The sequence below is a fragment of the Nomascus leucogenys genome, chromosome 12 (assembly GCF_006542625.1).
Source record: "Nomascus leucogenys isolate Asia chromosome 12, Asia_NLE_v1, whole genome shotgun sequence".
Classification (NCBI taxonomy): Eukaryota; Metazoa; Chordata; class Mammalia; order Primates; family Hylobatidae; genus Nomascus; species Nomascus leucogenys.
In genome coordinates, this window is record NC_044392.1 from 8715218 (window position 1) to 8785429 (window position 70212).

The following is a 70212-nucleotide window of genomic DNA, read 5'->3' on the forward strand; positions in this document are numbered from 1 at the left end:
AACCTCTCCATTTATTTGAATGGCTTTTAAGAAGCAGAAGCACATGTGGTAAAATTAAGGTATAGGGCATGCATGAGAAGTGACAGGGACCCACACTGGCAAGCACTCAGCACCCTTTATCATGTGACCAGGTAAATGCTACAAAGAGCCAGACAGGTCTGGATCGATAGCGTGTGCTACTAGCAGGCCAAAGAGGGCAAAGCTGGGAGAAGTACAAGCAGTCTTATCCCCAGGCAAGAGGAGTCACAAAGATGAAGAAACACATGCTCTAACCAATTATGGAGGCACTTAGGTTTATCATAACAAGCAACCCAGAGAGGTTGGGTGATGAGGAAGACTGAGGCAGCAAATGCTATCAAAGCAAAGGGCTTCTGACAGGTAGATACAAGCACATTATGCATACAGGTTTCATTTTTCACCTTGTTCTATATTGGAGGTTATTGAGATGCTCTTAAGTAGAAACCAGAAGTTAAGTATATGTGCGCTATTACGTTAATAAAAGAGTTTGTAGGCCGAGTGTGGTGGCTCACGCCTGTAATCCCAGCACTTTGGGAGGCAGAGGCTGGCGGATCACCTGAGGTCAGGAGTTCGAGACCAGCCTGGCCAATATGGTGAAATCCCATCTCTACTAAAAATACAAAAAGTTAGCTGGGCATGGTGGCGAGCACCTGTAATCCCAGCTACTCAGGAAGCTGAGGCAGGAGAATTGCTTGACCCCAGGAGGTGGAGGTTGCAGTGAGCCAAGATTGTGCCACTGCACTCCAGCCTGAGTGACAGAGCGAGACTCCATCTCAAAAAAAAAAAAAAGAAGTTTGTACATATGCAGTTTTGAACACACAAAGGCTGAGCTAGGTCATCTCTCAGGTCTCTTAAACATCCAACACTGAGAATCTGAGTGTAATATCCTCAGACTCTCAGTGACTTGGGTCTTAAAAACCCAAGTCTCTGGGCCTGGGCCAGCGGATGCAAACTAGAGATTCGAGGGCCGGATCTCGGCTACAGAATATGTTTTATTTGGCCCGGATGGTGTTTTCTAAATTCAAAATAGTTGCCAACATTTAAAAGTCCAGATTCCCAGCTTCTCTTCAAAAATGGGGTGGACTATCCGGCAACCTCAGGCCACATTCCCAGGTGGCAGCAACCATGGCAGACCACAGTGTTCTCCATTCTCAATGAAGACCTGGCTTAATCCTCTCCACTCATTTATGTTTCCTGCCTCGCCCCTGTAGGCATTGGGGTTTGTGACCCTGGCCCCGGCATCCAGTCTAGGGTGACCTCAGTGATTTTCTTGGTTGGCGTCTTGGTGGCAGTTAGCTACAAGACTAGCCTTGAGGCCTTTACCCTAATTCCGTGGCAGATGGCCATGAAGGCATATATTCACCCTCAGGCCAGGGGTGTGGGAGTCAGTGACCCCAGTCTTCGCAGCTTTGGTTTGCCTTACAGAGGCTTTCACTTTGCAAAGATGAGTAACTGAAAAGTTCCCAGCCACATTTCACTTTTATAAATGGAATTCCAAAGGCCTCTAGGGGATGGCCCATCAGGGAGATACTTCCCAATTAAGGTCAATGGTAAGTTACTTCTGGGCCACATTACAACACTCAAGCAGAGGCAGGAATCTTTGTCTAGGTTGGGCAGGGCTGGTGCGGGGGAAGGAAGGCAACTTTCCTAACCATGGCTATGAGATGACCAGGGCATGTGTATACAGTTGGCAGGTTGTGCAGATGTCTAAGAGGTACCACCCATGTCACAGTACCAATGGCGCCCTCTAGATTTTTGCAGTGCACAATCTGCCCAACTGGACACGTTGGCCTTGGCACAGTTAGGGGGAGGGAAGAAACAAATGGAGATGATGAGGGAGGTATAGTCAAAAGGGTTGTCCTTACATAGATTCTACCACTTCCTTCCCAAGGCTCAGGAGTAGGGGTAGGAGGCAGAGGGTTAGGAGCCCAGACTTTCTTGGCCAGAGGTTGGGGGCTGGTCTCGGTGGCCCCCAAGCTGCACATATGCAAATGCCCATGTTATGATGGAAATGGGTACAACTATCCTAGGGCTGGCCATCAGTATGTGGGTCCCAGGACACTCAGTTAACAGAGATAACCATCTGTACACATAGTGAGTACACACACACACACACACACACACACACACACACACAGAGTCATTGGCTGAGATATCTGACCCATTACACACACCCACATAAATACACGTACGTGTACGATTTTTATCCTGTTGCACAAACTTATGTGTGCATCCATACACACAATCACAGTAATTGCTGGCAAGAGCAATCGGCTCGTCACTCGGGCATGTTTAGCAAACATTTCCAGAGCACCTGAAGTCCTTTTTGGCTGGCTAGAGCTAACCGTGGGGAGACTCCAGCGCAGCACTAAGTCAGAAGGAGAGAAAAGTACATCAGTGGGTACAATCACTTGACTACCGCCAGCAGCTGCGTGCCGGCCTGCAGTGCCACCTACTGGCAGAAAGGAGGTGGTTTTGTGTTTTGCTTTAAGACTAGATAAAACCGCGGCCGGGCGCGGTGGCTCAAGCCTGTAATCCCGGCACTTTGGGAGGCCGAGGCGGGCGGATCACGAGATCAGGAGATCGAGACCATCCTGGCTAACACAGTGAAACCTCGTCTGTACTAAAAATGCAAAAAATTAGCCGGGCGTGTTGGCGGGCCCCTGTAGTCCCAGCTACTCGGGAGGCTGAGGCAGGAGAATGGCGTGAACCCGGGAGGCGGAGCTGGCAGTGAGCCAAGATCGCGCCACTGCACTCCAGCCTGGGCGACAGAGCGAGACTCCGTCTCAAAAAAAAAAAAAAAAAAAAAAAAAAAAAACTAGATAAAACCCATGATCCGGGAAGCCGCCAGCCACACGACGCTATTCATCCACCTCCTTGTGTTCTACCCGAGTCAGGTGAGACTCTGATATCCTCAGAGTTGCGTCATATCCTCAGAGGATGAACATTCCGGGCCTCGCATGCCTCCTGGATAGCAAAACCCAACGCCAATAGGGATGGCAAAATAGGTTTCATCTTTCACACCAGCTCCAGCCCACTGGTAGTGGCTGCCTGGAATGCTGGGTAGAGAAAGATTCTGAGACCCAGTCTGGGCTTGGTGGAGAAGAGTATCACGATGGCATAGCGACAGCAATGATGGCTATAGATGGGGCGTCTTCCATACTGTCTGTTCTTGCAGCGGATCCTGGAAGCCTGGTAAATCTCTAAATTTGCAGAGTCCTAGAATTCTCCTGATCCACGATTCCATTATGAGGGGTATTTGTGTTTATTGCTCACATGCCTTCATGCCACAAGAAACCGCCATTCCAGCTGTTACAGGAGTTTTCTCTCTCACTTGATCAGTAACTTCTGAACCGGCTAAAGTCCTCACGGGACCCTCTTCACGACAGACTTGTTCTTGCTTTCACAGAAAGTACATGGATGACCTTGTTGGCTCGGAGCTGCTGAAGTCAACACTGGGCACTTCAGTCTATCCAAAACTCATGTTTAGCTAATGCCCATCCACCTACTAGGCTCACCATTGCCTAAGAGGCGCCATGAGGAAATGAGTCGGGAATACAAAGCCATGCTGGACAGCCAGCTGGGCTCATCCCCAGCCAAGGGCCGTGCTCCTGCCCTCTCACTCATCAGCTTGGGAGAGCACACTCAAGTCAAATCAGTGCGTCAACAAAACCGCAAATTACCATGAGCCATGGGTCGCTTGAAAATAGTCAAAACTTGGAATCTTCAGATGGGCATGGAACCCCATGTCCCTTCCCTTCGGCAGTGGAGCCAACCTCCGCCCACAGATGCATAGGTGGATGTGACCTGGCTCATCCCACTGAGGCATCAGCCAGGCTGTCTGCCTTAGCCCAGGGGTCCGCACATTTTTCTGTAAAGGGCCAGATAATAAATATTTTTGGCTTGCAGCCTCTGTTGCAAAAATTCAACTCTGCTGTTGCAGTGTGAAATCAGCCATAAACATATGTAAACAAATGGGCATGGCTGTGTTCCAATCAAAGTTTCTTTTATCTTTTTTTTTTTTCTTTGAGACAGAGTCTCACCCTGTTGCCAGGCTGGAGTGCAGTGGAGTGATCTCGGTTCACTGCAACCTCCGCCTCCCGGGTTCAAGCGATCCTCCTGCCTCAGCCTCCCGAGTAGCTGGGACTACAGGTGTGCACCACCACGCCCAGCTGATTTTTGTATTTTTAGTAGAGACGGGGTTTCATCATGTTGGGCAGGATGGTCTCGATCTCCTGATCTTGTGATCCACCCGCCTTGGCCTCCCAAAGTGCTGGGATTACAGGCATGAGCCACCGTGCCTGGCCCCAGTCAAAGTTTCTTTACAAAAACAGGTGATGGGTCAGATTTGGCCCGTGGGCCCAGAGTTTGCCAAACTCTGCATTAGCCCAAAACAGGGGTCTTCACAGAACTTGGGATTGTTTGGAAGTGCTTCTGGGGGTTCACAAATGTTTGGCTCTAATTTAAATTATTTGTAGCTGTTTAGGAAGCTATAATAAAAGCACCCACTCAAATGTATTCCAGCATTTCACCATGCAGGAAATCAACATGTTAAGTGTCGGATAAGTAAACTCCTTTAGTGAAGACCTCAGAATGGAGCTTTTCTGGCTATCTCCATGCATATGTATGAGCAGTATGACAAAATGGTTGAAAACCTGGGTCCTAGAATCAGATGGACATGAGTTTGAGTCCCAGCACTGCCACTTACTAGCTCTATGGCTTTGGGCAAGTTACTTTACCTCCCTAAACCAGCATGGCCAGGACACCACAAAACAGAGTAGACACCGGCCATAGTGCCGCTGCAGCCTCCTAGAGGCTGCATTGTGGGAAAATGGAGCGCTCACAGTGGAAAGGTCAGCTGAGGCCACGAAGAGACATTCAGGGGACTCAGCGCAGCATTATTTACCAACTGCTATGGAGGTATTTCAAGATTTTAGTCATCAGTTTGGCTGTACTGGTGCACACCAATTGAGTGTCATTATAATGCCAAATCCATCTTGGCTTTGAACTTCTTGCTAGTTTCTATTTTTCTCTGGCACATTCTGATATATCCCCACTACTCTGATTGGGCTCTCAGATAGGAGAGGGGGATGTTTTGCAACTGGCTGAGCAGTCTCAGTGCTTAGTAACAGGGCTTCCATTTTTCTGCTAAGCAGCAGTCCCATTGGCTCTGGGATTTTGCTGGCAGGCATCTCCTGGAACCAGTGTTCTGCAGGGCTTGTTGGGGAAGTTGTGCTCTCAGCTAAAGGGGTCCAGTGTTACAGAAGCCGTGGCTGCTCCGCCTCAGTACTGCATTCCCTGGTTAGGCCTGGGACTTTGGTGTTCACCTGGCTTTTAAATTTCCTGGTGAACAACACTCAATGTTCCTCATCCCTGGGCACCTCCTCACCTCTAAGACAATCAGAAGGCCCGTGTAACTGCTGCCTAAGACTGCCCCTCAGATTTCTGGCTTTTTATTCCAGTGACTGAAAGCTTTTTTCCAGGCCTGAGATGCTCATTTGTGATTTCAATAATAGAATTTAGACTCTTAGTGTTTCTCCATTGCCCAGGGCTGTCTGTGTCTATTAATGATGGCTCCAGTGAAATCCATGGCTTTTACTGCACCTTATCTTTCTGCTTCCAGCATCATATTTTCCTGCTTCCTGAGAGATATGGAATCATCAGTGGTGTTCATCACCAGGCCCTGGGGGCAAGACCACACAGGTCCCAGAATCCCTGCAGTTTATCTTAATTAGGTGACATCTGGTGTCATCCCCAGTGCACAGGTCCACCCCGGTCAGGCAGCCTGTTGCCACGCTGTGAGCCTGGGCTGTGCCCGGCCTTGTAGGCTTCTTGCAGTCACTGGTTCTGTGAGCCTTGGAGGCTCTTCCACGGGGGTGATTCTGACCCCTGGGAGTGAGAAGGAGAGGGACTTTCTGCGGTTCAGCCAAGAATAAAGGAGACTCAGGGGCTGAGCTCCCTCCTTCACTTCTTTTTTGTTTCCTTGAGGTTGTTCTTGGCCCTCACAGTACCTCTGTCTAGGCTTGGAGCTCTGGAAGTAGAGACACAACCCGGGTCTTCCGCCCCAAGGCCTCCTCTGTTAGCCAGAAGGATCCTGGCTGTGCAGTGGAAATGACCTTGTGCAAAGACATTATCACATGCCCTTCTAGGGGCAATAATGCCAGTGTCCCCTGATAAAGCAGTCACTGTGGGTGTCTGTCCCAGTCACTCCACACAGCCATACCCTTCCTCCCTGGGACCAGCCTCATGGAGACCTCTGACAATGACAGCAAAAGCCCAGCCCAGCCTTTCTCTTCTGGCCCAAATCGTTGCTCATTTTGAGAACCACCTGTGCCTTCTCACTTTGTTCTCCTTCCTGAAATATCTTTCTGCATCTCTTACCCTGCCCCACACTGCACAGAACCTGTGCCCATTCAGACCCTGAGCTGAATCCCCAGAAGGACAAAGATCAAAAACCCCAGGGTGCTCTCCTCCCCTATTTCCTGCCACCACACCTCCAGGCTTCTGCCCCTCTCATGATACTTGTGGTTTTCTTTACAAAGCGCTTGCTCATGACTAGGATTCCTCCTAGAAGCCTGGCAATCAGCCCACACACAGATGTCTGCTCACGCCTTCTGTCTTCCTAGGGACCAGCCATTGGTGCTTCCACCCTCCCTCCGGAGAGAGCCAGGGATGCTCAGCACAGGAGGAGGCTGACTCATCAAGCAGTGAGAGTTCTCCTCTGAAAGTGGTGAAGAAGGGGCCGCAGGGACGCCTGCAAATGTGGAGGATCCGCTGATGCATTTCATGGGGAGGTCATCTCATCCTGGAAGCCCTTGCTCAGCATCCACTGATGGAGAGCTCATTACCTCCAAAGGCAGCCTCTGACTGGCCTTCCACTCACAATCCCATAGCTGGAGAATTTTGCTAGTGCACATTTCAGCTCCTTCCTCTCCAAGCGTCACTGTCTCAGTACCTTCTGTCCCACACCAGACCTCCTGACACTTCCCACTTCACCCCAGGCAGCACCTCACCCTGGGGCTCAGCCCGGACAACCACCTACCTCAGCCACTGCACTTTCTTCCCCTAGAATTGGGGCCACAACAGTAGACACCCATGCTCTGTCCCGTTCCCCACCAGCAGAGCTGCTCAACAGGATGCAATAACTGGGGGAGTGAGGGTGGTGGAAGTGAGGGTCTTGGCAGGAAAGAGCAACTGAACTTTGGCTCAAAGCAAGAGCAAAGGAAACACTAAGCAGGCAACTACTAATGCTCCTCCCCAGGAAGAGCCTGCAGTGCCCCCTGCTGGCTGGAGGAGAGTCTGTATGCATGTCCAATTCACTCCCCTTGCTTCCTGGGCTGAGCCCTGATGACCATTCACGTTAGAGAATCACAGGAGCAGATAGGTCATCTTGTCCAGTGGTTTCAAAATGTGTAAAATTATAGATAGAGTCGCTGGGGGCGATTTTGCATTTTGTCCATTTGACAAAGGCCTCTGAGCTGAGGGGACACATGGGGGCTGAAATCCAGCCTCTATCCTGCTAAACTGCGTACCCCAGCATGGGACTGGGTCAGGCCAGAGGAAGGGATGTCTTTTTGTTCTTCATTCGCCTAGGCAGTGTTCTTTTGTAATTTGCACAAAGGTGCCATACATACCAGCAGCAGCACTGACACAGAATGCTTCCTTCTAAGAGGGCGATCTTAAAGAACCAAGCTTCTTTGGCTAAAAAGGAGCTTGAAAACCGCCCAAAAGGTGGGGAAACTGGGGCCCATGAAGGGGAGGGATTACTCAAAGTCATGCAGTTAATACCAGGACAGAGCTTAGAAGCCAGATCCACTCTCTTCCATAGCAGTGTTCTTTACACCACATTGAGCTAGTTTTCATCCTAAGTCACTTTTGAGAAATCCTGGCTTCTCCGACCCTCCCTTTCTCAGACCCATTAACTTCCCCCCTGCAATCCAGCTACTCTGCACAGTCCTACTGTCCTACTCAGGATCATGGCACAGAATTTGCCCCAAAGGAGAGATGTTGAGAATGCCAGTCCCGTCTGCATAATTTCCTACAAGTACATCACTCATAGGGATGAGGGCAGACAGGCAGAAGGACAGAACAGTGAGAAACTAGAGGGATCTACCAGAGGTGTCGAAGTATGTCAGGGAACCTGGAGCGATGTGGATCAGTAAAGCTGGTGGTTCAGCTACTGTGCAGATGGGGCCTGCTTTGCAGGTGCAGTCCGCCGGGGTGTCTGTGCCACACCATAAGGCACATGGGCAGCCACAGTGCCCATCTCCTGAGCCCCAGCCACATGGAACATCTGGTCATCAAAGAAGATGTGTGGGCGGATCTTCTCGAGGAGGGGGCCCTTGGGCGCTCCAGCGAGGAACAAGGCTTCATCTGTCTCCAGGCCCCAGCTGCGCAGGGTCTTGAGAGCCCGGGCCCCGGAACTGGCTGCACTGCGTGCTGTCACCAAGTAGGTACGAATTGGGCACTCCAGCCGCAGGCCTTTGGAGTAGAACTTCTTCTGCAACCTACCCAGTGCCTCTAGAAAGCCCTTTAAGGGGCCCTATGAGAAGGCAAGGGGAACATTGTTAGCTCTACCACCTCCTAAATATTTGTCCCCTGCTCTCCCTAAAGCACTAGTGTCTTGTTTGGTGCGGAAAACTTCAGGATCCCTGAATCTTTCAGTTAGTTCTGCTTATGCCTGCTTAGGCTACTGTGTGCACCAGTGGGGCTCTAGTCAGGGGATCTGTGTTATTGTATATTGGTGCTGGGTCAGGATAACTATCAGGGCAACTGTTGATATGTATCATCCATCCATATGCCCATCAAGGTATACAGATGTCTGTCCTGAAGGTCTGTAAGTGTAGCCTTCGATGCCCATCAACAGGGGGGATATTAAAACTATATAGTCACTATGGCATGGGCACCCTCCAATCAGAATGGACTCCAGCTATAAACAGCTGGAGAAGGTGGACCAATGTGTAACTGTTGAGTATCAACCGTGCCCATCTGGCACCCAGGTGGCTCAGGGTGTCATCCTCAAGCTCTCTAGGGTCAGGGGAAGAATTTATTCTCTACAGTACCAGAACAATGAAGCTTCCTGAGGATGTGAGAATAAAAAAACAGACGACGATGAAGAAAACTGCTTATTTCCAAAGCAGCTAAAAATAAACAAAAGTGGGCTCCTCGTCTTGGAGACCTCTCGCTTGCTATGTAAACTGGAATAAGCGTGGTCTCCTGGGCCTCTGCTTACCACTTAGTAGGAAAACTCTCCTGCTCTGGATTCCCAAGGATTTCATAGGCAACTCGCAAGAACAGACGTGAACTGAATATTTAGGAGCCACAACTGAAGCCTGCTGAGCTCTTGGAGAGAGGGGCTCTGAGATTATTGAGCACCCAGGTTTTTGTTAAAAGCTCAAATAAGAGCTCCCAGCAGAGCTGGAGAATCCCAACAGCCCCAACTCCAGGGAATTTCCACCAAGCTCTAGGGTATATTCTGTTCTGAGAGACACTGAGCAGTTTGAGGGTGAGTGAGGGTCCCTGTGCCCCCAGCCAAGGGATGGATAGCAGAAGATGTCCCAAAGCAAGTGGTCTGCCCCAGATGCCACACCCAGCTGGATCTCCCTGCCCCAATGAGGCGCCCTAGTCCAGCAATTCCTTTCCTCCTGTTTCCAGTGAGGGGAAACAGGCTTCTTAAGAGGGTGGGCGTGCTCTCAGAGGGGTGGGGGATCTCAGGGAGGAAGTGAGGGTTCCAGAGAGAGGATGGGAGCTTCAGAGAGACAGGATGAGGCCTTCAGAGCAGGGCAGAGACTTCAGAGAAGAGGTGGGGACGTAGAGAATGAGGACGTCAGGGAGGGAAAGGAGACCTCAGAAATGGGGATTTGGGCTGTGGAGTGGGTATGGGCTTAGAGAGAGGCTAGGTAGAGAATGGAGGCTTCAAAGGAGGGTTGGGACTTCAGTGTGGGCTCAACAAAGCAGGTGGAAGCTCATTGATGGGGGGCCAGTGGTCAAGTGAGAGGGTCGAGGGGACCAAGCTGGAATCTGGGCTGAGCTCGGGGTTTGTTTGCTTCCGGGCTGGGAGTGCAGGCCAAGGGCAGGTTTGGGGAGCTGCCTTGTTCCTCTCAGAGGTTCTGGGTCTGTGGGGAGCACCTGAGCCAGAGGTTTGTTCTCGTGGGCCTTCTCATGCTCGAAGAATCGGTCCAGCCCGTGGGCCTTGACGATGCGCTCCGACTCGTCCGAGAAGAGCACAGCGTCCCCATCGAAGGCCACGCGCAGCTGACTCTGGGACACAACCACGTCCCTGCTGGGGCTGAAGATGGTGGCAGCTGCGATCCCTAGGCAGAGAGAGGCAAGCATTGTCTGCCTTCAGGCTGGGCAGTATGGCTGGAGTGGGGTATCTTAGGCTATCTTTGCCCCACCTGCCTCATACAGGACTCAGGGCAAGGCTGATGAAAACTAGTATTTAAAACATGTAAAAACTGGTAGTGCATGGAACCTGGCCAAGAAGAGGGCAGTAGCAGTAGCTCTGAAGCAGATCTCTAGGGCCCTTGCCTTGCCAGGTTACCCTGTTGGTTATTGCTTTGTAGAAAAGTCTGGGAGGAGTCCCGGGGGGCAGGACGGCACTCAGGACTCAGGGCAGGAACTATTTACCAATGAGGGTGAAGGAATTTCAATACTTTAACACATAGTAAGATCATGCTGCTGTGGACCAGCCAAACATGAGTCCCATCGGCCACTGCCTTCCTGCCAGGGGTGCCTCACAGCCCCTGATGTAGACCTACAGTGGGGCTGGGAAGGGGCCCCAACTCTGGCTTGGCCTCAGTCACTCTCTCACCATTGGTTCTAGCAAGTCACTCACCTTCTCTGGACCACTGTAAAATTAAGGGCCTCTCAGCTCTGGGACTGAGACAAGGGGCTGCAATCGGGTGAGTTGAGTACGTGCACCCTCAGTCTACAGCTACAATGACACCAAGGTATGCCCTGCTGTCGGCTGTTCAGGGTTCCAAAAAACAACCTAGGTGGCCCTGGGAGACAGCACAAGTGATGGCTAGTTGTGTGCACAGACTCTGCAACCCTGGGCTCCTCCAGGGGTCCAAGGATGCCTCTCAGGGGTTCAGGCTCCAGGCTAGAGCTGCAATAGATGGCAGAGAGCCAGTGCTGGGAGGCTGGAGACCTGGGCAGCTGGCCGAGCTCATTCCCTAGTCTCCATCTCTTCAAAGCCCACTTCAGCCCAACTCTTTGAGAACTGAGGATCACAGAGGCTGGGATTAGGTGAGCTTTGGGAGGAGTGAGCAGTGCTACCCGCACACAACTTCACTGGCCTGAGGATGCTGCAAGCAGGGCCAGTGCCAGGCTTCAAGCCAGGCACCTTCTCAGCTCTGCCAGCACTGGAATCAAGATGACCCAGAACCACCCCTACCCTCAGCAGGGCCTCCCTGTGGACCATTCTCCTGCTCCCTAGCCTGAGGTCAAGTTACAAACACACAGAAGCACACCTACATGCCAGTGCCAAGGCCCCAACCAGAGGGTGTGACATCTGTCTAGGGAAATGGCTCCTGGTTCCTGGTTAAAGAAAGCCTCTAGGGGCTCCCAAGCAGCTCAGGAGAGTGAGTTATCAGGGGGAGAGAGGCCAGGCTTCCAGGCAGGGACAACATGAAAGAGGAAGAGAAAAGTGAATATATTGTTGGTTGATAGAGAAACTTGCCACTAGTGTTCAGCCTAAGGAACCCTCTCAGGCACCTGGCCAGTCCTTGCTCCTCTATGGGCCTGTTTTATCTCACGTGCAATAGGATACGCACCTCGTTGGGAGGACTGAGACTGTGGCTACTACCCAAAACTGCCCCTCGAAAGACACACATAGAGGGACATTCTCTTTGTCAGTACTCGCATCTGGGTCTCCTAAACTCCCCTAAGCACTGGCCAGTCCAGCTGCTGGAGATGCTGGCCATTCCCCAGACCCCACCACTCAGGCTTTCAGGCTGGACTAGATATGAATCCTCCTTCCCATTGGCCCAGGGCAGGGCAGAGGCTGCCTATGGTCCTACAGGAATCAGAACTCCTTCTGACTTGGAGGAATCATAGAAGAAAGTAGCTTTCTGGGCTGTAGAGAGGGTTTCCGTGGAAACAGAAGGCTGGGTGATGCTGAGAAGCAAAAGCATCCATGACACAGTAGGGCCAGAGGTAGGAAGATGGAATGGGTAGGGCCTTGCTTTCAGAATTTATAGGACAGATTATAAGAATTAAGGAAAGTATTAGTCAGCCTTGCCTTCTAGTTACCATGGCAACTCCCAGCACCTGCTCGGAACTTTAGGACCAGGCCTCCCGCCTCAGGGACCTCTTTGCTGCACTCCCCATATTCTCCCTCCTCACTTAGACTTACCCTCATCAATGGCTTCTCGCACTTTTTCCGCGTCGGCTGACAAGTAGAGGTTGGTGTGATAGGCCTTGAGGTAGCAGATCGGGCTGTTCCCACCTGTCATGCAGAACCTCTCGATGAACAGATCTGGGAAGGAGGTAGAGGACCCAGGTGAGGCCAGGGTCAACCCTGGGCTTCAGGGCAGTCTCTCTGTGCCCAGTGGACGCCATCCTAGTTCTGGGTGTGGTAGGGCAGCACAGCATGTCTCTGTGTAATTTTCGGCCAGTGTTCCCCTCTGAGCCCCTCCATCCTTCATGAAGTGAGGACGATCACATCTCTAGAGCAATTGCCCAGCTCACAGGGACATCCTCTTGTCAAGGATCACAGTGCTACAAGCCTGTATGACCCCGCCTCCTGGCCCTAGCTGATTGGATAAGAGCAGACACCTGACCCCAGCTGGGCCAATCTGATTACCTAGGTTGTCAACCGCTGGTCCCCATGACTGCAAAGGTTGTAAAGTATTTGTTGGTTGATAAACGGCTGCTGCTCTGAGCCCATTAAGTTACCCGTCACTCTCGCAGCCCCTTACCCAGGACCTCTGTCCTCTCCAGCGTCCACAACAGAAGGCGGTAATGCCTGGTATGGCAGGGGTCCTTCAGGGCCCTGCTTCAGCACTATAGGGAGAGTCTGTCCTGATTACGCAGTGTGTATGTCACACAGGTGGTTAAATATTTTTACTGTCAACCCTGCTCCCAAGAATTTGAAATTAGGATTTAAAAATGCCAACTAGACTCTCTTGGTTGCTAAAAACCAGGCCTGGTAAACCCATAAATATAGGTGTACTCTTTTTCTTTTTCTTTCTTTTTTTTTTGAGACAGAGTCTCGCTCTGTCGCCCAGTGGCACGATCTCGGCTCACTGCAAGCTCCGCCTCCCGGGTTCACGTGATTCTTCTGCCTCCGCCTCCAGAGTAGCTGGGACCACAGGCCCCACCACCACGCCCGGCTAATTTTTTTTGTATTTTTAGTAGAGACGCGGTTTCACCGTGTTAGCCATCCGATCTCCTGACCTCGTGATCCCCCGCCTCGGCCTCCCAAAGTGCTGGGATCACAGGCGTGAGCCACCGCGCCCGGCCAGGTGTATTATTTTTCTGTCTCTCTCTCTCCCCAAGGTGGATTTCTCTTTCTCCTCTCCTCTCCTCTCCTCTCCTCTCCTCTCCTCTCCTCTCCTCTCCTCTCCTCTCCTCTCCTCTCCTCTCCTCTCCTCTCCTCTCCTCTCCCCTCCCCTCCCCTCCCCTCCCCTCCCTCCCCTCCCCCTCCCCTCCCCTCCCCCCTCCCCTCCCCTCCCCCCCCCCCCCCCTCCCCTCCCCTCCCCTCCCCTCCCCTCCCCTCCCCTCCCCTCCCCTCCCCCCCCCCCTCCCCTCCCCCTCCCCTCCCCTCCCCTCCCCTCCCCTCCCCTCTCTTTTCCTTTCCATCTCACTCTGTCACCAGGCTGGAGTGCAGTGGGGTGATCTCAGTTCATTGCAACCTCTGCCTCCTGGGTTCAAGTGATTCTCATACCTCAGCCTCCCGAGTAGCTGGGATTACAGGTGTGCACCACCACGACAGGATAATTTTTGTATTTTTAGTAGAGACAGGGTTTTACCATGTTAGGCTGGTTTTGAACTCCTGACCTCAAGTGTTCCACCCGTCCTGGCCTCCCAAATTGCTGGGATTACAGGAGTGAGCCACCGCGCCTGGCCTGCTTTTCTTTAGTATGGTTTTTATTTAGGAAAAGCAGAGAAATCCAATTTCAGGGGAGAGAGGAAAAAAAAAAGAGCAAACTTGCTAGAGAAGCACAAATAAAGGTTCATGTGGCCTGAAGAAAAGAAGAGCTGGGAGAGATTTCTAGTACTTGGATTCAGGCCTTTGTAGGCCCAATTTTATTTCCTGCCCTCTGAAAGACACCCCTGTAACCTAATAAGAAATTCTCTTGGGCTTAAGCTAGCTCTGGAGGGTCTATTATTTTTAACCTTGAGTTTAGAATAAGACACAAAGCCCTTTCACTCTGACAGTTGCACCTGATTCTCCCAGCAGCCTTGTGAGGCCTGTTAGCCCCATCACAGTTAGAGAAACTGAGGCAGGGAGGCAGTAACTGTCCCACCTAATCACACTGAGAGTAGGGTGTGCTGGAGCTGGCTTGGACTGGCTTGCAAAAGCCCACAGTTAAACATTCAGAAATGTTGTGAGCCATTTGTGTTGTTCAACCACTGATAGCTTGAAACCAGTCCTGGTGGAAATATTTACACCCTGAAAACTAGCAACACTACAAGTCAGGGTTTTGTTTGTTTGTTTAAAGAGCGAATTTACCAGCACACAATGGGCTTGGGGTTCTGGTCAGTACAACTCCATCCTGCAGAGGTGTGGCCCCATCCCTGGGGGGTCTGGTAGGGGTGTCCCAGGGCAAACCCCCCATCCTCATGCTCGTGCTCACCATAGTGGTTGATACTGTTGATGAGGCGGACACCCACTTGAGCATGGTTGTTTGTCATGAGGACGATGTCGAAGACATCCTCACTATCGGGGTACAGCTCCCGCAGCCGCCTGTTCACGGCCTCCAGAGCCTGGAAAGGAGAGGGCACCCCCCAGCTTAGACCCCCAAGGATTGATACCTGAAGTTGGTGGCCAAGGATCCAATGAGAGGAGGTGAGGAGCCATGCTTGGGATGAGATAAGTGCGCATGAGCTAACTTCTCCTAATGCAAGTTGCTTACCGCTCAGGGGTACCTCGCTAGAGAGAGTCGGGGCTGAAATCCAGCCCGCATTCCACTCACCAAGCTGGTTACCAGGCATGGGGCTGCATTGGTCCAGAGGGTGGACAAATTTTCTTCCCAAAAGGCTCTGTCACCTAGCCAAGCTGTGCACCTGTGTGGTTACATCTGCCCAGAGGGGCCCTTTTTCCTTACTCAAATACCCATGGGAGTGCTGTTTTCTAATCCCCACAAAGGCGCTCTATGAGCTAGCGGAGGAACTGCTCCCTCACCTTCACGAAAGGGAAGGCTGGCCCGGGGCTGAAGGGCTCGTTCTCATGTTCCAGCTGGTAGCGCACGTACTCCTCCACGCCCTGCTCCGTATAGATCCGCTGCTCCTCGTCCATGCGAAACAAGGCTCGGGAGGACACAGCGATGGTGACTGCATTCTGAGGCTTGGGCTGCAGAGGTATGGGAGAAGGGGTCGTCACTCAGATGACTGCCCCTGAGGCAGGCTCACATGTGTGAGTCTCCCTGGGTAGTGAGGACATGGAGAAGACCCAGACCCAGTCTCTACCTGAAGAGGCCCAGCCTTGAGCAGATGTGGACTTAGGTCAGGACCCCATCTATGACGGACCCAGATGGGGCTTGAGAGAGGTGCTGGCTCCCTTGCTGGAAGCACAATCTGATGGGGGGAGGGCCATGCCCTTGGGAGTTTGCAATCTAGTCAGGCATCTGGACACAAGAAAAAAATGAAGCCAATGTATGTGGCCAAAGCATGACTGATGCTGGAGATTATCTCAGATGGTTTCCATTGTAAAATAAGAGCTGCACGCCCTTAGGAAGAAATGATGCCCATAAATATGACAATTTATATAAAAAACGTATCTCCAGCCCGGATCTGTCTCCTGAGCTCCAGATTCACATATCCATCTAACTGCCCCAGTTGACTAACAGCCTCTCAAACTTAACATTCCCAAGGCTGAATTCCCATCACCTTCTCCCCTCCCAAACCTGATCCCTTCTCCCTGTAACTCATAGCAAGCCTTAGAACCACTATCCATTCATTACTGAAGCAGAAGCTGGGAAGTCAGCCTCAACTCCCTTCCTCATCAATCGATCACCAAAATGAGTCAACTCTACTAGTATCCACCCACTTCTTTCGTTCAGGCCATCATCATCTGTCACCTTCTCTAATTTGTCATTCATGCTGCTGTCAGGGGATTTTTCTAAAGTTCAGATCTGACCACGGCCCCCCCTTTAGTGGTGCACACTATTCTCAGAATATGGCTGGCAGCCTCTAGTGTGGAAATAGAAAGCCCTTCACAACAGACCCCTACTTCTCTTTCCATTCCCCTCTTCCCATCCCCCAGCTTTGCCCCATCTGACCTTTCTCACATCAGGGCATACTTTCCCCCTCTTTTTTTTTTTTTTTTTTTTTTTTCTGAGATGGAGTTTCACTCTTGTTGCCCAGGCTGGAGTGCAGTGGCGTGATCTTGGCTCACTGCAACCTCCGCCTCTCAGGTTCGAGCGATTGTCCTGCCTCAGCCTCCCAAGTAGCTGGGACTACAGGCACCCACGACCCCAGACAGCAGCTGGACCTTTATAGTCCCTAGGGAGGATCAGAATATGAGTGCCCAAGGGATTTACAGATACCTAGAGAATCCCACCACATCTCTGTGTCCTGAGAAGTCCTGGGGTCATGATTCCCACTTTACAAATTAAAAATGAGGGGCTCAAATTGAGGTCAAGGCTCATAAATGCACCTTGCATTCTCACCTCTCCTGATCACCCGTGGGTCATGTACTCAACCCCATTGCTTCTTCCTGGGGTCAGTCCTGGGCTCCAATCAGTTGACAACATTGAGTGGTTACCATCTGAGAAACACTGTGGTGGACATGGCAGGAAACAACACAAGTGTGATCCCTGTCCCCATGGAGCTCATGATCCACCCCCAAGACAGGCCAATGCCATCTTTTAAAAGAGCACTGTCCAATGGAACTTTCTATGATAATGGAAATATTCCATAATCTGTGCTGCCCCTGTGACTATGGAACAATTTGAAATGTGACTAATGAGACTGAGAAGCTGAATTTTAGATTTTATTTCATTTAAATGAACTTAAACAGCTGTATGTGGCTAGTGGTTAATGCAGCTTTAGAACCTTACAATGGGAGTGGAAGACAAAAGAGTTCCCCAAGGTCATGTGGTAGACCTCAGTTTGCATTTGACTTTGAACCCCAACCAAGATGGTGTATTGGGCCAGCAAGGTCTGGGTAAGGCAGTGGCAGGACAGGTACTTCTTCTTGGAGGTTCAACCCAAATACCTTTCTTAGTTGCTGACTACCACCATATGTGTGTCCTCAGGGTGGGGTTGGTGGTGGAGTGGGGAGACCCACTCTCATAAACCCTGGAAGGCCAGAGGCCTTTCGAGCAGGAGCTGAGCTTGCTCCACCCACTGGGCTTACTGCCCCAGGGACAGGGCCATCACCCCTCTAAGGACAGAGAGTCAGCTGCCCTCCCAGCCCCATTAGGCAGGTTCCCAAGCCTGCCACTCCAGCCCTGGCAGCCAGCCAAGGTCTCACTTCTCACTTTCTGTCCCACAGTCCCTGCCAGACTGCCAAGTCCTGGGCTCCCTCTGGCTGAGCCACCCAAACAGACCCCAATCCATCCTGCCCCTGGTTGTTGCAAGAAAAACATCCTGGTTGCATTGGCCCCAAGAGTCCTCTGCTTATCTCTTTTCCAGATAGGGAAACAGGCCCAGAAAGGGGCAGAGTATTACTCTAGGTCAAGGCAGAGCAAGATGAGATCTCAAGTCTCCGGCCTCTACCCTGGCCTCTATCCACACTGCAGTCCCCTTGCTATCCCCCTCCTCAACACTTCCCAGAAGATTCTGTCCCTTGCTACTTCCGCCTTCCCTGGAAACATCTCCCCATCCTTCACTTTCCAGATTTGGGAGAAATGATCAGGGCGTGCTCACAAACTGAGGTTTCTAATGGCAGGTCTCTGTTTCCCGTCAGAATGGGGGTCCCAAGGGCAGGACTCTGCATCCCCACTTAGACTGCTGTGACATAGTACAAGTGAGGTGGAGTCTAAGATCCCAGAGGCCATGGCTGTGTAAGAAATATGGATCCCAGCTGGGACTGATGAATGACCTGTCCAGGCTCCAGGTGGAGCTGAAGGAGCAGGTGAAATGGGCTGGCCAGAGATAGGGACAAGTTGTGGACGTAGAGACCCTCCTGGGCCTGGCCACAGAGGTGGCCATGTGTTGGCAGGGGCATCTAGGAACAGTTCCTCCAGAGAGCAGAAAGAAGCCCTGATCTCAGACTGGGAATTGGGTCAGAGTGACTCAAGGGCTCAGTCTGGGAGCTCAGAGCTCCAGGAAACCAGGGTCCTGGCAGCTCTCTCTGCCTTCCAGGGTCAGGCTGATGGCTCCGGCTAGGGGATGGGAATGGAAGAAAAACAGAGGGCAGCCCACTCCCACCTGGACTGCCTGAGGAGCTCCCATTTAGGCTAACGTAATTCTGCCTGTTGGGTCCAAGATAGAAACATAGGCAAAAAGCTGTTATTCCTAATAGGACTTAGAGAGGGAAGGGCTGCTGAAGGAGAGAGGGACAGGAGAGTTCTGGATTGAAGAAGTGCTCTGACCCCATGAGGTGAGGGCCTCCCAGAGGCCTTCAGGCGTTAAATATTTTACTCAGGCCCCTGGGAATGAGAATTAGCCCAGGCCAGGCCATGATGGGGCCCATGAGGCCTAGAGCCCCCAAAATAGCCTGTGGGAAGAGGGGTTTCTGCAGGAAGGAATAGGAGCTGGGAAGCCTCCAGGCTTCTTGCCTCCCAGAGAACCATGAGAGTCAGGGGCTGACCCAGGGGTCATGACTGACAACTGGGCCTGAGCTCTCTGGTTCCTTGGTGCCTGGGGAGGAAATGGATGTTGAGCACTGATGCTTTCACCACCCCGGTCCCCAGTCTCCATCCCTTCTTCTGCATCACACAGGCCACAGCACTGACATTCATCCAGCTTCCTCTTCAGAGAGGCACCAGCCTTCTCACTGGTGGGTTTGCTGCCGGACCCACCCTTTCCAATCCATCCCAGAGTGATCTTTCTAAAATAAAAATGGGACCCAGTTAATCCCCTGATGAAAAATCCTGTAATAGCTCTATAATGGTATTCATATGTTTTTTTAAATGTAGGTTGACTTTTTATTTAAATGAATTCAAATAAACTTTGAATTCAATATGTAAGCCAGATATTACCATATATCTCATACCATATGGTAACAGATATAACATATATAATTGGTGTACATTTATTTTACAGATTCAAATGCATTACATTTATTTATTTATTATAAAGTCAACCAATGAAAACAACACAGTTGTTTGCATGACAACAAATTTGAAACTAGAGGTTAGAATGCCAGTGCAGACTTAAGCTTCAGCATCCGGCCAAGTTGTTGCTGTGTTTGTATTTGTACAGTATTGAGAAAGTCCTGATTCAGACCAATAAGTGGCTGGAAATGCTAAAAGGTTTTTTGTTTTGTTTTGTTTTAAACTACAGGCCTTGCAATCTCAAGATGCTCTTTGATGAAACAGATCACAGGGAAAGCCTTATTCTGAGGTTTGCTTTAAAAAAAAAATCTGCAGCACAAGCTAGTGGCCTTCAGGCTGCTAAAATGTCCACCTAATACATTAGAGTGATTTGGGTTTTATTACACATTTTTAATTGTTTAAAACATAGTCTGAAGAAGAAAGAAAATAAATTGGATTCACATGTGTGCAGACTCCCTGAAACATGGGGCTTGGGGAAGCTAGTTTGGAAATCCCTGACCCCCTTGAGTAAGGTCCAGACTCCTTAACATGATCCCCAAGGCCCTCTGTGGGCTCTTCCACATCCCTCCAGCTCTTCTTCCAACAATCCTGCATTCTTCATTCAGTACTTATTCAGGAACACAGTCCTGAGCTTCAGAGACATCTGCATGACTTTTGCCTGTCCTGTTTCCCTCTCTCTGGGAAACTCCACCTACTCAGGCTTTAAGATCAGGATAAGTGCCACTTCTACAACGCTTTCCCCAGTGTGATGTCACTACTCCACTCCCTGCCAACTGCCCCAGGCTCTCATCTCCGGAGCCCCCATCAGTGTGCAGCGAGCTCCTGAGGCAGGGACTCAGCTTAGTTAATTCTTCAATCCCCACTGTTGAGCAGAGCTTGGAGGTGCTCAGGGAATGATTGCCGATAGGGTGGACCTCTTGGGGAAGGGTTCTCGGAGGGAAGCAGCAAGTTGCTTTAAGATCAAGCTGGAGCCCTTCGGAGGACCGCTGTGGGCCAACGTCTATTCTCAGTTCTCTCCTCAAGCTCTGAGATCTGGGAAGCTGGAGAAAGCAAGGCCCAGGGGCAGACCAGGGCATCATCAACTTGCTTGATGGGGGAGAGGAGAGAGCTCCTCTGTGTGACGCCCCAGACGGTTGACACCACCACAGGGTCGTGGGGATGTTAATGCCCACTGCAAGGGGAGCAGAACCCGAGCTGGTGGGCAGAGTCCAGCGCTGGGAGCCTGCAGCCAGGGGCGCCGATAGTCCCCCAGCGCAGAGTGTGGATCCCAGTGCCTGGAGAGAGCAGCTCCCTTTCCTTAGGACTCGGGGAGCGCACTGCCCCCAGCCCAGGGCCCAGGACCCAGAGCCAGACCCCAAACGCAGAGTCTCAGGTCCGGAGCCCGATGCCCAGATGGCGGAGACCGGAGCGCACAGCCAGGAACCGGGTTCCCGAGTCTGGTTACCCGTGCCTGGGGCACTTCTGCAAGCGCTGCTGACCCGCTTCGCCAACAAGTGCAATCCGCGCTCCCCGGCGGCCCGAGTGGGGAGGGGCTGGGGCTGCGGGCCTCTAGCTGGGCCCTGATGACAGCATGGGGGAGGGGGATCCTGGCGTGGAACCCGAGTCCCGGTAAAAAATACACCAGAGCAGAGCTCCCAAAATAAACCCCAGCCCGCGCCAGCTGCCGGGCGCATTCTGGGGTTGAGGAGCTGCGTTCCCTCCCAGAGGGGCGCCACCGGTCCCTTCCCAAGAGACTTATGACCCCTCCTCCGGGGTAACCCTTCCCCCGTCCCCCGCATACCCGTGCATTGCTTTTACCGATTTGGGTTTCTTCTTGGGCGCGAGGTTGTCGTAGAAAATCTTGGCTTCCTCCCAGACCGGGGCCGCAGCGGTCTCCGCTCCTGGCCCGGGCTCGCGGGGCTCCTGGGGCTCCCGGGGCTCCCCAGGTTCCATGCTCCGTCTCTGACCTGGCCCGGCCAGAGCAGGCGGCGGCGTAGACGCGGAGCTGGCTGGGGCTGGGCTGCAGGAGGGAGGCGAGTCCCGGCGAGGGAAGGGGGCGGGCAGCGGGGGGGAGGCTGTGCGTGTGAGCTGGGCTCCCCGCCCGCCGGGCGGAGGGAGGTCACACTCGCCCTCTCGGTCGTCCGTGTGTCGCTGCCGTTGCTGCTGCTACTGCTGTACGGTATGAGGGATAGCTGGGCTCTCCTTCCCCGACCGACCCACGCCCGAGGCCGGTTGGGTAGTGAGGGGGGCTCTCTGGGTTTGTGGGCTGCAGCGGATTGGGGATTGCGAAATTGATGTTCTTCGCAGGCGCTGAAGGGCGCGGAGACAGGAGAGGCCTGACAACTTTTTTTTTTCCCCAGGATAGTGATCCCCAAAGGAGAAAGTGAAAAGCTAGCCGCCCCCCTCCCAAAAGCTAGCCGCCCATCTTTCCTTTAGGAGCCAGGACCCTGGGATCCTGACGATGTCCCCTTCCCTACGAAGCCAGTCCATCCGGCAGACGGGCAGGAGGTGATGCATGGATAGCTCCAACTACTAGCAGAAGCCTGCTCCCAGCGGGAGCTCAGTGAAGGGCCCAACCGGGCAGCTCGTCCACACCATGTAGGAGGGGCCCTTGAAGTCCATGTCGAGACCAGGCTCCCTTTGGCCTGGGGTGGGGACCCAGGCCAGAGAGACTCCCAGGGACTCTGAATCCGATTTCTTGCTGGCCCTTTGGTGGTCAGCAGGGGGCGCGCATTCCCAGGCCGCACCTGCCCAGCTTGGGGAGATTCGTTATGGGCCATGAAGGGGCTGGATAGAGGGAGGGCAGAAGAGGGGCCTCGGAACTACCATCCTGGAATTCCAGGGTGTTGTCCCTCTTGATGCAGAGCTCTGTACTAGTCTCAGGGTGCAGACACAAATGTCACCCATCCCAAGGCACAGGCCACGAAGCAGACTCTCAGAGGTGTGCATGGGTGGGTGGGAGAAGCAGGAGAAAACACTGGCTTAGCTAGGAGGGCCTCTGACTGGGGAGGTCAGGGGGCTACAGAATGGAGTGATCCCCTCAGCCTCCACCAGGTCCTGGGAGGAACAAACCAACCCTTGTGTGGGAGGAAGGGAAAAATCATAATAAAATGTTAGGATTGGGGGAAGTGTGTTTAGACTTACTTCTAGGCTTAGAAGATTGTTTCCAGAGATGGCCCAAAAACCTCTTCCGTCCTGCCTGTCCTTTGGCAATGGGACTTTGACACTCCTCCTGTTCAGAGGTGGAGTCCAGTCTGAGCTGGCCCTGTGACTTGCTTTGACCAATTGAACGGAGTAGAAGTGGTGCTCTGTGGTTTCCAAGCTTACGTCTTAAGAGGCCTTGCAGATTCCATTTTTGCCGTCTTGGGAGCCGGCTACTATGTGAAGAAGTCTGGACTATCCTGCTGGAAAGGCCACATAGTGAGACAGAGAGGACCTGGAGGATAAGAAGCTAGCGACAGCCCAGGTGACTATAGGCACAATTGGCCGACATGTGAATGAGGCCATTCTGGCTGTCCCAGCCCCAGCTCAGCTCCCAGTGGAGTGCAGCTATGTGGGTGACGCCAGCCAACACAACATGAAGCAGTAAAACCTTCCAGCTGAGCCCAGCCAACTCACGGAATCATCAAAAATAATAAATTGTTATTTCAGGCACCAAGTTTTGGGGCAGCTCGTTACACTGCAATAAATAATTGAAACTCTCAGAATGAGGTCAATTATTCTCAGGTGCCTCAGGGAGGAGAACGATGAAGCCACTCAGGAAGAATGTATAGAGTGGTTACTTGGATGGAGGTGAGCACTTCACACAAAAGTGAGCCACCCCCATGCTGTCCAGTGGCCTTTAATCTGTGTGATTGGCTTGAAAAGATGACCTGGGCCAAGCAGATTTCTCTTTCTCAGGAATTTGGAATTGGGAAACGGGCTGTGCAGTCAACCATTGGAATAGAAGCTGAGGATGCTATGAAATACAATTGGCTCCCAAGAGACCTGGGTGAGGCAGTTACATGCAACGTTAAGCTCAGCGCAGGTGGAAACTCTCTGAGCAGAATGAGCTGAGCAGCAGATCAAGATGGGAAAGGATGTGCAGAGAGCAGCACATGAGAGAAACCATGCTGCCCTGAGATGGAGCCGCCTCTGGTCCTGACAGCTTCCCAAGTTCTAGCTAAGGCCTGGCTCTGGTGCCCATCTCTACACTTTCATGAGATTCTCCACATTGTTTCAACAAATGCCCCCCAAAGGAAATTTGGTGGCTAGTGGTTTTGCTTGAGTAAACCACGTTTCCCCGCCTCTCTTTCTAATAAAAAGCCCTGCCTCCCTGGTTCTCTGGTCAAGAAGTAGGCATGTAACTGAGACCTGACCAATGGCGGAGCCCTGTGTCCCTGGACACAGGGATGAGCATGAGACCCCAGCTGAGACACTCTTCACTCTTATTTAGGGCTGCTGGGAGATTTGGCTCTTTTTCTCTGAGGTTGTTAATTTGGGGCAATGTGAGCTGGGAACCCATTTGGCAGGTGAAAGAACATGGAAGAAGCCCATCTGGAATAACAATGGTGCCACAGAGAGCGAAGCAGAAGGAGGGAGGGAGAGAGGATGCAACTCAGTTTTTGGACCCAGCCATGCCTGAACTTCCCAATTACATGAGCCAATAAGCTTCCCTTTTTGCTTAAGCTTGTGTGAGTTGGATTTTGTTCACTTGCAACCAAAAGTCCCAACTAATCCATTCCCCTTTACCCACCCTGCCGTGAGTAGGCACTGTTCCTTGCCATCAGGGAATCCTGCCCAGACTCCTGGTTCAGTCCCTTTGAGAACTTTCCTCGGGCCGGGCGCGGTGGCTCATGCCTGTAATCCCAGCACTTTGGGAGGCTGAGGTGGGCGGATCACGAGGTCAGGAGTTCAAGACCACCCTGACCAACATGGTGAAACCCCATCTCTACTAAAAATACAAAAATTAAAACTGGGTGTGGTGGGGTGCGCTTGTAATCCCAGCTACTCAGGAGGCTGAGGCAGGAGAATCACTTGAATCCAGGAGGCAGAGGTTGCAGTGAGCGGACATCATGCCACTGTGTGCCAGCCTGGGTAACAGAGTGAGACTCTGTCTTAAAAAAAAAAAAAAAAGGAACTTTCCCCAGATCCTTCTTTGGAAGGATTAGAGAACTTGATCCTCAACTGTTCTTTCCACCCTTCCAGGCTTCTGGCCATGCTCTCTGGCTTGCCTGTCACTCGCTAATAGCTGGCTGGGTGCAGGGCTTCCCTGGCTCAGGGTTTTTGGAGTCCAGCCAGGACTTTGCCTCCAGGTCCAGCACTTCTTCAGATGAATAAGCTGGGAACAGACCCCGTAGGGCATGACTCCAGGAGCCCCACACCTGGCTGCTCCCTTGGAGAGCCCTGCTCCAGCATGCCTGGCCCTGTTGGCTAATGTTTAGTAAGACCCAGGGCAGATGCCACCTCCTCCATGAAGCCATGGCTGCCCTTTGCTCTTTACCTATTCCTCACCTCTCCCCAATCAGGTAAGACGCTTCCTCCTCTGAAGCTCAGAGCTCATGGGTTTTTTGTTTTTGTTTTTGTTTTTTTTTTGAGACGGAGTCTCTCACTGTCACCTAGGCTGGAGTGCACTGGCGCGATCTCGGCTCACTGCAAGCTCTGCCTCCTGGGTTCACGCCATTCTCCTGCCTCAGCCTCCCGAGTAGCTGGGACTACAGGCGCCCGCCACCACACCCGGCTAATTTTTTTGTATTTTTAGTAGAGACGGGGTTTCACCGTGTTAGCCAAGATGGTCTCAATCTCCTGACTTCATGATCCACCTGCCTCAGCCTCCCAAAGTGCTGGGATTACAGGCATGAGCCACCGCGCCCGGCCGGTTTTTTTTAAATCTCTTTTCACATTCTCACTTGGATTCACTCCCGTGACTGAGAAGGCACAACAAGCAGTGGCCTTGATGTTAGGAGACCTGAGATCAAGTCCCAGCTTTACCATTTTCTGGGCCTTTGCTTCCTTGTCTTAAAAAAAAAAAAAAATGGCATGGCCGGGCACGGTGGCTCATGCCTGTAATCCCGGCACTTTGGGAGACCGAGGTGGGTGGATCACCTCAGGTCAGCAGTTCGCAACCAGCCTGACCAACATGGAAAAACCCCATCTCTACTAAAAATACAAAATTAGCCAGGCATGGTGGCGCATGCCTGTAATCCCAGCTACTCGGGAGGCTGAGGCAGGAGAATCGCTTGAACCCGGGAGGCGGAGGTTGTGGTGAGCCGAGATCATGCCATTGCACTCCAGCCTGGGCAACAAGAGTGAACCTCCGTCTCAAAAAAAAAAAGAAAAACAAAAAGAAAAAAAGGAGACTTAAATGTGCGCTTGGCTCAGCCAACAGCAGAACACATGGGAAGTGTTTGTTGACTGTGAGGGACTGTGTACATGTGAAGGGCCAATTGTTGGAGAGTTGGGAGGGCTTCATAGAGGAGGAGATAATTGAGACAGGGGAATGGGTGACCCAGGGAGGAGCAATGGCTTGTGCACAACACAAAAGCTTAAGAGACCCCTTAGGAAAAGGGGGCCATTCAGGATGGCTTAGTGCAGGGTGCAGGATGAAAAGTGAGAGGAAGAAAAAACCTTCTGAGGTTGGCTGGTGCCAGATCATGCAGGACCTGGAGGGATATTGAAGGAGCAAATCATACAGAGGGCCAAGGGGAACCTTTGAAGAGCTGACATGGTTAGATTTGTGCTTTAGGAAGGTCACTGTGGCTTCTTAGTGGCAGCTAGATGGGGCAGAGGGCAAGGCTGAAGGTAGAAGGTGGACTAATTTGGCTGGGTTATAGATTATGAGGGCCTGAGTGGGTAGCTTTTGGGAGAAGGCAACCCAGGACCTGTGTGCCCAAAGTAGACAGGGGACAGGACTTCCCATCCCCCAGCGTGGCCTCAGCTGGGAATAGCAGCCCCAAGTTCTCAGGCTTCTGAGTCACCTCCTTAGTTAGGTTCATGGTTGCCCCGAGGCCAGGTCAGCCTCCTTCCTCTGTCCTAATTGCTTCCTGCCAAGGGAGCTGGCCTCCTCCAAGCGTCCTTGAGGCAACCCTTATAGAAGCAATTGAGCATTTCAGGAGAAGGCAGGCAGCTCCAGCCACCACTGCCCCCAACTCTCTGCAAGGAACAGTGCTTCTTGGGCTGTCAGGGGACATTCTGAGAGGAACACTTCACCACCAACTCCCACCCCAACCCTCGACCATATTTCAGGTCAATGACCTGTGACCAGCAGGAGAGGCAGGAGCTGAAATGCAGCCTGTGCTCCTCTTGCAAAGCTGTGCACCCTAATATGACAGGGCTGTATTCACCTGGAGGAAGGGAGATATTTTCCTAATTAGCCCAAAGGCGCTATCCACTGCCCAGCTGCATACTTATGGGGCTGCTTCCACTCAGAGGGGTGCCTTTTCCTAAGTCATACAAAGGGCGCCATATGGACTAATTGTAACCCTGGCTCCTGGCCTTTCTTTCCGCTGGCCACTGTCCTCTCATTTGGGCTCTTATGAGGCCTGTCACTGGGCAGTGGGGGAGACTAAGTCCCAACGTCTGCTGCCATTAGCTTCCTTCTGAGGGAATTGCTCACGGGTCCCACATATCAGTGTCCAGTCTGGCTACAGTTGGTTGGACCAAGGTAGGACACCTGACCTAAGGGATCCTGCCAAAAGCTAAGCCAAACCAATCAGATCCTTTTGCTTGTGAATTGGAACTAAGAGGCACAGAAGGGAGTTGTCAGTCACTGGTGAGTCTTGATACCGAGTTGGAGATTCAGCCACTGTGTGCAACAAAACCAAAGAAGTCTGAAGAGAAGCCCAGGAAAAGAGCATGGAGGCAAATACTGCCCAGGGGACGAGAGCCTGCAAGACCCAGAGATGGTGAGGAAGAGGCCCAGTTGCCAGTTCCAGTTCTCTTGAGGTTCAGCCTGTTTTTTTTGTTTTTTTGGTTTTTTTTGTTTGTTTGTTTGTTTGAGATGGAGTCTTGCTCTGTCACCAGGCTGGAGTGCAGTGGCACGATCTCGGCTCACTGCAACCTCCGCTGCTCACTGCAACCTCCATCTCCTGGGTTCAAGCGATTCTCCTGCCTCAGCCTCCCGAGTAGCTGGGACTACAGGCGAGCGCCACCACGCCCAGCTAATTTTTGTATTTTTAGTATGTTGGCCAGGATGGTCTCGATCTCGACCTTGAGATCTGCCTGCCTTGGCCTCCCAAAGTACTGGGATTACAGGTGTGAGCCACCACACCCGGCCTGAGGTTCAGCCATTCTTGATTTTCCATCTTCAGAGTCCCTTATAATCTGCTCCCCCATTTCTTTGAACTAGCTCAAGTGAGTCTCACGCCATGTCCCCAGAGTCCTTGCTAGAACAAGGACCTTGGCCCTTCACTGAGTGAGCCTCCCCAGGCCTCTTCTGTCTCTTTCTCCCCACCCCAATCCTGTCCCAGCTTAGGGAAGAGCAGGAGCCCTCAGCACAGTTGCACCTTTTATTCACTGTCAGTGGGGAAAGAAACACACCACACAGCACAGGGTTGAGTAGTGAGGGCAGTCACTGAGTGCACAGCCAGAAGCAGCACATCTGGAGGGGATAGGGGGCCACACTGGAACTGGCCTCCTTCCCCTGCCACCCAGACCCCCCTTTCCCCAAGCCTCCTCTCTACTGCTGCTTAGAAGGCCCTGGGCCTGACTGGCCTCCACCAAGCAGGAAGGGCTATACACCCTGGCGGGCCCAATCCTGCCCCCACACTCTGACAAAGGTGAAAAGAAAACCTCGAAAATTCCGGAAAGAAAATCCCATATTTTCCGAGACTTTTTAATTCCAAGGTTTGAATTATTTCTTTTTTCAAGAATGATGAATAAAACATGTAAGAAATTCTTGACCCTACAGTGATCTCTAAAGTCAGCTCAAAGCCTCACCCAGGGTGGATCTTCAGGAAATATTTGTTGCTTCAATACATTTTTGTGTAAAAAATATTTACAGTGTCAGCTTACTACCCTGCCTAGAGACCCCAGCTTCTTCTCTTCTTCTCTTTCTTTTCTTTCCCCCATCCCACGCCATTCCTTCTCTCTCTGCAGCAAGGCAAATTTCTACCTCTAGAGACTCTGTCATTGTCAGGAAAGGATTTAGTGCCTTTACTTATGAACTAACTTTTTCTGAACTTTTGATATAAAGGTAAGTTAAATAATCCTGACTACAGCTGAAAGGACTAAAGTGGCCATCTGAAGTAACCTTTGCTGGCAATTTTTAGAGATAAGAAATAAGATGCTCATCGATTAGCCCAAAAGGCTGAACGAGGGTGGAGTATGTGCGAAGGCAGATTCTGGGACCTTGCAATTCACAGAGTTGTTGCAAGAAGATTGGAATTTCAAAGGAGAGTTTGGATATATCAATGTTTTGATTGTCTGTATATTTTTGCGTCTGTGCAAGTCATACATAAATCCCTGCTAGCCTTGTGCTTTGTAGCAAGTCTCTCTCAGCTGCTGCGGGGACAGGAGACCTGTGTCTCTTCTCAAGGCAGGGCCCGTGCTCTACCACAGTGCTCCTGAGCACACAGTCCCCGGGACACCCAGGAGTATGTGGGAGCAAGTCCTGGCCCACCTGTGGCTCCTTCCATCAGCGAGATGGTGGTCCCAGTTCCTGGCCTGGCATTGTGTGTTCACACTGCTGGGCTGTCTGAGAATATTGGGCCTGACCAGCAAAAATCACCCATGGGTATGTGTGTCCAGAAGCCTGGAGTAATCAAATATACCTTCATGGGTAGGACTTGCCCACAAGCTTGGAAAAAACAAAAACAATTCTCTTAGTGAAGATGATGATGGGCAAAGACAATGCAGGATGCTTCGAGGGTTCTGAGTCAGAGGCCTCCCAGGACAGCGCTGAGCTGTTAGCACAGCTGCCAGAGGCAGAACACAGAGTGCTTGAAAATGTAGGGACTTCAACCAAGCTCCTATTTTTTTTGGAAGACCACAATCTCAGAAACTTTTTAGCAGGAAGCCTATAAAGGATGAAGATCAATGTAGCTTGCCCTGCTGTCAACTTCTGCACAGCTCAGTCACAGAAATGGACAGGGAAGAGACTCTGACAAGAAGAAATCCTCTTAGAGCCTTGGGTTCAAGTCTTAGCACTGTGTCACCTCCTGACTATGTGATCTTGCACAAGGGACGCTTCCTCTCTGAATCTCAGCTTCCAAGTCTAGAGAAAAGAAATGAAAATCCTCGTCTCCATGGGCTGTGAGTATAGAATGAGATGGGGCACGTGGCAAGCCTTTGAAAGCCATGAAATTCTGTGTGGTTGCGAATTAGGCTGGATTCAACGTTTGCAGGGAAGGAAACTCACTTAGTGAAAAGCTCTTCACCAGAAGATTTAGGTCCCAGCTAAGCCAGGCTGGTGAGCATCTGTGCGTCTCTGATGCTGACTGACTGCACAAGACACACCTAATAGCCAGCTCCTGGGAGCAATGCAACATCCCTGAGGCATTGCTGGATAAACAACTGCTAGTTCCTGCCTGAGGATGTGAACTCCCCAGCCTCACCATATAGCTGGTCATGAGCAAGAGGATAGCAGTAGGGTGGCAACCCAGTGGCCTTGCTACCTCCAAGGGCCCAGTAGAGCTTGGGACCAAGCTGTATTGATCAGCATCCCCCAGAGTTTTCACCTGCAGAGAAGCAGGACAGGTGGGCACTCAGGAGTGAGAAGCGTGCTGCATCTCTTTCCTGCAGATGCAATTCCCCTGCCCCGGGCTCAGCAATCACTTCCTACTCCCACCCTGGGCTGACAGCACCTGTGTACTAGACTGTTTTCACCGGCAGTTCAAGAGGAAATCAACTGTCACTGCACGTCAAAGCTAATTTCTGATCACAAGTACAGGAGAAAGTCAAGTGAAAGACCTGATGAAGAAGCAAGATTAATTTTTCTGGCAGTCAAAGCATGCAGCTATATAGCTCATGGATCCAAAATTGGAAAGCAGGCATTGGAAAGCAGAACCAGTACACTTGGAAGACGATGAACTACCTGGCAGATCTAAGATTTGGGGTTAGAAAAAGCCTTTCGAACAGAGCATACCTGGCACATTTTTAGGCATTTGGCCCATAAATTATGTCTGGGTGCCTAAACAGTGGCCAGATGAGCCTTTTCTTCTAGCTCTTTCTGATTCTGTGGCAGTGAAGGAACAAGTCCAGTTCTGAAACTAAACCAAATCCAGAAACGAACTACCAAGATACGGAATATACACTTGTCTCGCTCTTTACAAACCTTGTTTTTTCCTGTCTCTGAAGTCAGCACCCAATCCAAGTAAGTATGTAACAGAAAGTTGCTTATTGAATTGAAAAAGGTAATAAAAAGGAAGAGCTGAAGCAGCAAAAACTGCTGAGAGTGGCAGCTCAGGACTTAGTCTTACAAAGTGTTATCTGGTAAATTTCATGGTCTTTTCTCCCTTTTTTCTCAGGTTTTTTCCCCTTGAAAATTAATATTTTCTCTATTCGTTTAATCATTTTATAAGAAACCAAGTAATATAGAGTATATTTTAACCTCCTGAAATAATAAAATGACTGTAGCTCCTTTAAAGGGTACTAAAAAAATAAGTATTACATAAATTTCATTTTTCTTAAAACTTTCACTCACGTGGCTCTTAAACTTCCAAATGCTGTTCATTTCGTCCTTCTGCAGCTTTGTGTGGAGCTGAGCTGGAAGACGAAATAGCTCCTCCCAGACTAACCAGCCTTCCAGCACCCTCTGCTTAGCTGAGACCCTGACGGCTGGAAGTTTACCTCACAACCCTATGAGCTTCCAGAGGGCACAAGATGTGTCTTGTAAATGACCATATCCTTAGCACCGAACAGGTGCTCAATAATCATTAGCTGAAGAAAGGACTGAATGAACGCTCCAAAGGCTGGGGCTGGAAGGGCCAGGTAGAGTAGAAGGGACGGGGAAGAGACCACCTTTATGGGATCTGGAGCCTCAGGAATGGACAGACCCAATTTGGCCCTGTGACAGGCCTGTGGGACCACATCCTATAAAGCATAATCCCAGGATCAAGAGAATTTAGAACCAGAACCCCAGGCCCCCAACTCCTCAACCTCACCTCCTGGGGCAAAAGCCAACTCCCCTATGCCCAATGGACATTGGTTCTGTGCCAAGTGGGAGGTGGGGCTAGAAGACAGGATACTGGAGGACCTGTCTCTTTTGCAGGGTGAGGTGGTCCCTCAAAGATCTTGATGGAGGGGAGGAAGGGCTTGGGCAGAGGACTGGGTGGGCCAGAGAGGGGGGCTGGAGCATCCCTCCTCCTGGGAGGCCAGCCAGAGAGGTCATCAGGTTGGGAGGTGGCCATGCCCCTTCTGGCCAGGGACCCTGCCCCTCACCAGCTTCTACTTCTGCATGTCACACTGCAGCAGCAACACAATGGATGGGTCACTCTTGGCTGCCTCTTTGAACTCCTCCAATGTAATCTGGTCATCCTTATCCTGGTCCATCTTCTTGAAGATCTTGTCCACACGCTGCTGGGGCGTGAGCCCGTCCTGGTTCATGCGCATCATGATCACGGTGCCCACCATCTTGTAGATTGCCTGGTGAGGGAAGGAGGAGGGAGGTGTGAACACCCACAAGGGGCCCTGAGAAGGAGGGAGGTGTGCACACCCACAAGGGGCCCCGAGAAGCAGCGGGTGAAGGAAAGGGATCTGGCAGGGAGAACACTGGGGGTTGGTGAGGATACTGGAAGGTATATGTGGTCATTAAGACTGGATATTTAATGAGCAACTTTTTTTTTTTTTTTTTTTTGAGACAGAGTTTCGATCTTGTTGCCCAGGCTGGAGTGCAATGGCGAGATCTCGGCTCACTGCAACCTCTGCCTCCCGGGTTCAAGTGATTTTCCTGCCTCAGCCTCCCAAGTAGCTGGGATTACAGGCATGCACCAACACATCCCGCTAATTTGTGTATTTTTAGTAGAGACGAGGTTTCACCATGTTGACTGGGTTGGTCTCGAACTCATTACCTCAGGTAATCCACCGGCCTCAGCCTCCCAAAGTGCTAGGATTACAGGCGTGAGCCACCGCGCCTAGCCCGCAACTCATTTTTTAGTTAGACTAAATAATATCTATGTGGATGAAACATGCCAGAAGCCCAACTCCGTGGAAGTTTCCTAACTAGGAGACCTTACTGATGGGGCTCCTGGCTCCCCGTATGACCACCTTCCTATCACTCTCTCCCTCTCATGGCTCTCCCACCACCGGGCCTCCTGGCCTCTCCTTGAACTCTGCAGAGAAAGGCTGACCTGCCTTAATTGCCCCTCAGCATGGAACGCTCTCCCCCAGGCATCTAGCAGTAAAGGCCTCACCCCATTCAGGCTGCTGCTAACTTTCCACCTTACATAAAGTCACTTCTCCATCACGCGCTCTTCCCGCACTTTGCTTAGTGTATCTTCCTCATAGCACCTACGGCCTGACCCCGCATGTCTTCATTCATTTATTTTTTAAAAAATTTCTCACTAGAAGGAATGCCCCATGAAAGCAGGAACTGGCAGGAGCTCAATCCCTGCCTGTTGACAGAATGAGTTGAAAACATCAGCTATGAGGTCAGACTCCCCGGATTGGAATCAGGAACCGCCACCGGCGGCCGTTTCCTCCTCTGCCAAATGGGGTTTGGGACAGTAACCACCACCCCCCGTCGAGTGTCGGGTAAAGCATTTAGCCCGGGCCTGTAGCGGGGTGGTAGGAGGCGGGATCGCAGGCTGGGGAGCAGCGGGGAGGCCCCGAAGCCCGAGAGCAGCGCGGAGGCAGGGGCGGGGGCGGCGAAGCGCTGGCCTCGCGAACAGCAGCGCCAGCGCGGCCCCGCACCTCGATGATCTCCAGCATCTCCAGGCGCGTGATGCGCCCGTCGCCGTCCAGGTCGTACATCTCAAAAGCCCAGTTGAGCTTCTGCTCGAAGCTGCCGCGGGAGGTGACCGACAGGGCGCAGATGAACTCCCGGAAGTCGATGGTGCCGTCGCCGTTCTTGTCGAAGGTGCGGAAAGCGTGCTGCGCGAACTTGGAGGCGTCGCCGTAGGGGAAGAACTGAGGGGGGTGCGGCGGGTTGGGGCGCAGCGACAGCCCCGCCCAGCCCGCCCCCATCTCAGGGAACCTCCCCTGCACCCCGGGTGCCTCGCCTCCCCTCCCACCCCGGGTGCCTCGCCTCCCCTCCAACCCAGGTGCCTCACCTCACCCCCGACTCTGGGCGCTTCGCCCCCCTCCCACCCCGGGTGCTTCGCCTCCGCTCATCCCAGGGTGCCCTGCCTCCCTCATCCCCGGTGCCTCGCCTCCCCCAACCCGGGTACTTGGCTCCCCGACCCCAGGTGCCGGCCGCCCACCTTGATGTAGAGCTGCTGGAACTCCTCCAGGTTGAGGATGCCGCTGGGGCAGTCCTTCAGGAAGCCCTTGTACCACTGCTTCAGCTCCTGCTCGCTGAACTCAGTGTTCTGAACAAGGTCCTCCAGCACCTCGGGGGCCAGCTTGCTGTTGGTCTTCCCCATGGCGGGGCCTGTGGGACAGAGGGCTTCCTCCGACTGGGTCCAGGGAAAGGCCCTGCCGCAGCCACAGCTGCCGCCTCCCCTGCCACACACAGGGTGGGGTTGCAGGTTCCTTCCCCTCATGACACTCCCCCATAATGGGGCTTCCTCTCCCCTCACAACACCTGCATTCAGGTAGGTTTCTTCTCCTGGCCCCAGGGGTCTCCCACCTTCCAGGTCTCAGCTCTCCTCCTCACTGACCGTGCAGCACTCCACAGTCTTCATCCTCTCCCCTCCTGCTCACACCTTCCATGGCTCCCATGCCCACAGACTAAGGCTTTGACTCCTCTCCTTGCCATTTAGGGCTTTCTGAAGTCAGCCCCCACCCTCCTTGGCAGGCTTCTGTCCTGAGAAGGGACCCAAGGTAGGTTCCTTGTGTGTCCCCCTGGCACTGGCTCCCAATTTCTTCCTCAAGGCTTTCTTGGGCCACCCCAGAAGGGAGCTTCTCTCCCTCTTTCCTCTGTGCAAATCGAAATCCTCTACTGACATTTGGCTTCTCATTAATCCATTCATTCCCTGAGCATTTATTGAGACTGACTGTGTGCTAGGCCCTGTGCCAGTGATGGAGATGAAGCAGACATGAGCCAGCCTTCAATAACTTGTAACTGGGTCAAAGAGGCAGATGGTTGGTTACAAAGGGCCTCCAACCCATGCCAAGAAATTTGGAGGGAACAGACGCTCCTGAGATTTTTTAAAACAAGGGCTGGGAAGATTGCATTCATTCCACAATATTTACAGAATGCTTATGATATACCCAGTCTTGAACAAGTCACTGGGGACCCAAGAAAAGGTATGTGTTTTAGAATTTTTCCAGGCCGGGCACCGTAGTTCATGCCTGTAATCCCAGTACTTTGGGAGGCCGAGATGAGAGGACAGCTTGAGGCCAGGAGTTTGAGACCAGCCTAGGCAATACAGTGAGACCGTGTCTCTACAAAAAATTAAAAAAAATGGCCGGGCGCGGTGGCTCACGCCTGTAATCCCAGCACTTTGGGAGGCCTAGGCGGGTGGATCATGAAGTCAGGAGATCGAGACCATCCTGGCTAACACAGTGAAACCCTGTCTCTACTAAAAATACGAAAAAATTAGCCGGGCGTGGTGGCAGGCGCCTGTAGTCCTAGCTACTTGGGAGGCTGAGGCAGGAGAATGGCGTGAACCCAGGAGGCAGAGCATGCAGTGAGCCAAGATCATGCCACTGCACTCCAACCTGGGTGACAGAGCGAGACTCCAACTCAAAAAAAAAAAAAAAAAATTGGCCGGGCGCAGTGGCTTGCGCCTATAATCCAAGCACTTTGGGAGGCTGAGGCGGGAGGATCATGAGGTCAGGAGATCAAGACCATCCTGGCTAACACAGTAAAACCCCGTCTGTACTAAAAATACAAAAAATTATCCGGGGGTGGTGGCGGGCACCAGTAGTCCCAGCTACTTGGGAGGCTGAGGCAGGAGAATGGTGTCAACCCCAGAGGCGGAGCTTGCAGTGAGCCGAGATCGCACCACTGCACTCCAGCCTGGGTGACAGAGCAAGACTCCATCTCAAAAAAAAAAAAAGAATTCACTGAGTGTGGTGGTGCATGCCTGTAGTCCCAGCTACAAGGGAGGCTGAGATGGGAGGATCACTTGAGCCTGGGAGGCAGGGCTTGCAGTGAGCTGAGATGGCACCACTGTACTACAGCCTGGGTGATAAAGAAAGGCCCTGTCTCAAAAAAGAAAAAAAGAAGTTTTCCTTTGGCCACAGCATGCAAGATGACCTTTGGTGGGGGCAGGTAGGTAGAGCAGGGAGGGGCCTGCTACACAGTTCAAGTGAGAGACAATGCTGCCAGAGTAAGGGTTGTGGAGAGATGTGGATGGGCTGAGACGTTAAGAAGGGCACTGGCAGGACTTTGCAATTGATTGGATGTGGGAGTAAGAGGAACAGAGGAGTTGAGGCAGAGGCTCAGATTTGAGCCTGAGTGGATAGAAGTGTTGTTGCTGAGAAGCAGGTTTGGGAAGGATCAAGAGTTATTCCCCAGTGGGAATGTGAGCCCGTAAGTGGGCTGTGCCAGGGGAAGTGTTTGAAGAGGTACAGGCCCTCCTCAGGAAGTGTGGCCAGACCTTGAAGGCAGAGTGGACCCTCCTCTCTGACCTCCCTGGGAGGAATGTCCCTGCAGAGTCTGGGTTTCCCAGGACATGGCTTGGGAGGTGCCTCTGACCTGCCTAAAGTCTCTTTGGAAGAGGGTCAGGCTCCCACCCCAGGGTAGCCTGTCCTCAAGATACTCTGGAAAAGGAAGCCCTTGGGCTGGCAGAAGGAATTCCACTCCCATAGCCCGATGTCTGCCAGTGGGCTTCTAATTCTTACAGCTGGGAAAACACCAAACAGCAAATCTGAGGTTGGTGCATTCCTTCCCACTCCCCTTTGCTGGGCTGACCTCAAGCTAGTTACAGATCCTCTCTGGGCCTCAGATTCCTCCACTGGGCCATAAGGAAGACCAAGGAGCAGTGCAGGTAGCAACATCCTTCCCCACTCCCAGAGGATGAGGAATTGTGTGCCCTCGGGAAAAGCCAGGGAGGGGGACCATGCCATCTTCAGGAACCTGAGGCTGGGTGGAAAATGGCTACACTGAGGCCAGAGCAAGGATGCCTCTGGAACACCCATAGGCAAAAGGAGGCAGGCCTCACCCCTCTCCTAAATCCAAAGGACTCTCAAGGCTCAGGGTACAGTCAAGGAAGCTGGAGAAGTCAGGCAGAGGTGTCTGATGGGGGGAGGCAGATCCTCTCCTGCTGTCTTCCGTAGGATGTGCCTGAGAGTCAGCATGAGGGGCTGGGTCTGTGTGTGGGAGCATGTCAATGTCTGAGGCTGCAAATCTGTCAGAGTGCACACGTCTCTCTGTGTGTGTCACAGTGTCTGTGTGGCTCTCACCTTATACCCCTTTTCTCCTCCCTGCTCTGTGCTGCCTTCTCCACAATTCTCTGTCTCCTAGGGTCCTTCCTTTTCCCTGCTCTTATTGGGTCTCAGACCCAGACTATGCCTCCTCCTTTATTTCTCCTCATGCCCTCTAGATCATCAGAAGGTCAAAGCTGAGCCTGGGCAAGATAATGAAACCCTGTTTCTACATAAAATTTAAAAATTAGCCAGACATGGTGGCATGTACCTGTAGTCCCAGCTGCTCAGAGGCTGAGGTGGGAGGATCACTTGAGCCCAGGAGGTTGAGGCTGCAGTGAGCCGTGATCGAGCCACTGCACTTGAGCCTGGGCAACAGAGCAAGACCCTGTCTCAAAAAAAAAAGTAAATAAAAAATTAAGAAAAGAAGGTCAAAACTGGCAGTGCCCTTTAAGATCATCCCCTTATTTCAGTGAAAATGGAAATTGAGAGATAGGAGAAAACTGGCTCAGGGTTACACAGCAGGTCAGTGGGAGGACCCAGATGAGCACTCAGGCTGAATCCGTGCTACCTGCCTGGGCCACCGTCTCCAAATCATGGCTACCCTTGTTCAGCACAGACCTTCTCCACCCACATCTGCCCTCTGGGAAAATCAGAGCTCTGATCTCCCTTTTGGCCACAGTGGAAACATCTGGGGCCACAGTCTCTGACACCTAGGAGATAGTCACCCCTAGGGGTGTCCACCAGCACCTCTGAGCCAGCAAGTCTACAGCCAGACTCGCTCCCAACCAGAGATGGTCAGACTGTCTCTGTTGCCCCTTCCTTCTCTCCCTCATCCCCGGGGTGTGAGGAACACAATCTTAGTTACCTTCATTTTTTCCCTTCCCTTTGCCCGAGGTCTAACTTGCCATCAAGTCCTGTTGTCTCTTATTTTGAAATGCTCTTGGTACCTTCATTATGTCCATAGCCAGGGACACAGCCAAGGGGGCTGAAATCAAGCTATGCTCATGCCCATGGGGCTTCCCTGCCTGGCAGGGAGTGCCTTTCTTTTGATTCCTCTGTTAGGAGGAAATGGCTTTTTCCCCCCGAAAGGTACAATATAGGCTAGAAGTAGTCATGCCCATGGGCCCCCTGAAACTCCAGAATCCTCTAGAATCTGGTCTCAAAGTGCCCACCTGTGTCGCCTCAGCTCTCATTGCTCACCTCACCACCGCATACTCTTCTCAAGCCAGCCTTCTCACAGCCAGACACGCCTCACCTCTTTGCTAAGCTATTTTCCTCTCGCCTAATATCCTTTCTTCTCTCCTGGACTATAATCAGTCTTCAGGGCCTGGTTGAAGCCTGCTTCCTTATGATCGGCCTTTTCCAGTCTGGACAGTGGAGAGTCAGCAGCCCAGGCTCAGCACTTTGGGCATGAGTCAGTCCCCCACAGGCATGTAGGCTTCAGAGCCCTCTGACCCTCACCTGGTGCTGTAGAATTCCAGGATGCAGTCTGATTTGAGACAGGTCTTTGCATTAAACCCCTGCCTGAGTCAGAAAAAAAAATCCTCCAGACCTTTTTGCTCAATGGCAAGGAGTTGATCCCCTCCAATATGCCCCAGTCCGCTTTTGAGCAGGTTGAAGGGTAAGAAAAGTTTATTTTTCCCATGGGGAAAATAAAAGTGCTTTTCCCTATGCACTCACTTCTCCCAGTGAGTGCTTAGTCCTCACTGGGTCTGGGACCCATAAGAGCAGGGGTTTTTCTCTCTTATAGCTCCCCTACCCTGGTTCCCACCCTGCCTTCTGTGCCTGCACAGAACTGCCCTGTGGAGACGTAGTGGCAATGCCTAGGACACAGTGATGTTCAATGAATGTCTCTTGGTGGATTACATAAGAGGAGCAGAACCCCCTTCTTCCTCCCTGGATCTATGTCAGGCTGTTTTGTTTATCTGTGTTCTCCTGCTATCACACCCACTTCAGAGACAATGGAACCCAGACCTAGGGAAAGGAAGGGTTCACCCCAGGTCAACTATAGCCCATCAGCAGCAAAGTGAAGGCCAGAACCCAGCTGGGGACATGCTCTGCTGGAGCTGTGGCCCTGCTGAACATGGGCAGCTCCTCTGCTTACCTCTTGAGGGCTGTCCTCCAGCTATGAAGGAGCTGGGACTGCCCCATGCACAAAACCATTGTCCCAGTGTGCCCAGAGGTTCCTTCAAGAGGGCTAAGGGCTGTGGGCTTTGAATGGAGAGGTGGCTGAGGCTTTGAATGGGAGGGACTGAAGGAGGCAATAATCCCACACCCTCACCCAGTTTCAGAGGAGCCGGTGCTGAGGCGGTTGCCACGGTGACAATAGCTCCCTGGTCAGGAGATTTTCTCTCTTTCCTCTCCTCCCTTTGCTCTTCCCCAAGCAGCAGCAATAGCAGCAGCAACCAGGTCTTTTCCCTCTCCTTCTTAATGAGAGGCAGGGGATGACAAACAAAGAGTAAGCCCTGCTGGCCACCTACAATTTGGAGCTGTCCATGTCAGGATGGGCTAGTGGTCTAGGAGGCACTCCTAATAGAAGGGGCCTAGAGAGTGTGTGGGAGGAGGTAGCCTGTACCTAGGCCTGGGTAAGAAGGAATGTGTCTTCAGTGAGTTCTAAACCAACCCCGCCCCCCTCAGGCCTCCTCTCTTTAATGTCCTCTTGGTTCAGGATCCTGTTTTTCCATCATCAGCCATAGAACCAGAGTGTCTTAGTGCCGGAAGGCTGTTCAAGTTCATCTCACCCAGTCTACCCTCTCTCTTATACCCCTCCCCATTTTCATGAAGGATCAGAGAGGGGGGTGACTTGGCCAAAGTCAAACTTTGGCTGTGCAAGATTTGAACCCAGCTCATCTGCCCTCCAGGTACAGTTCATTTTAGGGCCAGGAGCAATACAGCCCACATGGCACTTTGGCAGGGTCCCCACGGAGCAGCAGGAAGATGGGAGAGAGGGAGCAAATAGTCATACAAATTAGGAAGACATTTGACAGGCAGAATGAGAGGACTTGGTGCCTGGCTGTGAGGGGGGAGGGAGGAGGTATGGAGGTTGGGGCCTTGGCAGCAACAGCACTGACAGGGTATGGGTGGTCTGCTGGGGGTGGTGTCCTTGGTTCGTCCACCCACCAGGATGAGAGATGCCAAATATGGGGCCTCTGCCTAGCACTGGGGGCCACTGGGGAGGGCTGTCGAGACTGTCTGTGAGGAGAAAAACTGGGGAAGGGGGATTGTCTCCCCCTCAGGTATGCTGTGGGCGCTATCAGCTTGAGGGGTGGGAAGTGGGGACAGTGTCTGGGGACAACGAGGAGGGAGCGCTCTGTGGAGGGGGAGGCTGCCTTTGGGGGCAGGGGCTCCCTGATGAGAAGTGGCTAGGGGCTATCTGTGAAGGTGGGAGTTTGCCATGGGGCTGGGCAGACAACCCATATCCAAACAGGAGGGAGTGTGACCAGCGCCTCCAGCTGGCACCAGCGCCACCACACCCCCAGATGTGTGTGTGTGCATCTGTGTGTGTATGTGTGTGTGCGCGCGTGTATGTTGGGGGCCAGAGCAATGGTTGTTCTCACCTGAGCTGGGGATAAGTAGGCGGCTCTGCCTCCTTCTGTGCACCCATGGGCCCGGACTGAGGTGGGGGGTCTCCTGCCCAGGGGTGGGCTCTTCAGTTGCTGCCGCCTAAGGCGGAACCACGGGTCAGGGAGGTGAATCAGGGCAGGATATGAGGATGGGAAGGGAGAGTGGAGGGGGAGGGGGCCAGGGCCTCCGCCCGGTGGGTTTGTTGCCTTGAAGACCCGGTCCCACTCGTATTACCTGAGGCCGCTCACCGGGTCGCTGGATGGCTCCGAGCCTCGGCGGGCCGCGGGGACCGAGGCTAGCTCGCGGGCCGGCAACTGTGCTCTCCGAGGTCCGCGCCGGAGCCGCCTTCCAGCTCTTGTATCACTATGTGCCTCCAGAAGGCGACACTATTTGCATAAGCCCCGCCCCATCCCGGGCAGGTTGCACGGCTATTGGCTCCTCTGGAGCGGAGTGGCAGGCGGGATTTCAGGTGGGGACCGGGTGGCCAGCGAGGCCCGGCCGCAGGAGCGCGCCCCGCCTGCCCGCGCTGACCTTCCCGGAGTCGCCGGGAAGCGGGAGGGCTGCACCCCCATCTGCACCCCTGCCCTGAGGCTCAGCCCCCGGCTTACAAGTCTGGGGTGAAAAGGGTCGACGATGAAGGTGGATTCTCAAAAACAACCTCACCGTTGCTATGGAAACGGGAGAACCACAGCCGAATCTCTAAGCTTCCTTTCCTGGGCCCCAGCATGGGTGGGGGCGGAAGAGGGGATGAGTCACAAGATGAGACCCCCCCATATCCCACCCGAAATTGGTGGGGGGGCAAAGAGGAGCTGCGGAGGAGCTGGGTGGGAGAGGGAGGAAGTGGCTGGTCAGCAGTCCACATCTCTGCGTCCCCCCTCCCCACGCACCCACTCCCCTCACGCCGTGGGGCAGAGAGGAGGGTGCTGGGTGCGTGCGGAGAGTGCGGTATGGCTGGCGAAGTCCCCAGCCTCTACCTAGCCCCGCGCTAGTCGTGGGTTCCCTCCAGCCACCCCTCTGGCCCTTCATTCCGATCCCTCCCCAGACGGGCCCTCCTCCTTTCTCACGGACCCCCAAGAGGCCTCTCGCGTTCTCACCCAGAAGGACCCCTATGCCTACCCACGGATCCTTCATTCCCCACCCTCCCGTCTTCCCGTCCCGTAGACGGAGCCGGTCCCCAGCCGCCGCCAGTCTCCGGCCTCGGATGTTGACACAAACCCGAGGCGGTTTACACTGAGCGGGTCTGGAAGCTTTCAGAGCCCCGGCAACACCTCCTCCCCGCACTTGGGGGTCTCCCCAAAGCCCGGCCCGGCCGCCTGGACTGCACTGGCGTCTGAGAACTCCTGACACAAGGCTGTGGAAAGGAACCCTTTTAAGCCAAACGGGGCAAAAGGGGAGCAGACATCCCCGGGCTGGGCCACGTGCGGGGCAGGGACTTCTAAGGACCTGTCGAAAGTCGGGGCAGACGGCTGGGGATTGGCCTAATCGGAGCGCGGACGCTGAAGAGCAGCGGTGAGAGGCGGGGCTTCTGCCCGCGCCGCGAAGGTAGAGATGGGCTGGGCGGGGCGATGGGGGATGGGGTCAGACCTGCCGCGAGGGGGGCGAGGCTTCTGGAGCTGGTCCCAGAAATGCCTGGGCCAGGCTCGCTGGGGGAGGAACCCATGGACGTCCCTTTTCTTTAGGACCTGTCCCGTTGCCCCTTGAAACGGTTTTGCTCTACCATTCTCGCGGCTGTGGGCTATGCCTTCTCTCTGCGGCCTTAGCAGGGGGCTGAGGGCTCCAAGGAACCTGCAGCTGTAGGAGAAGGCGCATCCTTGGCACTATGGGTTGGTGACTCATGAAAGACAGGTGTCTGAAGCTCTAACTCTTTCACTTCCCTGATACCTTCTCAGCTCTGGGTCTTGGGGAACCAGAGATGAGCAAGAACCCCCCTTGCTCACAGTTAACCATAATCCAAGGCGTGAAGAAGTGGGGAGAGGCAGCACGGGTTACTAGAAGTGGTATCTGAAACCCTAACATTGACTGACCCAAGTTCATATTGCTAACATTGAGTCTCATTTTTGCCAACGATTCCATTTATGACCATGGGCAAAACCCTTCTCATTCTGGGCCTCCCAGTCTGTGAAATGTGGGGGCTGGCTCAAGAGGTCCAGAGGAGCAGGGGGAAATTTTCAACCAGGGAGGTGAAGAAAGACTGTCCCTTGGACAGAGGTGTGTGGACATGAATCTGACTGCTCCACTTAGGGTCCTGAGCCCCTTAACAATAGCTAATGTGTATCGAGAGCTTACTTTGTGTCAGGTGCTTTTCTAGCATATTATATGTTACCATATAATATAAATTGGGAATAAGCTACCCAATTTATTCCTCATAAGAGCTCTGTGAGGCAGGTTCTATTATTACTCCTACTTAACAGATGAGGAAATCGAGGCACAGAGCAGTAAAGTGACTGACCCAAGTTCACATTGCTACTAAAGAGAGCTCCAGCGCTAGGATTTGAACCCCAGCAGTCCAGCCTCAGAGCCCACACTCCTAATCAGTACACAATACTGCCTCTTCTTATGGTCCTTCAAGTCCTTAAGGGTAAGGACCTTAGATTGGAATATTTGTTTCTGATTCCCCAAGGTATTAGAAAGGCAAAATCCAGCCTCCTGGGCAACCCTTCTGTCTCAAGTGAACAAGACAAGGGATTCCAGCAGTACAGTAAACTGGAAGTAGTGAAAACAAGAAGCCCTCCTGGGCTGGGTGTGATGGCTCAAGCCTGTAATCCTAGCACTTTGGGAGGCTGAGGCGGGTGGATCACTTGAGGTCAGGAGTTTGAGACAAGCCTGGCCAACATGGCAAAACTCTGCCTCCACTAAAAATACAAAAATAAGGAGGCTGAGGCAGGAGAATTGCTTGAATCCAGGAAGCAGAGGTTGCGGTGAGCTGAGATCACGTCACTGCACTCCCACCTGGGCAACAGAGTGATACATACAATAAAATTAAAAAAAAAAAAAGCAGCCCTCCTGAACTGCAAGGGGGCCAGAGTGTGGCTTCTCCTGGCCATCATATCCTCGAGGCATGACTACCCATGCAGCCTCGCCCATGAATCATCTTGGGGCCATGTGACAATTCCTGAACTGCCAGTCATAACCCAGCTTCACCTGTTCATCGTACTCAACTTTGAGGCCCTGATATTGGACCCTGCCTCTGTTCCCTTCAGTTTGATGTTTAAAGCAATAACAGCTGACATTGACTGAGTTGCCTCACTGTGTACCAGACTATCTGCCAAGTCCTTTATCTGCATCATCTTACTTAATCAAGAAGATGACCACTACTAGGGATGGTATTAAAAATATCTAACACTCCATTCAGGCATGAGCGTTATCAATCAGAATGGATACTGGCCTTAGTGCTAGATCAAGGTCTTAGTAGCTCTCTGTTCTGCCAAGAGTTAACACTCAGGTTATTGGATCAGTGAGGCAGGCAGGGAGAAGCAAGCATAGTGAGGAGTCAAAGGCTATGGCTGTTTACCAATCAATTTGGAAGTACTTTTGTGTTTTAATAACCAGTTTAGCCGTACCAGTGCACAGGGACTGAATTTCAGCCCTCGTTTCATTACTTTATTTCATGGCAGAGGATGGAGCCTCAGAAAGGTTAGACAACTTGTCCATTGTGACACAGCTCATTAGTCAAAGAGCTGGGATTCCCACCTAGGTCTGACTTCAGAGCCCACACTCTTAACCACTGGCTGACTTGTGTTCCTGAGAAGGGGTAGCATCCAGAATTGATGGGATTTCCGCTATTATGAGCAGAGGAATGTGGCTTACGTTTTGGGGCTTTGTCATGGCCTTACTGTTCTCAGGCTTGGAGTCTTGGCAAACACCTGTTCCACGTTGTTGAAGGAGCAGGCTCTGCAGAATGAGGAGGCAAGACCAAGCTGCACTGAAGGACAGGGTGGCTGTGCAGGAGGCCCCACAAAGGGGCACGGAGGGAAGTGAGCCCAGCAGGGTTTGGGTGAGGACAGAGGTCTGCAGACAGTGGCCACTTCAATTTGTTTCATCTAAGTGCTAGCATTCCTCTCCTCCTTGGTCCTGAACAGTGCCTTTATGATGGATAGTGCCTTCCTGATTCCCTGGGTTTTCTCTGCCTTGGCTAGTGCAGGCTCGTGACAGCTGGAATTCCCCTAGGTCTTACATAGTTCACCGTCTTCTTTGTGGCTGGGAGAGAGTGAGATCACCAGAGTTGGGTTCCTTCCTTTTATGCTATTGGCTAAGCACGATTTTTTAAAGAAATCTCTCTATTATTTGGAAGGAGGAGAAGGAAAAGAAGAAGGAGAAGAGAAGAGAAGAGAAATAAAAGAAGGAAGAAAGAAGAAAGAAGACAACAACTAGAGAGAGAGTGGAAGTTCCCTATAACTCCTTGCGTGATAACTGCAGGGGACCTTGTGGTTTTGCCTGTCCTGAATCTATTCCCTCTTATTCTACTGGAGAAGGCACATGTATAATGGGTTAAGTGCACAGACTTACAGCCAGGTTGCCTAGGTTTGCATCCCACACTTGTCACTTACCAGCTGTGTGACTACAGGCACATTACTTTACCTCTCTGTGTCTCTGTCTGTTTATCTGTAAAATAGGGATAATAAAAATAGTATTGGCCGGTAGCGGTGGCTCATGCCTGTAATCCCAGCACTTTGGGAGGCCAAGGCGGGCAGATCACCTGAGGTCAGGAGTTCGAGACCAGCCTGGCCAGTATGGTGAAACCCTGTCTCTACTAAATACAAAAACATTAGCCAGGCATGGTGGCACACACCTGTAATTCCAGCTACTCGGGAGGCTGAGGCAGGAGAATTGCTTGAACCCAGGAGGAGGAGGTTGCAGTGAGCCGAGATCACGCCACTGCACTCTAGCCTGGGCGACAGAGCGAGACTTCATCTCAAAAAACAAACAAACAAACAAACAAAAAATAATAAAATAAATAAATTAGCTGGGCCTGGTGGCGCACACCTGTAATCCCAGCTACTTGGAGAGCTGAGGCAGGAGAATCCACTTGAACCTGGGAGCTGGAGGTTGCAGTAAGCTGAGATGGCACCACTGCACTCCAGACTGGGTGACAGAGTGAGACTCCATCTCAAAAACAAACAAACAAACAAACAAAAATAGGATTAAAATGAGTTAATATATGCAAAGTGCTTAGCACATATTTTACTTTGAGGAATTACAGTGTACAGTAATAGCGCCCTATTATGTACAGTTGTGGTGGAAACTATCAGCTCAGGTGTCTTGCTTTCTCTCTCTCTCTCTCTCTCCCCCCCCTTCTCTCTCTCTCCCCCAAGCAAATCTGAATCTTGAGTAAAGCGACTTAAGGATGTAGATGGTTAGCACTGCTTTATTCCAGAGCAGTGCCCTGATGACCCTGTCTATTCATTCCTGCTGTCTGAATCCCCTTTTCTGCTTTTCATTTGAGTCAGTAAGCCATCCCACATCTCTTCCCCAGATTTATGTTTTAAACTTAGGTTATCTAGAGGTGATTTATGTTTGCTTGCAGGGAACACATATTAATTTGATATATTTCTTTGTCAGTTATGACTTGTTGCAAGGTACAGAAAATCCGCCCTATGAGGGTTAGGCAAAAAGAGAATGTAATGGCTTAAGTAAAGAAAAAAAAAACAGAAATAGATTGGACTTTAGGGCTGGCTGGATTCTAGGGCTTAAACAACATAATTAATACCTGATCTCTTTCCAGGGCTCAGCTCTGCTCTCTTGAGTGTTGGCTTAATTCTCGAGATCCACGTAAAGACAAGATATCTGTGGGCATCTCCAGGCCAACATACTGTCAGGTTGGAGTCCAACAGAAAAGAAGAGAGCTTCTCTTTCCCACTGCAGCCAAAGTCCTGGGCTGGTTCTCATTGGCCTGATTTGGAGTCCATGCTAATTTCAGGGTCAATCGCTGAAGACAGGGGTATGCAGTACTCAGATTGGCCAGGATTGAGTCATTTTCCTACACCCAGAACTGGGAAGTCAAGTCAAGTCCTCCCAAAGCCTATGCCCCCGCCACCACAGTAGGGAAGGAAGGTGTTCCTTCCAAGAAAGGGGTGAATAGATGCTTGGTGGAGAAAAACAATAGAGGTGCCTAGAGTTTATAAGAACACATACAAGCTGTACTATCAAACAAGTGGCAGTCAAAGGGATCATTAAAGAAAGGTCAATGAGGGAATTATTTACATAGGTACGGTACAGTATGGTTGAGAGAAATCAATGAGGTATTGCCAAGCACCGTGAAGCTAGCAACAGTGGAGATCCAGTACCACCCCCAGGCCTCAATGGGCAGGGGGAGGGGGCAGAGCTGTTTATTATAGGAGATAGCTTTTTAGTGAGAGCTGTGGCTTTTGGTATAGTAACACAGCCATTGCCAACACATGGCCTGGTATAGAGAGATTGAGGGTGGGTGGAAAAAATACCTTGACCTCCTTCAGTTCCCTTGTGCTGCTCTCCTACTATGTCTCCCATTGGCCAAACCCAACAGGAAGGCAGGGGGCAAAGAAGCCTAGTTAGTGCAGTAGTGCAGTTCATGTGCAGGCTCCTGGGGCACAAAGCAGGGTAGATTAGGGTAGAGAGAGGCAGCAAGCAGAAAACGAGACATATATATATATATATATCTCCAAGTGCATAGGCTTTCAAGTCAGACAGATCTTGGACAAGTTTTGTCTGCATTTCAGTTACCTAGTCTGTAAAGGGGAATAATAATGGGAACTACTTGTGTGAGGACTCATGAGGATAGAGTGCTTAGCAGAGTTCCATGGCACGAGTAAGAATGATACACAGATGAACATATAAATCATGGTTGTTACTGTGCTATATTAGTTGGGACAAAGACTAAGCTGCCATAACAAATAGATCGAAACATACAATGACTCACATGCAATAGAATTTTATTTTTTGTTTACATACAGTCTAGGGTCGGTGTCAGGTTGATGGGTGGTTCTCTGTGGGGATTTGGGGACTCAAGCTCCTTCTACCTTGAGATGCTACCATCCCTTAGGGCCTCCAGCCAGTGAAAAGGGAAAGACAGGGTGGAGGAGGCACATCTGCTTCTGAAGGCTTTGCTCTAGAAGTGGCACATGTCACTTCTTACATTCCAGGGGAAAAAAAAACCATTCTATTAGATTGGAGAGGGAATTTTTAATAAGAGATTTGATACAAAAGTGTTAGAAGGGCTGGAGGAGCAAAATGCAGATGGCGAGGTTGCTCAGAGATTTCTAATTGCAGGAAGCCACTAAAAGTGTTACAAGGGCTGGAGGAGCAAAATGCAGATGGTGAGGTTGCCTAGATTTCTAATTGCAGGGGGGGCAAAAGGGAAAATGATGCTCTCTGGATCCTGTGTTCATTGCACTGCTGCTAACTCCATTGGAGCACCTGCTGCCACCGCCACTAGAACCACCACCACTACTGCCCTGAAGGAAGCCAGGAGCTCACACTCTCACTGATGCTGCAGTGCTGAAGTCTGAAGTCACCTGCTGCTGTGGCTGTCATTGCCAGAGCTAGGGGTCATAAGAGCCATGCTGCCAAGGCAGCTGGGGTGCCTGCCACCAATGCCACTGGAAGAGGGCTAGGAGTCTGCCTCCACCCCATTGTTTTTGCTGCTGCTCCTTCCACTGTTGGAGAAAGAAAAACAGGCTTCTCCCTTCTTCTTTCCAAACTCCCATAAGAGTCACTCGCTGGCAGAACCTAATGGGAAGCCAGTTGATAAAGGAATCTGAGAAATGTAGTTTGCAGTCTTCTAGCCCCTTGCTATACAGAGGGAAGCATAATAGGATGAGAATAGTGTTGAGAGCAAATAGACAAGTGACTGGTACTGTAAATTCAGATTGCTGAAGACTGTAGTTTCAGCCACCTTCTTGCAGTGTTTGTGGAGAGATGCCCGACTTCAGAACTAGCTCAACAATCTCTCTACGCCACCCTAGATTTCTATAGAGACAGACTGTAGTCTCCTCTCATTTCTTGTGGGTGTATTCAAATGGTTCCCTTCCCCAAATTTCTGGGAGGGGTACTCCTAAGAATTAGCTCATTAAGTTTTGGGGTATCATCAGGAAAGGAAGTCTTTTTTTTCCAGGTTGTATCTCAGCTGACCCATACAATGCATCAGTCTGCCTCCACACTGCCATGGCAAGGGTGGGATGAGGTGGGAAGAAGCATTGAGGAGAGAAGATGTGGGGGAAATGCCAGTTGGAGAGGGTAAGGACTGCGCCCTTAAGTGGTCAGTTCCTGAGAGTTATGGAAGGTAGATCCTATAACCCGGTGCTGACCGGTGGAACTTTTTGCAATGATGGAAGGATTTGGTACCCAACCTATCCAGTATGGTAGTTACTAGTCACATGGGGCTGTTGAGCATTTGAAGTGTAACTAGAGCAAGTGAGAAACTAAGTTTAATTTTTTGTTTTTTTGAGATGGAGTCTCACTCTGTCGCCCAGGCTGGAGTGCAGTGGCACAATCTTGGCTCACTGCAACCTCTGCCTCCTGGGTTCAAGCAATTCTCCTGCCTCAGCCTCCTGAGTAGCTGGGACTATGGGCGCATGCCACCATGCCTGGCTAATTTTTTGTCTTTTTAGTAGAGACAGGGTTTTACCATGTTAGCCAGGATGGTCTTGATCTCCTGACCTTGTGATCTGCCCGTCTCGGCCTCCCAAAGTGCTGGGATTACAGGTGTGAGCCACCGTGCCCAGCCTAAGTTTAATTTTTAAATTAATTTTAATTTAAATAATCCATGTAGGTTGTGGTTATTAGATTGGACAGCACAGCTGTAGACCCTGAAACTGGGGGTGAAGAGGCCAGACGAAATTGGGAGCTGAATGTTTTTTAAAACTCCTGCAGAGAAACATGGCATAGATCTCATGCCCGCTAGAGATCTACAGAAAAATGTAGTTATGTTTCAAGGGGCCATCAATACCTAAAAGAATGGCTTAGGATTGAGTATCTCACCAGCAGGGCCTATAGAAACCTCACTGCCAGCTGAGTTTATAGACAGTGAATTGGATTCGTGACGGCAGGGCTAAAATTCAACTGCCATACCAATTGTTAAAATATTGAAACGTTTCCATATCAGCTTGCAAATAGCCACTTCCCCAAGTGCTTCCTGTCACCCCAGCCACTCTGCCCCCACCCCTAGAGCGCCCAGGACTTTTGAAGTACCTAATGGAGTCCCTGCTGTCCCCTACCTCTGACCTGGCACAGCAGGGAACTTTCAGGACCCTGCTCAGGGATTGGCAGGTGACTGTTCACCTGGGTTGGTGCCTGTGCCATCCTGGCTATTAAGTATTTCGAACATCACCCCTGCTCTTGGATACGAAAGCAACGGATGTGTGGTTATTCATGCAGGGGTTATTCATGCAGACATTATGGCCCACAGAAAATGGCCTGCCCCAACTCACCATTGGCAGTCACATGAGAAATCCTTTTCTTCCTTTCTTCCTCCTCCTAAAACCCACAGCAAAGAAGCAATCACAAGGAAGGGGGTAGGTGTGGAAATGCTCCCTCCCTGCCCACAGCCACTAGAGCCGTAAGTCTGCCCCTCATAGAACAGGGGCTGGGAGAGAGCTTTGGGTCAAAGGTAAAATTGAAAATTTAGCTAATTTGGAAGAATTTCAGTAAACTATAAGTGATTGAAATTTGGGCTCTGGATTAGGATGAGTGTTACATTTTTTAAAGGGAAGGCAAGGGTTAAAGAAAGACACACACACACACACACACACACACACACACACAACACACACACACACAGAGAGAGAGAGAGAGAGAGAGCAGCTCTACAGCAACACAGGTATATTGCAAAAACCTGTGGAGGTTGGGGATCAGCTTAATGCCAGAGCCCACCGCTGCTTACAGGCTGGGGTAATTATCAGCATGGGCGGGAGGGGTCTGGGCAGTATGGCTTGCTGCCCAGGAAGATGTTGATTACGTGTTCCCACGCTGAGGCGGTTTTGGCCCTTGTTCTGGCAGAATGTGGTGTTCTTTGCACTTTCTCCCAGCAGAATATGATAAGAGGCAGGCTGTTTCTCACAGCCCGTACCCCATGGAATGTTTCACTTCGACCAAGGTCTGCGAAATGGCAGGGGGACTTACAAAATGGTGCGGTTTGGACTAACAGTGGGGAGGGGTGGGAGAGCGACAAGAATCAGCACTCTTGATCCAGGCCCTGGCTTCGTTACTGATCTCCTTCTGTCTGCCATCACCAGTCCCTGGCACAGAGCCCCCTCCTTCATCCTGGCCCTGGGATGCTCAGCCACTCACACCAGTGCTTGCCCCATTGTTTGGCCACCTACACACACACACACACACACACACACACACACACACACACACGCCTGCAGCCTCAGTCTGTACTTGCGGAAAATGCCTGGCTCAAGCTGGGCCAATCAGATGTTGTCTCCTGGGAGTGTGGAGTTTTGAATGGAGAAGCAAAGAAATCTCATTGTCATCCCAGTGGAATCACATGCTCTGGGCAGTGTTCTAGGAAGAAAGCTCTATGATCTCTTGCTGTGGGATGCTCTAGGCCTGCCCTTCTGTGACAATTTCTTGGCCGTTCAACCCTTTCTGGGAGCCCCTGAGACACCCCCATGAACCTTCTAACATGTCATGCCAGCTCTCCCTCCAACTTCCCGCCATTTTTTCCCTTAAGTTAGCCAGAGCTGGTTTCTATGGCTCACAGCCAAACACCTCTCAACTAATAAAGGCCATGCAAGGTCAGAGATTGGAGGTGTGGTGAGAGGCAGCTGCCAGTAGAGGGGACTGTGGGCTCACTTTGAAGGGGCCTTTGAGTGGCCCTAGAGGCCTTTGAAGGGAAGGTGGGTGAGGGAGCCAGGCAGTGAGGAGAAGGCTCTTCCTTGTGGTGTTTTATCCCAGCAAGGGCAGGGAGGGCACACAAGGAGATAGTGAGATGGAAACTCGGGACTTTAATCCTATCACAGCTGCATCACCCACTTCACTCATGCTGTGACTTTGGGCTAGTCACTCCTCCCTCTAAGTTTGCTCACTTCGAAAACTGGGTTAAGACTAGAACCTCCCTTACGAGATCGCTGTGAAGATTAAATGTGATAGTGTATCATCTTAAGTGCTTGGGACATTGTCTGGCACATACACTGTTATATATTTTTGCTGTTATTATTCTCATTTCACAAAGCACAGAATCAAAGGGCCAGAGATAGAGCCCCAGGAGAGCATATAGACATGCTTCAGACCATGGGGAGGACTCTTTCTGGTACCCTGAGATTTGCAGTTCTAAAGCTAGATAGGGAGGATAGCTGGGTATCTTCCTGGGAGAGTCTGTGGTACTCCTGGGGATGAAAAGTTCTAGAGACCAGAACATGGGGATAGCCCAGAAAATGGAATCCCTTTCCTGACGACCAGGTGGTGGGAGTAGGGCCAGGTCATGGCTGGGAATGTGATGCATCCTGGTGAGGGCATCCACATCTCAGCATTTGTGGCCTCTAGAGATGCCCAATTTGCTACTAGGACCCGTGATGGCCTGATTGACTCACAGGTGCTGGGGGCCAGACAGGGATCCTTAGGTACATGTGTTAGAAGCCAAGTGGACATTAAGAGATTATACCCAACCAGGGGAATCCAGTCTTTTTACCTGACCTTTTGGGTACTCAAGGCCATGAGTACAGTAGGGGTTGATGTGTTGTGGACTTGGGAGATTAGAATAGCAGTTAAGATCATGGACCCAGGATGCACAGAGAGCAGGCTCCATACTCACCAGCCATGGGACTTCGGGCAGGTCACTTAATCTCTTTGAGCTTCCATTTCATCTTTAAAACTAGTTGAATTACAGTAGTTTCTGTATATGGCTATGAGGGTTATTGTAGGATTTGAGGATTTTTTTTTTAGGATAGTGTTATTGTAATGATTTTAAAGCATTATCCATGTAAAGCAGTTAATATCTGGCATACTAACATTCGGTAAATGTTAGCTGCCACACTTACCATCATCAGGCTTGTCCAACTGCCGTTAGGACATGTGCACATTTTCAAGATGGAAAACTGGTCAGCAGGGGCAGCCAAGGTGGGGCTAGCCTTTCACATCTTGGCCCCTTTCCTTCCCATCCAACCAGAGCTGAGCTTTCCCGGCTTCCAAACTTCTACAGTTGTTCTAGCCCAGAAAGACGCCCGGACAGACCCCTTCATGTGCATGCAACCTGTGCAGCCACACAGGGCTCCACTTAATTTAATGCTCTGCTGGTGCCATTTTGAAATTCTTAATAATTCTTTAACCAGGGGCCCCACATTTTTATTTTGCACTGGGCCCCTGGAGTTAGGGAATTTTTTTCATACATTTCATACATATCATAGGTATCAGTTGCACCTATGATACCTTTCTTGCTGATTAAGTTCCTTGAATGGTTTTCTGTGGAGGTTTCTCCTCTTTACAGTCATGTTGGGGATTTATGTTTAATTTTTTCTTTTTTGAGACAGAGTCTCGTGTTGTTGCCCAGACTGGAGTGCAGTGGTGTGACCTTGGCTCACTTCAACCTCCACCTCCTGGTTCAAGCAGTTCTCCTGCCTTAGCCTCCTAAGTAGCTGGGATTGCAGGCGCACACCACCATGCCCAGCTAATGTTTGTATTTTAGTAGAGATAGGGTTTCACCAGGTTGGCCAGGCTGATCTCAAACTCCTGACCTCAAGGGCTGCCTTGGCCTCCCAAAGTGTTGGGATTACAGGCGTGAGCCACTGTGCCTGGCCTATGTTTAATATTTTATCTTTAAAATACTTGAGTTTTTATATTAGTTTGGTAACTTTATCATTCAAATTGTTTTTCTTTAGAATTGTTCACTTTTGTTTTCTGTCTTTTGAATATTTAACTCTCGGTTGTGCTAGTTTATTTATTATGTTTCTTCTTTAATATTTTTGCCACTTAAAGAAAAACTCCTGAGTTTAATGATCTTAGAGCTTTTACTTTATTCATTTTGTCCTGAGAGTCTTCTTAACCTTTAAATTTTCATTTCTCATTAAGTTCAATTGTATTACTTTTTAAAATCTTCCATCTGACAGTCATTGCCTTATGAGGGCAGTTTCTCAGTTTTTGTCTAATATTAATAATGAAATAACTCTACTACTAAGACCCAAAATGCTGTTAACATTGTGGTGTGGATCCTTTCAGATTATGTATCTAGGTATTCATCTGTCCTTCTGCTGGCCTATCTAAATATATATACATTTACATGTACATACACATATAATTTTCAGTTTGTTCCTCTCAATATATTTTTGGCCATCTTTCTAAAACAACATACAATTTTTTTCTTTAAAAAATTGTTGTTGGCCAGGCGCGGTGGCTCACGCTTGTAATCCCAGCACTTTGGGAGGCCGAGGCGGGCGGATCACGAGGTCAGGAGATCGAGACCACGGTGAAACCCCGTATCTACTAAAAATACAAAAAATTAGCCGGGCGTGGTGGCGGGCGCCTGTAGTCCCAGCTACTCGGAGAGGCTGAGGCCGGAGAATGGCGTGAACCCGGGAGGCGGAGCTTGCAGTGAGCCGAGATTGCACCACTGCACTCCAGCCTGGGCGACAGAGCGAGGCTCCGTCTCAAAAAAAAAAAAAAAAAAAAAAAAAATTGTTGTAGTAACTATGTTTTCCACTTCATGTATGCATCATAGTTTATTTAATCAATCTACTCATGTTGGATTTGGAATTGTTAACAGTTCTTCATTATTATAAATTATGGCATGGAGAATATCCTTGTGGATAAGCCTTAGCTCAGATTTATGATTTACTCCTAGGATAAATTGTAGAAGGATAAACTGCTGGATTGGGGGATATGAACTGTTAATAAATTTTTAATCAAGTGTTTTAACATGAAGTACGTTCTCATGGTATAAAATTCAAAAGGTACAAAAGGGTGCATAGTGAGATTTCTGTCCTTTCCCCCCACCTCCCCTCCCCATAAGTCCTCCAGCCATCCATTTCGCCTCTCCAAAGCTAACTCATATTACCAGGTATTAGGAACATCTTTAAGGTTATTGACATAAGCCATCTTATCAGATTGCACTCCAGAAAAGATGCAGTGTAGGAGAGTGCCTGTCTTACAACAGCTTTGCTACAGTTTCATATTTTTAATTTGATTAATACTTTTACATTTAAATTTTGATAATATTTTATTTTATTTTTTGTGAGATGGAGTCTCGCACTGTCGCCCAGGCTGGAGTACAGTGGCTCGATCTCGGCTCACTGCAAGCTCTGCCTCCTGGATTCATGCCATTCTCCTATCTCAGCCTCCCAAGTAGCTGGGACTACAGGCACCCACCACCACACCTGGCTAATTTTTTTGTATTTTTAGTAGAGATGAGGTTTCACTGTGTTAGCCAGGATGGTCTTGATTTCCTGACCTCGTGATCCGCCTGCCTCAGCCTCCCAAAGTGCTGGGATTACAGGCGTGAGCCACCACGCCTGGCCGATAATATTTTAAATTTTAATTTTATGTTTTCATTTCCCTCTTTTCTAGTTACAAAATGCGTGTTCATTGTAGTAAATTTAAACAATAAAAGAGAATGTAGAATAAAAAGTAAAAGTCCTCCCCTCCCACTCAACCCAGTCCTGCTGCCTTCCTCAAGGGCATCTTGAGTTAAGTTTGGAGTCTTTCCTTTCCTTCTTTCCAGACCATTTGTTTCCCTTGCAAACACATACACATCCCCCGAGCTTGCTCCTGATTCGTTTTATCATCCCCCTATTAATGGATGTTTATAATTATCTTTCATTTCTCACTGTCAGAAACTTTGCTTCAGTGAACAATCACGTATACTGAATCTCTTCTGTAGGGTTGGTTCCTAATATTGCTATCAGTAAACATACCCACTGCAGAATATGAAACTGGTTATTTCCCATATCTTGGCTCAAATTGGGTACCATCTATCTTGAAAGTTTGCCAATTTGCTAAAAAATTATATCCTGTTTTGATTTAACTTATATCCCTTGATAATTACTGAGGTTGAATATCTTTTCATTTGATTTGTGGCCTCTCTTATTTATTTGTGACTGGCCTTTGTATACCCTTGGGCCAGTTTTCAATTGGGCTATCTTTCAATAGATATGGAGGCCGAAGGAGAAGAAGTCAAAGCAAGGTAGTTAATGAGGTTGGGTGAGACCTGTGGGATGTGGTGTGAGGAGCATTGGGTGGGAAAGAAAAGGCCCCCAGGATAAAATAAACATGGAAAGGATGAGGACACAGAGTTTGACTGTGTAATGGAAATGTTTTTCCTGTTTGAAAAGAGCAAACAAAATACTTCTGTAATTTGTATTCTGAAAGGAGAATTTGTGGGTGGGAAGAGACCTCTAACTAAATAATCCAATTCTGCCTGCGCTCTGCCCCCCACAGGGACAGGCATTGTGCTAAACAGGGCTGCTAAATAGGTATGGATGGTGGAGATTGGGACAGTTGATAAAATATTAATAGTAACATGTTAGTTGGCAAATGGTAAATACTAACTGCAATAAATAGCAAAGTTAATTATTTATAAATCTAAGTTATAACATAAACTCATTAGGACACATTCATGAACATTGATAAATGGGCCTCCTAAAATAGCGACTTCTCAGAAACATTAGCTGCACTATCTGCCACTTCGCCCACGTCACGGCAAACAGCACACGCTACATTGCTCATTCTTTATGGGGCACTCTGTGCTTTAGAGAAATCACGAGTTTATCTTTATCCTCAAATTGCTCACTTATTAGTGCTTCTAAATAACTTAGGCTTGACTTTGGTTTTATTGTTGGTGCATTATATTAAGTTGGTGCAAAACTAATAGCCATTATGTTTAATGGCAAAAACCGCATTACTTTTGCTCCAAATAGTATTTATAGTAAGTGTGCGGGGTTTTGTTTCCTTAAAAGATCCAGAACTTACAGGAAAATTGTAAAAAGAACACCCAGGATGAAGAGACAACGGTGTTTAGGTAAGTGTTCCTTTTAAATGTCATAAATAAAAATATTTTGGCTGGGCATAGTAGTTCACCCCTGTCATCACAGCACTTCAGGAGGATCCCTTGAGGCCAGAACGTTCGAGACCAGCCTGGGCAACACAGGGAGACCCCTGTCTCTCCAAAAAAAATAGAAAAATTCTCTGGGCATGGTGGTACGTGCCTGTGGTCATAGCTACTCAGAAGGCTGAGGCAGGAGGATTGCTTGAGTCCAGGAGGTCAAGGCTGCAGTGAGCTATGATTGCACCACTGCACTCCAGCCTGGGTAACAGAATGAGACCCTATGTCTACCAAAAAAATAAAAATAAAAATAAATAAAAATCTGAATCTGGGGGACAAATTTTTAAGAATATATTAATAAGGAAAATCAATACTATGTAAAAGTCACAACAGCCTGGAAATGACTTTGATGCTACAGATAATTCATTCAAAATAAACCAAATAACTTGTCTTTCTAGAAGGAAAACACACTTATTATTTCAACAAAAATTATGAATAGATGATAAGTGCTAGTGAAGTAAATGTGGGATGAAAAGGTGCCCAAATGTGATTAAAAGTTGAAAGTTGCTCAACTTATGTGGCACTTAAACCATTCAGAATGGCAATTACATTCTGTTAAAGCTCATGATTTGTATCAATCAGGATTAAATCAGACAAGCAGAAACACAGAAAAGGGAATTTATTATAGAGATTAGTTCTTACACAATTGTGGGGATTTGTTTAGGACTTAGGTGGATTATCTTTGCTCCCCCATGCCCAGGGCCTCGGCTGGGAAAATTTGACAGCTGAGGGCTAAAATCATCTGGGGACATTGTCACACACATCATCAGGTGTTTGACACTGGCTGTTGATGTTGACACTGGTGCTGTTGAGGTATGGAATGTAACTGAGATCTGACCAGTGGAATGTGAATGAAAGTGATGTGTGTCTCTTCCAGGCCTGGCCCATACAAACCTCCCATGCATCATGCTTTCTCCCCTCCATTTATCAGCTGAGTGAAGAGGACTTCCACAATAGATAGGAAGGCAAAATCCTAAGGTGGAAGAAGTCTGGGTCTCTGAATGACTGTGTAGACTAAAGCCCTCACCAACCTGCCTCAGGTTGTGACATGAATGAGAAACAACTTTCTATGCAGTTAAGCCATTTGCCTTTTTGGAGTTGTTTGTTACAGTAGCTAATGCTGATTACCTTAATAACCATTTATCAAGGCAATCAACATTACCTGGTTATTTACTGAAGTTACACATGACCAGAGATTTTCACCTGGTGTGTGATCTGGAGCTGCAAACATCCCTGGTGATTCTCACCATGACAACTGTTTACATAAGCCCTTTTTATAGTCACCATAGCAGGGGTTGGCCCTGTAACTCCTATTACCTAAAATGTGTGATATGGTTTGGCTGTGTCCCCACCCAAATCTTGTCTTGAACTGTAGTTCCCATAACCCCCACGTGCTGTGGGAGGGACCCAGTGGGAGGTAATTGAATCATCGGGGTGGTTACCTCCATGCTGTTCTTGTGATAGTGAGTCTCACGAGATCTGATAGTTTTATAAGGGGCTTTCTCCCCCACCTCGCTCTGCCCTTCTCCTTGCTGCCTCCACGTGAAGAAGGACATGTTTGCTTCCCCTTCCACCATGATTGTAAGTTTCCTGAGGCTTCCCCAGCCCTGTGGAACTGTGAGTCAATTAAACCTCCCAGCGGCTCCAGGCCCACCACTGGTTCCCCACCCCACCTCACCTCTGGCCCCATTTCATCATCCTCGCCCCATCCTTCCCTCCCTTCTGCGACCCTGGCGTATATTAGAGCACTCTTGAGAAACAGAACCAATGGGATGCATTAGAGAGATATATATTTATTTTGTATTTATTTATTTATTTGAGACGGAGTCTTGCTCTATAGCCCAGGCTGGAGTACAGTGGTGTGATCTTGGCTCACTGCAACCTCCGCCTCCCGGGTTCAAGCAATTCTCCTGCCTCAGCCTCCCGAGTAGCTGGGATTACAGGTGTGCACCACCACGCCCAGCTAATTTTTGTATTTTTTAGTAGAGTTGGGGTTTCACCATATTGGCCAGGCTGGTCCTGAACTCCTGACCTTGTGATCCGCCTGCCTCAGCCTCCCAAAGTGCTGGGATTACAGGCGTGAGCCACCGCACCAGGTTGAGATATTTATTTTAAGGAATTGGCTTGTGTGATTTGGGGACAGGCAAGTCTGAAATCCATAGGGCAGGTTGGCAGCCTGGAAATTCAGGAAGAGTTGATGCTGCATTCTCAAGTGCGAAGGCTGGAAACTTGAACAGAATTTCGATGTTGCAGTCTGGAGACAGAAATCCTTCTTCCTCGGTATACCTCAGTCTTTATTTATTTATTTTGGAGACAGGGTCTCACTCTGCCACCCAGGCTGGAGTGCAGTAGTGTCATCACAGCTCACTGCAGCCTCAACCTCCTGTATTCAAGCAATCCTCTCATCTCAGCCCCTTCAGTAGCTGGGACTACGGGCACGAGCCACCACGCCTGGCTAATTTTTGTATTTTTAGTAGAGACAGGGTTTCCTCATGTAGCCCAGGCTGGTCTCGAAGTCCTGAGCTCAAGCGATCCACCTGCCTCAGCCTCCCAAAGTGCTGGGATTACAGGCACTGATTACAGGCAGTGAGCCACTGCTCCCAGCTTTATTTTTAATTGGCTAAATCGAACAATCTAAACAGGCTCCAAAGGAGCTGTCCTTAGGTGTCTGGTACCCTGCCGTGATTAGGGCAGGCGGATAGTGACCTGACCTCAGCTTGGGCGAGACCAATTGAGTAGATGGTTGTGTTTATGGGCTTTGAATGGGTTACTTTGCATAAGAAAAGCATGCTCTAGGATGTTGTTTGCAATCTCTAGGAATTAGCTAGCAAGGGAGAGACAGTCCATGCAGGGTAAGACCCCAAGTTCAACTCATTGGCCCAACCACTTTATAGAGGGGAGTCTGCTTTACTAAAAGTTTACAAGTTTGAATGCCGATCACAGGTCAGACACAGCAGCTCATACCTGCAATCCCAGCTCAAGATGGGAGGATCACTTGAGCCCAAGACTTTGAGGTTACAGTGAGCCATGATTGTGCCACTGCACTCCAGCCTGGGCAACAGATCAAGACCTTCTCTTTAAAAAAAAAATGTGGATCACATGCAAAAAATTACCTTCATGGCAACAGCTAGACTGCTAGACTGCTAGACTGTTGTTTGTCCAAACAAGTGGGCACCACAGCCTGGCCAAATTAACATAAAATTAACATCACATGGCCCCTTTGCCATTCCTTGAAGGCAGGCGTGGTCCTGTCTCAGAGAGTGATTCCCAAATATCTGCGTAGCTGGCTCCCTCTCCTCCTTTGGAATTTGCTGGATATTGCCTTAGTGCAGTCGCTTCTGATAGGCTCCTTTCACATGGCAAGCCCTCCTCCAGCCCCAGCACTCCCAGTCCCCCTCCGCTGGGCTTCTTTGTGTGGTGTCTCAGCTGAGTCATGCCTCAAAGGTGCAGTTTTCTACTCTGGTATGTTCTAGTCATGAACGCCTGGACTATAACCCATTTAACAGTCAGGACGTTATCTACCTTGCACACTGTGCTGGCGATTAAGCTGTCATCTCTCTGGTCCAAACCCTCCTTTCTACGACCTGCTTTGTGAAGCTGGGCTGGGACTCTGAAAACCACATTTCTGCTTTGCTGGCTGTTAGGCTTTGTCAATAGGGGATGCTCCAGGGTGTTTTAATGGAACCCGGATTTGCATTTGTTTTAATCACGTATTGTAAGACAAGCAGACTTGGAAGGGAATGTCATGAAGGAAGAGGTTTACTCACAGTTCCCTAGAAATGGGAGACATGAGATACCATGGATGTGGGGGTAGGGGCACAGAGAAGCCCCGGGGTCGGCCAGGAGGCAGAAGGAACAAGGGGAAAATGTAGGCAAGAGTTTTTATTGTGATTTTCATTGGAAAGAACAGCCAAGGTAGGGTAAGTAGGCCTAGAATTGGCTTGTTCGGATAATTTCAACAGGCTCCTAAGAAGCTGTCCTTAGGTGTCTGGTACCGGGGCCCGGGGTCATTAGGGCAGGCGGATAGTGACCTCAGCTGAGGAGAGGCTTGGTTAGCGTAGATAGTTGTGGTTATGGGCTCTGGATGGGTTACTTTGCATAAGAAAGGCGTGCTCTAGGTTAAGTTGTTTCCCATCTTTAGGAATTAGCTAGCGAGGGAGAGACAGTCCCTACAGGGTCAGTAAGGCCCCAAGTTGTCAAAACATCAAATAAAAGAAAATAAAAAGACATGATTAATACACAGGGAGAGAGCGCACGCAATGATGGGGATGGAAGAAGAAACTGACTCTTCTGTTGGTTCTCCGTGAATTTCCTGTGGGCTGTCTGATGGCCTGTATTTTCAGCGAGCATCACTCCAGCAAAGCTTCTATTCTACTCCCTGGCGGCAGCAGTGCCTTCCTGGAGCAGCAGCTGAGACCAGTTGCCCTGCAATTCTCTCCAGAATTGACTCTGCAATTTCCCACCACTTGCAGAGTCAGCCCCATTGTGGTCTTCTCAGAGACACCAGCACCAGCCGGACAATGCCCTGTCCCCAAGAGGCCTGGGCCTCAGCCCCATGGAACCCTCTTCCAGGTTCAAAGGCACCAGTATCATCCAAGCAGCAGCCACCCATCCTCAGAGATGAGTTTCAGCTCTGGAGTCCCCTTCTTCTAAACTTACAAATTTTAATAATTCAAACCTCTTCTCCCAGTTCCCTCAGTCTTAGGAGTGGTAGCTACTCATCCATAATAGGTTGGTGTATTGTTATTTGAGAGCCAGGGCCTTGCTTTGTTGACAAGGCTGGAGTGCAGTGGCATGAAAACAGCTCAGTACAGCCTCAACCTCCTGGGTCAAGCAATCCTCATGACGCAGCACCCTGAGTGAGTAGCTCGGACGACAGGCATGCGCCACCACGCCCAGCTTTTTTTTTTTTTTTAGAGACAGGGTCTCACTATGTTGTGCAGGCTGGTCTCAAACTCAGTGATTTTCCTTTTTCTTTTTTCTTTTTTTTTCTCTTTTAGTGACTTTATTCACAACTTTATATCTAGTTAGCAATTATTTATATTCAATTCTCTTTGTTCACATGGTGGTATTCTGTCTCATTGGACCATAGCTGCTTGAGAAATCGGTCTCAGCAGTGGTCCCAAGAAATAACTCCTCAAAAATGCGTTTGTGTGTGTGTGTGTGTGTGTGTTTGTTATTGTTGTTTTTGTTTGTTTGTTTGTTGTTTTTTTGAGATGGAGTCTCGCTCTCTCGCCCAGGCTGGAATGCAATGGTGTGATCTCAGCTCACTGCAACCTCCACCTCTCAGGTTCAAGCGATTCTCCTGCCTCAGCCTCCTGAGTAGCTGGGATTACAGGCATGCGCCACCATGCCTGGCTAATTTTGTATTTTTAGTAGAGACGGAGTTTCTCCATGTTGGCCAGGCTGGTCTCGAACTCCCGACCTCAGGTGATCCTCCCACCTCGGCCTCCCAAAGTGCTGGGATTACAGGCATAAGCCATGGCACCCTGCCATGATATTACTTTAATGTGTTCTTGGGCTTGAACTCAGTGCTGAGCTCCACTGGCAATGGAAAATGGCATGCTAGCAATCCATGACATACAGTGACATTATGATTAATCACATAATTGCCTGTGGTTGATTGTGATGAAGTGCCTATTACCAGTGCCTTGGGGGGCAAGGTGGCTGTTTCACTTGGTCATTATGGCAGTGATGATGACTGCAAGAACTATTTGGGATGTGGGATGGATTCTTTTGAATGCACTGGAGTGCTTATAGAAAGAAATGACAAGCTCAACTGAATATTCACTTGGGACTATGACTAAATTTGAGAAGTAATTAACATGTCTTAGAAGTGGATGATATGAATGTCTCCCAAAAATGGATACAGTAATTATTGCAACTTTGCATCTCGTCATTTTTGGGGAGAGGATTTGTTTATATGAAAGATAGTTGTATCTTGTTAGACAGAAAGGCGGTTGTTTTTGTTGTCTTGAAAAGTTGACATATGGAGAAAGATGTAAAAATATGTGCACATGGATCTTGAACAGCTGAACCAATGGACTGTGCTGGTTGTTAAGCTCTTGTCTATTGCTTCAACTCATCCTTCTATACGCTGCACCATGATGCTGGGGCAGGGACTCTGCAAACTGCATTTCTGCATTGCCAAAAGCAGGCTCTCTGTTAGGCTGTGTTGATGGGTAGTACAAGAGGGAGACTGCAAGGCTGAAGGAGGAAGGAATTGGTTTCTTTCCTTGGTCTTCCTGAACTTGTGAGCATCACCTAGCAACACTTCCTCACCTGGGCCACAATGAGGTAGGCGGCAGGACTCAACTCCAGAAGTGGGGCTGAGACACTGGACCAGATGGAGGACTAGCTAAAACAGGGTAGGGGTGGAAGCCGCTTTCCGATCAAACACGCCCACCATGTACCATGTCAATTTATCATTGTCATGGCAACACCAGGGAGTTACTCCCTCTTTCCATGGCAATGACCCAGTGACCCAAAATTACTATGCCTTGCCTAGAAATTTCTGCACAAACTGCCCCTTGATCTGCATGCAATTAAAAGCGGGTATAAATATGACTGCAAAACTGCCCTGAGCTGCTACTCTCCACCTGCAGGGTAGCCTTGCTCAGAGGAGCAGTCACAGAGTTGCAACACTATAACACCACTAGAGCTGTAACACTACTTCTTCAATAAAGCTGTTTTCTTCTGTCTCTGGCTTACCCTTGAATTCTTTCCTGGGCAAAGCCAAGAACCCTCATGGGCTAAGCTCCACTTTGGGGCTCGCTTGCCTTGCATCAGCTGCAGTTCCTTCCTGTGGAGTTTGCTGAATCCAGTTTGCAATTTTCCCAACATTTGCAGAGTGGCCTTATTGTGCTTCATTCAGAAACTCCAATAGCTGAGTGGCACCTCTTCCTCAGAGATCTGAGGTGCAGCTCTGCAGGGCCCCTCAGCTAAGCTTTTTTTTTTTTTTTTTTTTTTTTTTTTTTTTTTTTTTTTTTTTTTTTACCGAGTCTCACTCTGTAGCCCAGGCTGGAGTACAGTGGTGTGATCTTGGCTCACTGCAACCTCCACCTCCTGGGTTCAAGCAATTCTCCTGCCTCAGCCTCCCTAGTAGCTGGGATTACAGGTGCGTGCCACCACGCCCGGCTAATTTTTGTGTTTTTTAGTAGAGACGGGGTTTCACCATATTGGCCAGGCTAGTCCTGAACTCCTGACCTTGTGATCCACCTGCCTCAGCCTCCCAAAGTGCTGGGATTATAGGCGTGAGCCACTGCACTGGACCGACAACGATTCTTTATATTAAATTTTCTCTGCTCAAATAACTGCTGTGGTTTCTGTCTTCTGATTAGACCCTTCTTGATACAAACACCTTAGTATCCTTTGGATGGAGAATTGTGTCTGATATAATAGATGCTATAAATATGTTTGTTGAATTAATGACAGTAACATTTAGTGAGTTCTTGCCACTTCAGGCTTTGTTCTACATGTGTCATTTCATTTCATCATCAAAGTAATCTTATGAGATAGGAGCTATTTTCCCTAATAAAAGGCAAAATAAATACTGATATGTAGTGAGTATTAAACTGAGTGTACTGCTAGGCAAGGCAGAGGAAGCCTAATCCAATACAAAGTTAGGCCATGCACGATTGGGTCTTCAGATTAAATGTTAAAGAATAACTCAGGACAATTACCTAAGCATTGAGAGTTTCCCTTTTTTTAACAATATTTTATTTTATTTTGCATTTTTGTGGGTACCTAGTAGATGTATATATTTATGGGGTACATGAGATATTTTGATACAGGCATGCAACGTGTAATAATTACATCAGCGTAAATGGGGTATTCATCACCTCAAGCATTTATCATTTGTGTTACAAACAATCCAATTATACTTTTTTTTTTTTTGAGATGGAGTTTCACTCTTGTCGCCCAGGCTGGGGTGCAATGGCGTGTTCTAGGCTCACTGCAACCTCCGCCTCCCGGGTTCAGGCTGTTCTCCTACCTCAGCCTCCTGAGTAGCTGGGACTACAGAAGCGCGCCACCATGCCTGGCTAATTTTTTTTGTATTTTTAGTAAAGATGGGGTTTCACCACGTTGGCCAAGCTGGTCTCGAACTCCTGACCTCAGGTGATCCACCCGCCTCGGCCTCCCAAAGTGCTGGGATTACAGGCGTGAGCCACTGCACCCAGCCTGATTATACTCTTTTAGTTACTTTTAAATGTACGATTAAATTATTATTGACTATAGTCCCTCTGTTGTGCTATCAAATACTAGATCTTATTCATTATTTCTAACTATTTTTGTACCCATGAAGCTTCCCCATTTCCTCCCCCCACCTTCCCCACTACCTTTTGCAGCCTCTGCTAATCATCATCCTTCTACTCTCTATCACCATGAGTTCAATTGTTTTAATTTTTAGCTCCCACAAATGAGTGAGAACATGTGAAGTTTGTCTTTCTGTGCCTGGCTTATGTCACTTAACATAATAACCTCCAGTTTCATCCATGTGGTTGTAAATGACAGAATCTCCTTCTTTTTTATGGCTAAATAGTACTGAATTGTGTATGTACCACATTTTTTAAAATCCATTTGTTTGTTGATGGACACAGAAGTTGTTTCCAAATCTTGGCTATTACGAATAGTGCTACAATAAACATGGGAGTGCAGATACCTCTTCGAAATACTGATTTCCTTTCTTTTGGGTATATTACCATAAGTGGGATTGCTGGGTCATGTAGTAGCTCTATTTAGATTTTTGAGGAACCTCCAAACTGTTCTCCATAGTGGTTGTACTAATTTACATTCCCACCAACAGTGTATGAGGGTTCCCCTTTTCTCCACATCCTCACCAGCATTTGTTATTGCCTGACTTTTGGATAAAAGCCATTTTAATTAACTGGAGAGAGATGATATCTCATTGTAGTTTTGATTTGAGTTTCTATGATGATCAGTAATGTTGACTACTCTTTCATATAAGCATTAAGGGTTTACTTTTAGGTGAGTAGTATACAAGGAAGAGCAGGTCTCATGAAGACTGACACCCAGTCCAAAGGCAAGGGTGGGCTTATAAGGGCAAAAGCCACACAGTTTCATAAGGAGAAGTGATTGGTTTAAATAAGTCTTTAGCTTGTCCTCTCAGGATTATTTGGCTGTAACGGAACTGAGCCCTAATTCCATTTGTGCTTTATTGAAATTCTATTGACCCAGTAAGTCCACGAAGTTGAATCCAAAAAAACAGTTGAGGCACAAATCACAAACACAAAAAGTTCCTCATCAGGTTGGGGCTTTTGTTTGTTTGTTTGTTATGGGTTTTTTCTGATTCTGATCAATTTTCCCAGAAGCAGTTGCTTTGGTTCCTTCTTCTGGGACCCTAACTGATGGATTTTTGCATTTTATTACTCATCCAGGCTCAGAGCCAAGCAAGGTGCAAGTCCATCTACACATGCTCAAGGCTTAGCAAAAATGTCCTTTGTTAGCTCACTTTTACAGGTGGACCTGTGCCATAGAGGAATTACATAACCTTCCCATGGTCACACAGCTGGTAAGTCATTGAGCCAGACTTTGGTAGGTATGGTAGGTAATTTATTTTTCATATGAATCAATTTCCTGCTGCCATTCTAACCTTTAGGTACCCATATGGGCCAATCCTTCCTAGTCAAGCAGGTTGACTTCAGAATTAGTGCATTTAACCACTTTGCTGGACTGCTTCGAGGAGAAAAAGAGATAGAGAGGGGAAAGGAGGGAAGAAGAGAGAAGGAGGGCGTTCCTCTGTGTGTATTAAGAGCGTGTACTTTATTGGCAAATAGATGTAGGTTAAAATCCCAGACCTGGGTGAATTGAGTGCTGCTGCTGGGTGGTGGAGTCACCGCACTGCCGCCGGGACCATGGTGTTCTACTTCACCAGCAGCAGCATTAATTCATCCCCCTACACTATTTACATGGGAAATGATGAATATGAAAATGAAGATCTGATCAAGCATGGCTGGCCTGAAGATATCTGGGAGATAATGTAGAAGGCATTCCAAAGGAAGTGCTGATGGACTGTGCCCACCTTGTGAAAGCCAGTAGCATTCAAGGCTGCAAGATGAACGTTCATGTGGTATATACACCACGGTCTAACCTGAAGAAAACAGCTGACATGGTTGTGGGGCACATAGGTTTTCACAGGCAGAAGGATGTAAAAATTGTGACATGGGAGAAAAAAGTAAATGAGATCCTGAACCGATTAGAAAAGACCAAAGTGGAGTGATTCCCAGACCTAGCAGCAGAGAAAGAATGCAGAGATCGTGAAGAGAGGAATAAGAAAAAAGCCCAAATTCAGGAAATGAAAAGGAGAGAAAAAGAAGAGATGAGGAAGAGGGAAATGGAAGAACTTAGGAGCTATTTACCACTAATGAAAGTTGAAAATATGTCTTCAAATCAGGATGGCAATGATTCAACTGAATCCATGTAAAAGGAGAAAAGGACCTTCGAAAGATGTGAATGTAGAGACAATTGCAGACCCTTTGGTTTCATCTGTGTTCTGAAGTATAAAATACAACCAAAATTCTACCTTCATCCTACCCAGAAATTATCAATTTTGGAGTTTAAAAAAATTGTACCTTTTTTGCTGACAGAAAAGGATCAGATATGCATAAAATAGTTGAACTTGACAGCATATAACTTACAGCGAAAATGCTTTTGCCAGAATATGCCTTGGTAACTTGTGAAAGCTGGCTGCCCTTGTTCTTGAGATTGACTTTAAAATGAACCAACTCTGAAAAGTACTTCTGTTGCTGTGATCTATCCCTGAAAACAGATGTCTTGAAACACTTTTCATATTCTTAAAATAATCTTCACTTCTGTTAAGAAGAACATGTTGGTGGGTAATTATGCGAATGTTTCCCTGTCCCTGATTTCCCGATTAGAAAAAAGGGCGTATGGGTTTTGAAAAAGAGATTTTCAGAAGATTGTCGGCGTTCCATCGTGTCATCTGGGTCTGTTAGTGTAGTGACCCTCAGCGCAGTCTGTCCCAGCTTTTACGTCCTTGCTTCCTCTGAGCAGGGCCTCCTCCATCTTAGTATCATCATATTTAAAAAAATTGATGGTGTTCATCAAGGTGGGGCCTGTGGCAGTTGTTGCCTGAGCACCAAGTAACCCAAGCCACCTATGCAACAACTTCTGGGCTCTGGAGTAATTTCTCAGCATTGAGGGTAAAATAGGAAGGAATGCCGTGTTGACCATTTGGGAGATGTAGGTTACCTGATTTGTGCCTTGGGATGCAGCATGAAGCAGAAGTCCATACTGCAATTATGATTTTAGAAGAAAATAAGCCTTTCACTAGCCAGCCAAGTAATTATATTCTTTACCTTGAAATCATATTTGAGGTGTGGCCCCAGAGTTCAATTTCTCATTGTAGATTCAGTAACTTACTATATAACATTAGTTCTCACTTGAACCACTCACTATCTGTTGTGATTCTGAGCAGAAGCCGTCTTTTGATTGCAGTATGTAAGGCAACCCCTGTAGAAGACAAAACAAGAAGAAAGAGAACAAAGCCTGCAGGACCAGAGGCATACAGATGGACATTTTACTCACACCCACAGCAGCAAGAATGACCTCCTGCAGCAGATATTCCACCTGTAATAGCGCTTTGGAACTCTGGACAAAACCAAAAGGCTAGTGTTTCCAATTATTCCATGTTGGTGTATGGGGTTGAACTGGAAAATTCCCTGAGGCATGATTCATTGGCCAAATTTTGAGAGGGTATAGAAGATGACTTTAGAGATGAGTGGTTTTGTGTACGTGTCTAATGATATTCAGCTTGACGTTCTGCAATTTTAAAAGTTATAATAAAGTATAATTTTTTATCTGAAAAAAAAATCCCAGATCTGCTTTTTGCTATTTACAAGTTATGTGAACTAAGCAAATTATTTAGATTTTCTAAGGCTCAGTTTCTTCATCTGTAAAATGAAAAAAAAAAAAGTACATAACCTAAAAGGGCATTCAGTTTATTCTAGATGGTTTTTTAAAACAGCGTACCAATTTATGATCCATGACTGCCCCCTAGAGGTAAAATTAAAATACTGCCCCATAATTATGCTAAATATAATCCTTGAAAGAAGGTACAGACTACAGCTGTGATTATAGGTTCAAGTTGACAGCAAGACTCATGAGACAGAAATAAATTGTAACCTAGAATACAAGGCAGAAGATATGGCAGATGCTGCATCTTTATCTCACCAGGTGGCCCAGCAACTACCCAAGTACACATGTCCTGTTGTCATTCATCCACAGGGCACTTACAGCTGCCAAGGTGTGCAGCGATCACTTTGACTCATAGAACCTAAAGCCTTAGTCAGGCGCAGTGGCTCATACCTGTAATCCCAGCACTTTGGGAGGCTGAGGCAGGAGGATCTCCTGGGCCTAGTCTGAGACCAGCCTGGGTCTCAGGCAAGGCCCTGTCTCTTTAAATAAATAAATAAATAAATAAGTAAATAAGTAAATAACCTGAAACCTCTATTTCCCACCAATATTTCCTACCATTCCCAGTTGCATACGCTCATGGCCTGTATGCTCACTGACAATGCCTCCAGACCCGTGCGCAGTTCCACACAATTGTGTAGTCAGCATACACAACATCCCCTCTTTATGTTAACTCTGCAGTTTCCAAGGAAACAGTATTGTGGAAGACCAAGGTCAGTGTCAGGCAGGCTTGCATCAGCCCCAGCCTGATATTAATTTTCCCTTTACTCACAGAAGCATAATTTAACATTAAGAAATCTTTCCTTGTGATTCGCCAGTTAACTGATAAAGGAGAAAAATCATACAATCCTCTCAAAAATGCAAAAAACATCATTCGACAAAACTAAATGTGGAGTCATAATTTTTTTAAACCCTTAACAAATTAGGAATAGAAGGGTACTTTTTCAACCCGTTAAAGGGTATCTACCCCGAGCATAAACTTTATGCTTGAAAGTTTGGAAGCATTTCCACTAAGTCGGGAACAAGATTGCTATCAGCACTATTATTCACCATTATACTGGAGCTCCTAGCCAATGTAATAAGAGAAATAAACAAGAAGTGTTAACACAGAAAAAGGGAACACTATCCATATTTGCAGGTGATATTACAGTCAATGAGAAAATCCAAAAGAATATAGAGAAAAACTATTTAAACTAATAAGAGAGTATTCGGCATAAAATATACCATTCCTAGGGTTGATAACAACTCTAAGGCATCTAGGACTATATCTCATAAAGGATATACTAGACCTTCATAGAGGACAATACAAAATGTTTTTAAATATATAAAAAGAATATAAATAAAATAATAAATGGAGAAATACTGATGGGAATACTTACTATTATAAAGGTATCACTTCTCTCCCAAAATAAACCTACAAATTAAATTCATTCCAATACAAACTCAGCAGGATTTTTTGTTTTAACTGGATTAATAGGTCCTAAAGTTCGTAGGAAAGAGTAAATGTCCATGAACATGCAAGATACTTCTGAAAAAAGAATAAAATACCAGAAACAATGATTGAATGTTAAACTACAGAAATTAAATAGAGTACAGTTAATTCAGACCAACCTAAAGGGGTAGAGAGCCCAGATACAGCCCAAACACAATGGTCTTTTAATCACCTACAAAGCCTCACATGATCTGACCTCATCTCTCCAGCCACTTGCCTCAGCTCACTCCACTTCAGCCACACTGGCCTTGCTGTTCCTTGAACTTGCCAGGCCAGGCCAGTGTGGGCTCTTGGCACTGACTTTTCTCTCTGTCTGGAATACTATTTATCCAGATAATTCCCTTGCCTACTTCTAGTCTGCATTCCCATATAACCTTCTCAATGAGACCCACCCTGACTTCTCCGTTTAGAAT

The 70212-nt window shown here is 49.3% G+C and overlaps 2 protein-coding genes and 1 pseudogene across 5 annotated transcripts; 1 reads left to right on the top strand and 2 right to left on the bottom strand.

Moving 5' to 3' along the window:
* Positions 1-4295: 4295 nt before the first annotated feature.
* On the bottom strand, positions 4296-21625 carry NT5C1A (5'-nucleotidase, cytosolic IA). The gene is made up of 6 exons (XM_030823525.1): positions 21207-21625; positions 15371-15538; positions 14823-14952; positions 12377-12499; positions 10147-10331; positions 4296-8560 (listed from the first exon to the last, which is right to left on the bottom strand). The coding sequence occupies exons 1-6, from the start codon at positions 21339-21341 to the stop codon at positions 8195-8197; spliced, it is 1107 nt and encodes a 368-aa protein (XP_030679385.1). The 5' UTR covers positions 21342-21625; the 3' UTR covers positions 4296-8194.
* Positions 21626-21721: 96 nt separating this feature from the next.
* Positions 21722-40757, bottom strand: HPCAL4 (hippocalcin like 4). 4 transcript variants are annotated; one of them, XM_030823528.1, is made up of 5 exons: positions 40578-40757; positions 33725-33894; positions 33216-33431; positions 31746-31949; positions 21722-22789 (listed from the first exon to the last, which is right to left on the bottom strand). In XM_030823528.1, exons 2-4 carry the CDS (start codon positions 33884-33886, stop codon positions 31752-31754), a joined length of 576 nt encoding a protein of 191 aa, XP_030679388.1. In that variant the 5' UTR covers positions 33887-33894; positions 40578-40757; the 3' UTR covers positions 21722-22789; positions 31746-31751. The 4 variants fall into 4 exon arrangements, with proteins under 4 accessions (XP_030679388.1, XP_030679387.1, XP_030679386.1 ...); XM_030823527.1 differs by having other exon boundaries at positions 21722-22792; XM_030823526.1 differs by lacking the exon at positions 21722-22789 and having other exon boundaries at positions 27861-31949.
* A 25470-nt stretch (positions 40758-66227) lies between these two features.
* On the top strand, positions 66228-66796 carry LOC105740630 (annotated as a pseudogene).
* Positions 66797-70212: the final 3416 nt, after the last annotated feature.

Coding starts and splice junctions, on each gene's coding strand:
- HPCAL4 (XM_030823528.1), bottom strand. CDS start 33,886: ATGGGGAAGACCAACAGCAAGCTGGCCCCCGAGGTGCTGGAGGACCTT. Junction 33,432..33,724: donor TCCAGCAGCTCTACATCAAG/GTGGGCGGCCGG, acceptor CACCCCCCTCAG/TTCTTCCCCTACGGCGACGC. Junction 31,950..33,215: donor AGATGCTGGAGATCATCGAG/GTGCGGGGCCGC, acceptor TTCCCTCACCAG/GCAATCTACAAGATGGTGGG.
- NT5C1A (XM_030823525.1), bottom strand. CDS start 21,341: ATGGAACCTGGGGAGCCCCGGGAGCCCCAGGAGCCCCGCGAGCCCGGG. Junction 15,539..21,206: donor CCAAGAAGAAACCCAAATCG/GTAAAAGCAATG, acceptor ATACCTCTGCAG/CCCAAGCCTCAGAATGCAGT. Junction 10,332..12,376: donor GCGAGAAGCCATTGATGAGG/GTAAGTCTAAGT, acceptor CTCTCTGCCTAG/GGATCGCAGCTGCCACCATC.